The sequence below is a fragment of the Panthera uncia genome, chromosome B1, assembly GCF_023721935.1.
Source record: "Panthera uncia isolate 11264 chromosome B1, Puncia_PCG_1.0, whole genome shotgun sequence".
In the NCBI taxonomy this organism is placed as follows: Eukaryota; Metazoa; Chordata; class Mammalia; order Carnivora; family Felidae; genus Panthera; species Panthera uncia.
In genome coordinates this window covers 101,180-169,017 of record NC_064811.1, presented here as the reverse complement: position 1 = coordinate 169,017, position 67,838 = coordinate 101,180, and the positions used below count along the sequence as shown (strand labels likewise).

The following is a 67,838-nucleotide window of genomic DNA, read 5'->3' as shown; positions in this document are numbered from 1 at the left end:
GGGGCGGGGCCCTCAGCGGAGGCGGGGGCTCGTGAGGGCGTGGCCCGAGGGGGCGTGGACCAAGGGGGTGCGGTCTGCGGCAGGAGTCTTGCTGTACACTGGACTCAGCAGGCAGCTGACGCCGACTCCAGCTCCGGGACCTGACCGGGGCTTTCCTCTGGCGGAATCCGTCTCGTTCTTGCAATTCAGTCCTTCCTGGGACGTAGCAGCGAGAGCTCTCCGTGCACCAGGCAGGAGCCGGGGGCCGCACACGGACAGGGCCCTGCTTTCGGGGCCCCGGTCCAGTGGGCAGCAGGGCCGACCCTGAAACTCTGTGTGTCCACCCTTGCGCAGGCCCTGCCCTGGAGCGTGACGTCCACCCCTTCGTGCGGTCCACACCTTAGCGGGAGGGGGACAATAACAAGAAAAAGTAAATCTGATATAATGTGGGAGCCAGATAAACTGGTTGGGGGAGGCCGTGGATGTCTGGAGTGTTAGTTACAATAGGGTGGGTGGGCATGGAAGGGACAGAGGGGAAGGCGCCACAGAAGCACAGTGTAGGAACATAGAGGTAACGGCCTTGCAAGTGTCGGCAGGTGGGGTTCACAGGCTAGTTGTCCCGCCAGCACCAAGCTGCACAGTGGGGAGATTGAAGAGAGCCAGCATGGAAGCCAGAGGGAATGGGGCACGAGGAGGCAGGAGATGAGGTCAGAGGGAGAGGTCCCTGGGTGTTATGAGCGGAGGGGTGACGGCACGGTGCTGGCATCGTAAGCCTCCCTCTGGCTGTGCTGTGTCTGTCTGGCAGGAGCAGAGCAGGAGGCAAGTGGTGCCCTGGAGGAGAGGAAGTGTGAACTGCTGGGGGATCAGCCTGAGAAGAGGCAGGGATGGGTGGGGAACAACTGGAAGGGTGGGCAGCTGCTGACAGTCCGGGCAGCATGATGGAGTGCACAAGGGTGGAGTCAAGAGTGTAGTCGTAAGGTCCATTGGCCCCCCAGTGGAGCCGCTGTGTAGTACGTGTAGTATGAGTTTGCAGTGTGTGGAGATGGGTGAGCTGGTCAAAAGAGTGAGTGAGGGTTGGGGGGCTGAGCCCCCTGCCCACGTGGAAAAATCAGCAAGTCCAGGTGGATCCAGTAACAAAGACTGAGACTGAGCCAGCTGGAGAGGAGTGATGTCTGGTCAGCTGCTGAAAGGGGCAAGGGGAGTGAGACCCTTCTGGGGCCTTGGCCTACGTACAGGTTACGTAGGGGTAAAAACTGGATTGTGGTGGGCTCAAGAGAGGAGGGTAAATATAGACAAATTTTCCAGGTGGTTTGCTGTGGAGGAGCTTCTGGGACTAGAGGGCTGCTTAACCTTTGGGCTGCAGCCTCAGTGGTACTGGTGCAGTGCAGGGGGAGGCTGGCCACGCTGGAGAGAGGGGAGGCTGCCTGAGCCCAAGTCCTCACCTGGGGCCAGGGACCAGATCTGGAGATGGGGCTGTGGCAGCCCTCACGCTGCAGGAGGCAGCCCCAATGCAGGAGGTGGGGGGTCTGTGCACCATCTCATCCAGCTGCCTCTATTTTCCAGTGACACGGCAGCTAAGTTGGCCCAGACTGGAGTAGAGGCCTGGATGTCAAAAATGGGGATGACAGGCCGGGATCAGCTCTGGGTGGAGGGCACAGTGACCCTAGGAAGTCATTTGAGGGCCCTCTGACACCGTAGCCATCTGTCTGCAAAGGGGGGAGAGCCAGGAGCGTGTGCATGACGCATGGCCACTTGTCTCTCTCAAAGGATGCAGACCAGACATCTGGCCTGCCTGCTCTCTCCCGGGACCTTGTCAGCAACAACATCCCAGACCTTGACCCTGAACCCTGGGCTCTTGTATTCAACTGGCTGGACACATCTCTACTGGGATATCTTTAGGGAGCTCAGGTTCTGATATCAGAGTATCCACTCCTGATCTTCCCCCAACCTTGCTACCCACCCCAGCTCCCATTGCAGAGGAGAGGGCTCCATCACGCCGGCTAAGCCAAGACAGTGGGGTCTTTTCTTCCAACCCCAAAACTGCTGTCAGCAGACCCCTCAGAATCTGGCTATGGCTCTCCATCCCTACCCTGGCCCAAGTCCACTGATTCCTCCTGGATTAGTGCATGGCTTCCAGACTAGTCTTTCTGCTTCTTTCCTTGCCCCCTGCCCAATCTATTCTCAACACAGAATAGTAACTGCCGTAACACATTAGTCAAGGTATGTCTCTCCTCTGCTCAAAAGGGGTGTCACTCAGAACAAAAGCCCAAGAGCGGGTAGATTACAGGGGACCCAAGGAAACCTGGGAAGATGGAAATGTGTGCTGTGTTGATGGTGGTGATGAGTTCATGGGTGTATCCGTGGGTCAAAACTCATCGAAGTGTACAGGTTACGTATGTGTGGCTATACCCTGATAGAGCAGTAAAGAAAGAAGAAACCAGAGACCATGGGTACAAACGGTAAGAGGAGGCTGCCCCCCAGCCCACTGCTCCCTCCTCCCTGGAAGGTGAGCTGTCCTCACTCCTATGCCACCCAGCCATCCCTGGGCACTGGCCTGTTCTGCTCACCCACCCAGCTGTCCCTCCTCACCCCCCCTCCCCCACAGGCCATCCTCTCTGTTGGATCACTACATTTGCTTACAAACTCAGAGTGAGGCTGTCTCCTGATGGTGTACTTCTCTGCTTATCTTCACAGCACGACTTCTCCGAAGAGCTGTCTACACTCAGCCTCTCCATTTTCCCTTTCCATGTTCTCTCTTAAACCCTCAGACTTCTGTCCTGCCCCTCTCCAGCAAAATGCTCTGTCCAGACATCCAAGACTTTGTGCAGCTGTACCAAGGGCCATTGTCATCTCCATCTCCAAGGGTCATCTCCGTGACCCCTGTGCTGCTCTCTCCTGAAACACTTTCCCTTTGCCTGGTTCTCCATTCATGCTCTGCCCCCTGACAAGCACCTTCTTGGCCCCTCTGCCATTCTCTTCTCCTCCTGGGCTCTTCCTGTCAGGCCTCCTCTCCTCTCCCTGAGGCTCCTCTCCTGGCTGGTGATCGCTCTGCCCCTGTTGGTTTTATTTTATTTTTTTAAATTTCTTTAATGTTTACCTATTTTTGAGAGAGAGACAGAGTATGAGCAGGGGAGGGGCAGAGAGAGAGGGAGACACAGAATCTGAAGCAGGCTCCAGGCTCTGAGCTGTTGGCACAGAGCCCAATGCGGGGCTCGAACTCGTGAACTATGAGATCATGACCTGAGCTGAAGTTGCATGCTTAACCGACTGAGCCACCAGGTGCCCCACTCCATCCATGGTTTTAAGCTCAGTCCAGATGCTGGCTACCCTCCAATGTTTATGCACTATGTGTCCCTCCAGTGAACAGCAGACATCATTCCCACCAGGTTCAGGACACAACTCTGGGCCTTCCCGGGTGACCCGCTTCCCTCCATTTTCCTCTCTCATAGCCACTCTACCTTTTCTGTTACTGGGGCACAAACATTTGGACTCATTCCTGATGACTCTCTTTCTCTGTTTTCCCACATCCAATTCCTGGGGAAGTCCTGTTGGCTCTGTCTTCAAATATGCCTTAATCCGGCCATGGCTTCCACAGCCGCCGACATGGCCTGAACCCACCTATCCTGTCTGGGTTGGTTCCACAGCCTCTGTGCCCGCCCCCAGTCTGTGCTGAACAGAGCAGCCAATAAGCTGATCCTTCAGTACCTAAGTCAGAGGGTGCCAGGCCTGTGCTTAGCAGCCCAGTGGATGCTCTGAGCCTCCAAGGTCTTGCCTTGGGCCCAAGCCCTGCCTTGACTCTGGCCCGGCCCTGGCTGCTCTCCCCAACTCACTTCTTCCAACCACATGGCTCTCCTGGACACGCTAGGCCCTCCCATCTCAAGGCCTGGCAGAGCCGTTCCTAGACCTGGATGGCCCATCCTTGATGCCCGTGGGGCTCCTTCCTCCCTCAGGCCTATGGTCAGATATCACCCGAGGCCTCTTTGTCTGGTGACAAAGCCTCACCATTTGATAACTCACCTTATTAAACGGAGCCAATATATAATAGCAAGATCCTCATACGTTGCTATTGGAAACCGTGGGGAGATTGACGATAACCTGCGAAACTACGTGGGCATCTATCCTTTGGCCCAGCAATCCCCAAGTAGGAATTTATCCCAAAGATAAATTGGGAAAACTGGTAAAACACTGGCAAAAATGCAAAAAAAAAAATTTTTTTTTGAAGCATGAACAAGGCTACTAATTGAGGCATAATTTGTAATAGAAAAAACTGGAGCCAGTCCACATGGTATCACCTGTGGTAATTAATAAACAATCGAGTCTGCACCCCGTGGGTCCCGGCGGCTGCAAACAGAGAGGCAAATACCCATCTATGCTGTCACGGGGTTGCCACGAGCGACGAGAGCCAGACCACATTGTTGAGATAGGCAGTGTGGACAGAGGGTGTGCAGAGTGCTGCCGCTTGCCCAGTAAATGGGGATTATTGCTTGCTTCCTATGTGCTTGCCCGTGTTAAGATCCTTGTGGGTTGCCGCAGGCTGGTGGCAGTAGCAGGACTTCTGCGTCTCTCTGAATCCCCTCACAAAGCAGAGAGGGATAAAACCACAAAAGGAACGGGGCGTCTTGGTAGCTCAGTTGGTTCAACGCCCAACTTGAGCTCAGGTCATGATCTCATGGTTTGTGAGTTCGAGCCCTGTGGGTTCTGTGCTGACAGCTGGGAGCCTGGAGCTGCTTCGGATTCTGTGTCTCCTCTCTCTGCTCCATCCTCCACTCATGCTCTGTCTCTGTCTCTCAAAAATGAATAAGCATTAACATTTTTTTTTAATTTTTTTAACGTTTATTTATTTTTGAGACAGGGAGAGACAGCATGAATGGGGGAGGGTCAGAGAGAGAGGGAGACACAGAATCTGAAACAGGCTCCAGGCTCCGAGCTGTCGGCACAGAGCCCGACGCAGGGCTCGAACTCACGGACCGCGAGATCATGACCTGAGCCGAAGTCAGATGCCCAACCGACTGAGCCGCCCAGGCGCCCCAGCATTAACATTTTTTTAAAAAAAACCCAACAAAACAACAATCAGGTGGGCTGCAATGACCTCAAAGCACACACACAAATAAAGACATCACTCTACACAAACAGATACCCATTCATTTCCAATGTACATGAAAAATTTCCTAAGTATATCATACCATACACAAAATGTCATACCACATGATACACAGAAAACTGAGATACTAATTTCAACCATACAGAGAAAAAGGTTAGACACCCATCTCACAAATAAACACTCATGTCTCCTCCTTTTCTCCACCCCCCCAATACTTACTTTCCACCTCAGAACACCATGCTAAAAGATTCATCATGCCATATCCTCAAACAAAAAATTAGGTCCTCGTAGGGGTGTTTTTGAAGAGTATATCCTATTGGAAGGCAGTTCTCCATGAATATCTCATGTTTCTGTTTCTGCATGGTCCAGGTCGTCAGAGCAAAGTCATTTAGAGCCTAATTAGGAATGTTTGTCTCAGAGACATTCCAGTATAGTCAGGAAAAATACCCATCCTTCCCCTCCCTGGAGAAGATTTGCTCATATTCCAGTGCGAAGAGAAGGTCTCTCTCTGGAACGCAGGGTGGGGAGGGTCACAGTAGTCCTGTCTAAGATAAGAGTTTCCTATTTCAGGGTTCCTCTGAAACGTACCCCACTGCGTGCATGCCACCTGTCTGCCCATGGAGATAAGACCCGAGGAGCCAACACAAAGCATTGCCCTTCACCTCCGACCTGGGTCCTGTGCTTCCTGCATACACACATACGTGACCTGTGGTAGGCTACCTTGTTAGCTTACAAGTACAGCAAAATTTCAGACCCAGCACAATTTCTGATTTAACGCATGCTCATTTTATGCCACACACACACACACCCTTCACATAATACAACCAAAGAATTAGATGCCTGTTTTTCCCACCCATTCAGACAGAAAAAAACAGATAAGCATTTCACACCATTACGTATACGTGCGAGAGACCCATCTTGCACCGCACGTACCAAAAACCATACAGTCTTACATAACGCACCACGAACACACACTATCATACCATCCCGTACCAGACACACAAAACAGGTGCACGTCAGGCCATGCGCAACATTAGATCCTTATTTCTCTCGTAAACATACTAGACGCCACTTCACACCATGCACATACAGAACAACTGGCCACCTCACAGTGTGTGCATATGCACCTGTGAGAACTCTGATCCCCCCTCTTCTTTAGCTGGCTGAACAGGTCTGAGCAGCACGTAAAAAATGGACCCCAGAGTCCTCCTTGGGAGGGGCTGGCCAGCTGGGGCGGAGGATACTTGTCATGACTTTGAGATGTAATGAGCCTCCCAGGCTGACTTCCCTGGACTGTGGCAGAGACACAGAGGGCAGATTAGGGGAGGCAACCCAAGGGCTTTTCTGGTGAGAGCCAACTGGAGTGCAGACCACAGCGACCAGGGGTGTTGTTCATTTAACTAAACAGGTACACATTCCAGTGCAGATTTGTGAACTGTTTTCAGATCGACTCCCCGATTGGCCTCCCATAAGGATAAGGACTGGGGCACACCGTCCTTTTTGAGGCAGCCTGCGAATCCAGATTCTGATTTGCTTGCTTGCTCAGTTCCCTGCTGTGGGGCAGTGTTGGTGTGTGTGGGCTTTCAGCAGCCTTGAACTCAGGGAAAGCAGCATGGAGTGGACGAAGGTGTGGGTGCTGGGAAGGGAGGGTGTGCTTCTGGAATCAGACAGGCCAGAGGCTGTTGTCCAGGATGTGCGTTGCAGGGTGGGGTCAGGGGAGAGGGCCACCCTGTGGAGAACCTGCTAGACAGGCCAGAAGGTCACCCACCCCACACACTTCTATTTTCTCCCGCAGCTGTGTGCTGGCTGTATCCTGTTCCAGGGATTTGGGTGTGGACATACCAGCTCCTGCCCTCAAATAGTTGACATTCTCTTGAGAGGAGCAGATAAAAGAGGAGTAAAGACCAAACAAACAGGATGGGCTGTGGCCATCTCATCAGATAAGGTGAGATTTCTTCCCTGATACTGTCAGTGAAGAAGGCGTTGCCTCTACTCTATTCTTGGCAAAGGGACTGCTCTCAATCGCTCAATTGTGAACAAGACAGTATTTAGGGAAGACACGGGTAGCCTGAAGAAGTCTTGACTGGTGCTAGTTTGGGTTGCTGATGGGAGTCTGTATTTGGTTAAGAAAAAAGGAGATAAAAAACTGAAACACATTTAGTCATAATTGTGTGTTGAGTGTTATTTTAAACAAGTCTTTAAAGGTCGTGTCAAAAGGAAGACACCAGGTGGAGATCACTAAAGGGCCCCTTCAAGATGCGGTGGTCCCAAAGGTGTGCGGATGTGTTCTGGGCTCAGGAAGACACTTCTGTGGGTGGTGCTATACCTGGATTCAAAATCTGAGAAGCGTAGATGCTACGTTGAAGATAGTTGTCCATAATTTCAATAAAATGTGAGAGTGGAAAGAGTTGTTTCCAAACAAATGTGCTTTCCATCCTATGTGAGTTTTTGTTTTATTTTATTTTTCATGTTTATTTATTTGAGAGAGAGTTTGCGCGTGTGTGAGCAAGGGAGGGGCAGAGAGAGAGAGAGGGAGACAGAGGATCCGAAGCAGGCTCCGAGCTGACAGCAGAGAGCCCTATTCAGGGCTTGAACTCACAAACCGTGAAATAATGACCTGAGCCAAAGTTGGACGCTTAACCAACCGAGCCACCCAGGTGCCCTATGTGAGTTTTTAAAATTAAACTTATTTTGAGATAATTATAGATTTAAATGCAGTTGTAGGATATAATAAAGAGATTCCTTGTACCCTTTGCCCAGTTTCTCCAAAGATAACATCTTCAAAACACAACTGTATGATATCACAACCCCGATACCAACATTGATGAATCACAATCTTAGATTTCTCCAGTTCTGCTTACACTCATATGCGTGTACTTAGCTTCACGTGCTTGTTTCACACATATTGGTTCCTGTATCCACTGCCACAGCCAAGGTAGAGATTTCCATCACCAGGAGGACCCTATCTCCCACTTGCCCTCTCATGCCTAAAACCACTAATCTTCTCTCCACTTCTAAAATTTTATCTTTTCAAAAATGTTAAAAAATGGAATTGTGAAAATTAATAAAGGGAAAGTTCACTAAAATGGAATAGGGAGTTTCCACAAGTGAAGCTCTTAATTGCAGAATCAACAGGAGGGGAGGGACCTCCTAGGTTAGTGCTATATTGCCACTGCTTTATTATCCCACCAGGAGGAAGGTTTCCTTCTCCCCCAGCAACAGCCCAGCCAATGAGAGATTGCCACAGCCCAGCCAATGAGAAGCCGCTACACTTCCAGCTCCTAGCTGGACTTTCTGCCCTCCTGACTCTCTCTTTCCTCTCTGAAAGAGCCTCCTCTGCTTTGTTCTCCAAACTAGCCTATGGTTTTTCAGTAGGTTGCTTGCCCTGGACTGCAATTCTCTGCTGTTTCCAAATAAACACATTTTTGCTGGTAAAATAAGTGGCGGTTTTATTTTTAAAGTTAATAGATCATAAAGGATATAACCTTCTGAGTTTGGATTCTGTGCACCGCCCCCCCCCGGCATAATTACCCTGAGATTCACCCAGGCTGCTTCCTGTATGAACAGTCCATTCCCAGTGAGCCCACTCCACGGTCTGGATGCATTGCAGTTGGCTCAAACATTTACTCACTAAAAGCCATCTGAGTCATTTCCAGTTTTTAGGTATCACAAATAAGGCTGTTATGAACATTTGGGTACAGATTTTTGTTGAAAATAAGTTTTTATTTTCCTGGGATAAACTCTGAAAGTACAGCTGCTAGGTCATAAGATAACTGCTTATTGGTTTATAAGACACTGCCAGCCTGTTTTCCACAGTGGCTGTACCGTTTACATTCTTCTCAGCAATGGATGAGTAACCGAGTTACCCACAACCTCACCAGCATTTGATGCCATTGTTTTTTATTTTAGCCATTCTGAGAAGTGTGTAGTGGTATCTCATCGTGGTTTTAAGAATTTTTTTAATGTTTATTTATTTTTGAGAGAGAGAGAGAGAGAGAGAGAGCGTGCACCCCCCCCCCCCCACACACACACGAGTGGGGGAAGGGCAGAGAGAGAGGGAGACACAGAATCTGAAGCAGGCTCCAGGCTCTGAGCGGTCAGCACAGAACCTGACTTCGGGGCTCAAACTCATGAACCACGAGATCGTGACCTGGGCCGAAAGTCGGACGCTTAACCAACTGAGCCACCCAGCCGTCCCCATTGTGTTTTTTTAATTGTGGTTTTAATTTGCATTTTCCTAACGACTAATGATGTTAGCCATTCATTATTATTTGCCATTTGTATTTCCTCTTCAGTGAAATGTCTCTTCATGTCTTTTGCTAATTGAACTTTCGCTTTGCTTTTTTACTGTTGGGTTTTGAGGGTTCTTTATATAGTCTAGATACCAGTCCTTTGTTGGATATGTGGTTTACAAATATTTTCTCCCACTCTATGTCTAAAAAACGCTTTGTTTGTTTATTTATTTACTTTTGAGAGAGAGAGAGAGAGCATGCGAGAGCAAATGTGTGTGCTTGTGTGCAGGGGAGGGGCAGAGAGAAAGGGAGAGAAAGAGAATCCTAAGCAGGCTCTGCCCTTCCAGGAGCTGGAACTCATGAACTCAGGAGATCATGACCTGAGCCAAAATCAAGAAGATTCCAGGGCTTACCCAACTGAATCACCCAGTCACCCCTACAAAACTCTTTTGATAGGAATTGTATTAATCTTATGGATCAATCTGGGGAGAACTGACATTTTTACTATGTTGAGACTTCTGATCCATGAACATGGTACATCTCTCCCTTTTTTATAGGTCTTCACTGATTTCTTTCATTTGTGTTGCATAATTTTTAGCATTCAAGTTCTGTGTACAGTTTGCTAAATTTATACCTTTTGACCTTAAAAATATAAGTCAATTATTTTACCAGCAAAAAAATGAGTTTACTCGAGAATAGCAAAGAATTGCAATTTGGGACGAGCAAGCTACGGCCAAAATCACAGGCTAGTCGAACAAACAAAGGAGAAGAATGTTATTTTAAAGAGAAGGAGGAAGTTGGGAGGGGTTGTTTTGAATTAAAGTCCATTGGAAAAAGACAAGAGTGTATAGGGATGACAGTTTCTCACTGGCTGAGTTGTAGGGGTGGTTAATTTCTTGCAGGAGATGCATCATGCGTATCTTTTCCTGTTGGGGCCTGTAACTGATGATTCTTTCCTATTGACAATTCTTCTGTTAGGGTCTGTACTGGCAATTTCTGATATTGAATGGTACTGCATGAGAGCTCCCCCTTCTGGACTCCTAACTCCCTTAAATTTTTTTTTTTTTTTTGAGAGTCAGCGGAGGGGCAGAGAGAGAGAGACAGAGAGACATAGAATCTGAGGCAGGCTTCAGGATCTGTGAGCTGCCAGCACAGAGCCCTACGTGGGGCTCGAACCCACGAACCAGGAGATCATAACCTGAACTGCAGTCGGATGATTAACCAACTGAGCCACCCAGGCACCCCACTGACTCCATTTTTATTGAGGTTTCCTTTTATTAATTTTTACTGACCCCGGGGGGGGGGAGGGTCTGTAAAATTTTTTAAAGATTAAAAATTTTTAATTGTCCAAAGTAATTTTAAATGGTATTGTGTCTTTAATTTTAGTTTCCACATGTCCATCGTTGGTATGAAAAAATACGACTGTGACCTTACTGAGCTGCCTACTCCAGGTAAGAGCCCTAAGGATGGGAGGAGGGGCCCTCTCAAGCTGAGCAGGAGGGTCACAGAGGTGGACAGGAATAGCGTCTCGTCCATTTATGTCAGCCCCATAGAGATCACGGGCGACCTTAGGAAGAGTAGTATTTGGAGAGTAGAAGGGAAGATTTCCAAGGTGGACTTCTGGGTGAGGAGGAAGCTGGAGAGGAGGCTGGCCCACCACAAGCGTGTTCTTGTGGGAGAGACAGCAGACATCCCCTCCTCTCTGCCTTGCAGCTCACGGTTCTCGCCCCACTCTGCCCCAGCTGTTTCCTCAGTTGCAAACTGCAGACAATAACCGGATGGGGGAGGCTGAGTGCCCCCAGGTCCCCAGGCCCTTTCCCTGGGCAGGCCAGGCTAGCCTTGGACCCTGCCTTCCTCCTGAGCAGCACCAACTCTGCCCAGTCCCCTGGTTCCTGCTCCCAACAAGGGCCCAATCTAATGCCTCGTCTGGATTCGAGGCTCTTGGCAAACTGACCCCAGCCTCCTCTTCCACGCTGGCCTCCTGCCGCTCCTTGTGACTTGTTTGGACAGCAGCAATTGGGGTGGGGGAAAGTGTAGGGGACCTTTCCACAACCCCTTTCAGGAAATGCGGACCTCGTGCCCGGCAGAGTTACTTCATGGGTGCCCTCTCCTGTACCCACCCGCGTGGGCGTGTCCGCCTTGCGACCGCACCGAGGCCGTGACCTCCTTCGCCCCGGCGAGGGGACTTTGTCCCTGTTTTTGTGGCAGAGACTTCCATCCTGGCCAACGGAGCTGGGTCCAACTTCATGACTGGTATCTTTCCCCCTGGGCGGAGCAGCGACCGCCGTCCCTCGGGGCGGGGACTGACCCCGAGCGCCCCGTCCCGCCCCGCCCCGCGCGCCTGGCACCACCTTCCGGGGCGGTCCTGGCCCGGGCGCCGCGTTCCTCAACCCGCGCGGCGGGAGCGGCGGGCGATGGTTCTGCCCGCGGGGGACCGGCCGGGGGCCGACGCGACCCAGGCCCTGAGCGCGCTGTGGGACTACCGCGTCTACGCGCGTCGCTGGGTCTTTCTGCTGGTGCTCAGCCTTCTCAGCTTCTCCAACGCCACGGTAGGGGGTCTGGGGTCGCCTCCGTCTCCAATGCCCCGGTGCGGGGGTCTGGGGTCGCCTCCGGGCGGGGGCGGGCGGCCCGAGCTGGGACCCCGCCTGAGTCGGCGCGCTTCGAGCTGGGACCCCGCCTGAGTCGGCGCGCTTCGCACCTTCCAGTGTCCCGCTGCACCCAGGGCGGGGTCGGTGTGCATTATGGGACCGCTGGGAGTGGGGGAGCCGGCGACCTAAGCGCGCGGCCGCGGGACCAGAGGCCCTTCTCCCAGCTGTGGCTGCACAGGAAGTAAAGCTGGCATCTGTCCTCCAGGCGGCCCAGCCTGAGTCCTGTGACCTGTGGTAGTTTCGAAAGAGTCCCTCCATTCCTCAGGAGGAGGTGGGGGTCACTGTCATAGCTGGAGAGGGGTCTTCCTCCCGAACACCCAACGTCTGGCTACAGGCCTTCATGATCTGGCTCTTGCCCTCCCTCTCCAAACTTCCCACCCCAGTCTGCAAGGCAGTCAGGGCTCAGCCGCCTTGCTTACCTGTGCCCTGGAACCTTCACTGGGTTTCTGAGTCAGTATGCGGGACCCTCACAGGGGGCCTTCCTTACCTGTGTGCACAGCCTCTCCACAGTTCCCCAGCTGGGGTCCCCAGTGACCCGTTACCTGTTCTAGAATGGTTCCCACTGCTGGCAGTGACCCTGCAGAGACCGGAGACCGGTTGAGCAGTGAGAACAGGGTCTACCACTTACAGGGGCTCAGCTCCCCAACCTGCTTCTCTCCAGCTCACCCCTGAGCCCCCAGCTGTTCTGTGCAGAGGTTTGGGCCCCTCTTTCCCTAGCCCGTCACGTACAGCAGGCTCAGTGGGGGTGTGGGCAGACACCTCAGGGAGGTGTCCAACCACTCTTGGATGTTATTCCAAACTGATCAGGGCCTTTTGCCTCTTTTCCTTGCTGACTGCGTGTGGAGAGCCAGCCTTGTGCTGGGACCAGGTGGCATCCATGGCCTGGGCTGAAGTCTGCTGTGACTCTGGAAACCTCTTTTCTCTATGGGACTCTGCACAGTGGCTTGTCGGCCAGGTGCCTCTAGCTGCTAGGAAGCCGGAGCTGGCTCTGGGCCCAGCGGTCTGAGGACACAGCCCCTAGAACTGCTCTGATGACTCTGAGAGGGGACGGGTATCATGAGTGGCCTCGAGAAGTCCCTTGGACACTGAGGCGGTATCCTGCTGCACTCTCCTTTGGTCCACAAATCATTACGGAGCAAGCAGGACTCTCATCAGGAATTACGACCCCTGCTCTGTTCACCACGATAAACACTGACCATGAGGCTAACCCCAGCCATGTCCCCTCGTGGACTTGTCTGCAGCCAGGTGACCACAGCTCTATGGTTCTGAGAGGGCAGTGTCAGAGGCAGGTGGAACAGTGTCTGGAGTGAGGTCTGGGTGGCCTCAGAGTGACCCAAGGAGACAGCCTAGTGGTCTGGGCAAGAGCCAGCACGTGGGGCATCTGTCAGCACACTCAAAGGGATACAAGGAGGCACCTGGCAGGGCTGGAGCGGCCTGAAGGGAATTCTTGTATGCAGTGGAGATAAACTGTTGTCCCCATGTTGCCTTGCACAGTTTAGACCTGTCTCTGCCCTGCCAGCCACAAGCTTTGGGGAGGAGCAAGGAATGGGCTTGGCTCAGCAGGGTGGGTTTGGAGCACAGACCCCGCGGTTTGTCTTTGCTGGATCAGTTGGGCAGGAACAGGTCTTTTTCTGGACCTGGAAGATCTGTCCTCTGTTTTGTCCTAAAAAAGGGGGTGGAAAAGGAAGGAAAGGCAGCTGTTGCCCAAGTTCTCTGTCATGTGAGACTTTGTGGTCAATGTCTGTTTGGGTCAGCAAGCCTGGATCTCACTGGCCTCACCACGGAGGGTGTGGTCTGGGGCCAGCCCCTGCATTTCTGGGTCTCTCAGATTTGCAGTGATTGTGCACTTTGAATTGTGCTGCCCTTGTCTTTGGTCCATCCCTGGCCCATCTCCCCTCTCCCACCTGCAGTAACCCTTGGAGAGCCCCTCCTCCCCTCTTGCCTCACCCGTGCAGGGGTCTCAGCTCCGCCAGGAAGGTCAGTGGTCTTCCCCACTGACCCAGTCGAGCTTAAGGTCTTGCCTCAGGTCTGCTGGCCGAAGGTCTGTGGAGTTGAGTCCCAGCACTTGACAGCACCTACAGCTGGGAAATGTCACCTGTCAGGGAGGGCCTCACGTCCCAAACACCTGGGTCTCCTGTAGGACAGGTGGGGCTGGCTTTGGGCAGGGCCAGCGCATAATCCAGGTGTTTCCACCTGGGACTCAATCACTGAGTTTGCAGACAAGCTAGAGATACCTTTTGGGCCCCTTTCTCCCCCCGCCCTCCCGTGGAAACATCCCTTCAGTGGCTGCAGGCCCACCCAGCCTCCTGCCCTTATCCATCTGGGTATTCACCACAGGCACCACAGCACCCCCAAATGTGCTCCTCTGCCCAGCCAGTCTGGGCCATCTATACATCTGTGCGACTGGGAAGCCAGGATCCAGACCCCCTCTTCTACCCTGCCAGGCTCCAGTGCTGTCCAGTACCTGGTCTAGGCCTCTTCATGCCCATGCACTGTGTAGAGCTCCCCTTCCCCCTTCAGACATCTGCCTCTCACTGGCAGCCCTCTGGGCTTTCTCCTTAGAGGGTCAGTCTTGGTAGGGCTTATGATCCTGCAGACTCTGGCCGGATCTTCAGCCTCTGTCTCCGCCCCCCCCCCCCCCCCACCGGACCGTGCCTGCAGGATGGTGCTGTTCTGCATCCCGGGCACACTGTCTGGCCACCCCCCCAACCTGGTGCACTCCCTTGGAGGTGACTGGATGAAGACACTGGCCCTTACGGGACCGCCAGGCACTTTCTCTCCCTCAGACTGGCTGGCTGAGCCTGGGACAGTGGGTGGCTGTGGTGTCTGTGGCACCTGCTCCATGGGCTGATGCCAGCGTGTGTCCACAGCTGTGGCTCAGCTTCGCACCCGTGGCCGACATGATTGCCCACCACTTCCTCCTCTCCACCGAGCAGATCAACTGGCTTTCGCGAGTCTACTTCGTGGCGTCCATCCCGTCTGGCGTGGTGGCCATCTGGGTTCTGGATTCTGTTGGGCTCCGCTGGGCAGTGAGTCAGACCCCACATGAGGGTCAGCTCTTGAATGGGGCAGGGTCCTCGAGTGAGGGCTCGAGAGCCATTGCTTCCTCTCTGGGGATCTCCAGGCAGAGCCACTGGGGTGGCAGGGTGGAGGGCAGGGTGCTGGGCCGGGAGTCCGGGCTGGCCAGGCAGCCCTCCAACCCCATCCCTGCAGACCATCGTGTGCGCATGGCTGAACTTTGCCGGGAGTGTGTTCCGAACCTTGCCCTTCATGGTCGGCGGGATCCAGGACCCATTTGCCTTCCTCATGGGTGGGCAGAGCCTCTGTGCCCTGGCCCAGACCCTGGTCGTCTTCTCTCCGGCCAAGCTGGCTGCCTTGTGGTTCCCTGAGCACCAGCGAGCCACGGCCAACATGATTGGCACCATGTGTGAGTGGCGGGGGGTGAGGCTGATGGTCTCCCGCGGCTTAGTGAGAGGGTCCTGCCACCTCTGTGCTCCCAGCTCTCAGAGAGCAAAGGGCTCTGCCTGTGGGCTGGGGACCAGGCCTGGCCACGGCTGAGCTGACATGTGTCTCCATCTGTCCATCCAGCAAACCCCCTGGGCATCCTGGTGGCCAACCTGCTGTCACCTGCCCTGGTGAAGAAGGAGGAGGACATCCCCTTGATGGTGAGGGAGCTCATGAGGTACAGGCACACGCATGTGCATTTGTGTGCGGTGTGTGTGTGTGGGCATGATGGGCTCGCGTGTGCACACACGTGTGTACGTGAGTGTTTGTGTGGAATGTGTGCACGAGCCAGTGTGAGTATGCACCTGCCCCTCCCTGTGGCCACGCCAGCAAGTGGCCCCGGTGCACGCGGGATTTCTCCACGTGTGCGAGTCCTAGGCACCTCGTCAGACACAGCTCTAGGGACCAGGATGTTGGTTTCCTTGGTGGGGAGAGGCCTTTGGTGAGCTGAGAGGCTGACTGGAGCAGGAGGAGGCAGTGTTTATGGGGCGGGCTGGAGAGGGAGACGAGGGGCCAACAGAGGCCCTGAGGTGGATGTGAGGTTGAGGGGTAGGGGTTGCAGCCAGAGGCCAGCGTGTCTGCTGTGGAGGGAAGGGTCAGCCAGGTGGTAGGTGGTTGCCATTGATGTGATGGAAACCCCGGGGGTGTCTAGGGGGAGAGTGATTCAACCTGGCCCAAAGACTCGGGGAGCCAAAGACGCGGTTGCAGCGTCCAGGCGGGGCGTTGGGACTTCGGTTGGGTGGGGCGGGGGGTGGTAGCTCAGGCCAGGTTGGGAGAGGTGAGGGGCTTCCAGCTGTGCAGCCAGGTGAGTGTTGGGTCATTCACAAAGGCAGGAAGGAAGGTTCAGTTGGCAGGCGGATGGGTGAGTCTGGGGTTAAGGTTGTCACCGAGGAAGTCATCTCTGTGTGACATTTCGAAAGCCAGGGCTCCGGATGGAGCAAAGCCGAGCAGACCCCCAGGCTTGCCTTTGTCTGCCTAGGGAAGGCCGGCGGGGGTAGCTAGCAAGGGGGCCGTGTGCCACCTGGTGCCCAGAGCGGTGGACGTGAAGCCCTCGTGTGCATGTGCACGTGTTTGCGAGGGCCTGCGCACGCACACATACTCGTGTGCTCGCAGACACACTTGCACACGCACGCACACTCACGTGCACCCTCTCCCCAGCTGGGCATCTATATCATCCCTGCCGGCATCACCTGCCTGCTGGCCACCGCCTGCCTCTTGGAGAGCGTGCCCCCCACCCCACCCTCCGCCAGGGCCATCCACTCCACCTCAGAGAAGTTCCTGGATGGGCTGAAGCTGGTCGGTGCCGTGGGATCCCGGGCTGGGGTCATCGGGGTGGGGAGGAGCTGAGGAGGGAAGGGGGTCAGGACAGGCCCCGTCGGAGCCTCTGCATGTCCTGCGGGAGCTCCTGTGCTGAGCGGCGCCTTCTCCCCCAGCTCTTGTGTAACAGAGCCTATGTCGTCCTGGCCGTGTGTTTCGGGGGCGGCATCGGCATCTTCTCCAGCTTCTCGGCCCTCCTGGAGCAGGTCCTTTGTGTGAGGGGCTACTCCAACGTGAGTGCTGCCCCGCCCTGACCCTTTCTCCTGCTCAAGGGTGGGGCTTGGGGGCATTACTGTCACCCTGAAGGCCGTCTGCCTCTGCCTCCGTCAGGTGGCCCAGGACCTCTCCCCCAAGTGCTACATTTCCACACCTAGACAGGGTAACCTCCTGTTGTGGGTGGTATTGAGATGCCGTGTGTGAAAAGTTGTGTCGGGTGCCAAATACAGTCTGAGGATGAGTGGTGGCCCTGAGGAGGGGATGGTGGCGGTGCCCAAGTGGCCTGGGATTTTGCGTGTGCTTTCCGCTATCTTTCCCAGTGTCCCACCCAGGATGGCTTCAGCCCTGAAGGCCGAAGTGTCCTCTTGTGATATTTGGAGATTGGAAAGGCCTTGCTCTGCTCATAGCATCTCTGGCCGTGCCCTCCCCCGTCTGGCATCAGCCCTGGGTGTGGGATTCATGCCTGGTGTGTTCCCAACTCATGAGGGGCCCGTGGGCACTGAAGGGTGTCTACAGCAACCAGGCCCTTGCCTTTAGCAATTGTTGAGTCCCCGGGGCATGGCGACACAGGAAAGCGGCGCCTCCAGTGGAGGACATGCTACCCTGGCTCATAGCTAATCCTACAGCTGAGCCTTCCCTGTCACCCTGCCATGGGCCTCTTGGTGATGGTGTGTGTCTTGAAGGTGAGTGCCTCCTCCTGGGGCCCCGGTGTCACTGTGCCCCGATGATGGGGTGCCCCCCACCTCCTCTCCCCCTCCAGGAATTTATAGGCCTTTGTGGGGCTCTCTTCATTGTGTTTGGGGTCCTGGGGGCCCTGGTTCTCAGCCTGTATGTGGACCGGACCAAGCTCTTCACCGAAGCGGTCAAGATTGGCTTCTGTCTGACCTCCGTGGTCTGTGTGGCCTTCGCTCTGGTGAGAGTCCCCTCGAACCAAGACTACCCTACAGTGGTGGGAGTGGGGTGCTCTGGGGCAGGGCAGCTGGCAACTGGGTCAAAGCAGAAATTTCGACCTTCTGCCCACTGGAGTGGTCCCTGGGTGGGATGGGCTCCCCGGTCCCCTGACCCTGTCCCCTGCTCAGCTCAGACAGGGTGCTGGTACAGGGCCTGGCTGGGTCTGGGTGTCCCATCCCTCTGTGTGGCTCACTGCCCCCTAGGTGTCTCAGCTGCAGGGACAGACCCTCGCGCTGGCTGCCATCTGCTCACTGCTTGGCCTCTTTGGTTTCGCGGTGGCACCCATTGCCATGGAGCTGGCCGTTGAGTGCTCCTTCCCTGTGGGTGAGGGTGCGGCTGCGGGCCTGATCTTCGTGCTGGGGTGAGTGTCGGTCCCTCTGCCACTTCCCTGGGACCCCAGAGACCCTCCCCTCACCCCACTCCAGGCTACACAGTGGGTCACCTGCACGTTCTGAGCTGCGTGCAGTCCTAGGCTGGCTGCTGGGGTCCACACTGACCGGAACAGCATGCTGCCCTCAGAATGACCGACGGCACTGAGAGCAGTGAGCGGTGCCTGGGGCAGGGCTGAAGGCCTCGTGGCTGTCTAGGCAGGCCGAGGGCGTGCTCATCATGGTCCTGCTGACTGCCCTGACCGTGCGCCGTGCGGAGCCGTCTGTCTCCACCTGCCAGGATGGCCAGGGCCCACTGGACTGGCGGGGTGAGTGCCCCGGCCTACATGGGACCTCAGGGCCTAGCCCCCCCACCTCTGGCCCTGGAAACTCCCTTCCACGGGCCCCTTCCTCTCGGCATCTTTTGCTCTCCTTGCCACGTGCAGGGCACCCACAGGGCTAGGGCGGGGTAGAGTTGGAGGGCAACAAGGCCGACCTTTCCCCACCAAGGCTTAGTATGGTGGGAGCAGCCCTGAGGCCCTGATGAAAGCTCAACTTTTAAGCCCACGGGAGTTGTTTAAAAATGAGATCAGGGAAAGAGAGAGCGAGGCAAAGAGAGGAAAGAGAGAGAGTGACAGGGGTGAGGATGGCCACGTCCAGGGACCCCATGCCATTGACCTTGGATCTCACTACACCTGGGTCTGTGAACATGCCCTCAGGGCCCGTTGGATGCTGGGCAAGATCTGTTTCCAGGTCACTCTCTGGTCATGGCCAGTGGGGTCCGCGGGGGCTCTGCCAGCCGTGTGGCTACTCTGGGTCCTGTGTGGGGAGCTTGGCCGCTTGGGCGAGCCTCAGAACAGAGCTGGGTTGTGTCTCCCCAGTGTCCATGCTGCTGATGGCTGGCCTCTGCACCCTCTTCAGCTGCTTCCTGGTTCTCTTCTTTCACACTCCATACCGGCGCCTCCAGGCTGAGGCCAGTGCGAGCTGCTCCATCCAGGAGGACATGTCCCCTGCGACCGTGGACCGCGAACCCCACCCGGCAGCCACCCCCTGAGGCATCCACACGACCTCCGGCACTGGCGCCCTAGGAAGCTCGGGGCCACTCATCCCTAGAGCTGTTCTCCTGGCCCCGCCTTCTTGTTCCTGGGAGCCCTGAGCCCCTGGAACCCTCAGGACTTGCAGAGATGTCACAAGGGTCCCTGACGAGATCTGGAAGCTAAGAGAGCAGTTAGTGCATCAAGAAGTGGTTCTGGGGACGTGAAGGGGAGGCCAGAAGAGACAGGCTTTGGTCACAGGGTGACATCTTCATGCAGGTGCCAGAGGGACTTGGGGCAAGGCAGGGTGGCCCAGAGGAGACCCTGTGGCTGTGGCAAGAACCGCTGGAGCCGTGTGACAAGCAGACACCCCAGTGGCCAGGCCAGACCCAGGGCGGCTGGTGCTGGAGCAGCGTATGGGTGTGGACCTAGCAAGAGAGGCAAGAGCGAGGGGGACATGGAGGGATTGGGGCCCCTGGGGGCCCCTAGCATGACCGAGTCTGGAGTCGACAGTTGTGAGAAAGGCCGTGTTTGGGGGATCCCAAGCCGTAGCTTTACTCAACCTCTGCTGACCACTGAGTGGCCTAGTGCCCTGGGATGAGTGCTAGCACGGCGGGAGGGGCCAGGCTGGGTGGGGAGGGGAAGCAGAGGGAGGACCCCACAGGCAGATGCTCCCACCCCAGCAGGCCCTTCCCCTCCAGACTCTCCTAGTTCCAAGCAAACACTCCCACCCGCAGTGGACCCTCCCCACACTCTCCCTGCCAAGGCAGACACTTCCCCCACCCAGGTGGAGGTTCCCCACCTGCAGACTCTCCCACCCCCAGGTGACACGTCCTCCTCTCCCTCTGCAGACACCGGCAGGCAGGTTTGTGGGTTCATGTTTATTGAACTGGCTGCAGCCCAGGTGGGGACGGGGGCCGTGCCCCTCACTCCTCCTTCTCCTCCCCGTGGGTGAGCACGTAGCTCAGTGCCTTGTAGTCCAGGTTGCCTGCAGCATCGATGGTGGCAAACTGGAACATCTGGTCAACCTGCAAGCCAGTGTGGTGTGGGGGAGGGTCAGGCCCAGGGAGGAGGGGAAGGAGCAAAATGGTCCGCTGAATTACAGGCAACTAACTCCAGCCAGCTCCCAGTGTTGTTTTTGCTTGTGGGGAGCCAGGGGTGGGACCAGGGCCCAGCCACTGGGTGTCCTGCCCACCCTGATGGTGCAGCTTCTGGAGGCCCAGGGAGTATCCCCCCTGGAGCCCAGAGGGCCACACTGGAGCTGCACGGAGGGCCATGGGGGAGGGGGTGGGGTGGGAGCGGAGTGGACCATTACCTCTTCAGCGGTCATCTTGTCTGCCTGAGACATCAACAGCCGCTTGATGCTGAGGACAAGGAGGGAGAAGCCGAATTAGGCTGCTGTGAAGAAAGGGACCGTCACCAGAAGAACTGGAGGGGTGGCCCAGGGGAGCCCCGTGACTTGGCTCTTCTGCGGTGGGATGCCTCAAGGGGGGTGCGCTCACCCTCTAGTCCCACCCACTCACAGTGCAGGTGTCTTTGGAAGCCTGGCTCTAGGGGGAGTCCTAGGCACCAGGGAGTGGTCACTGGGGAGTCCTTCCTGACACTCAGGGGTCACTACCCCTTGTGGGGGCTCCACCTGCGGGGAGGAGACTGAGGAGGGATTAGAGGCAAGTGCCTGGCACACCAAATATGCCCACCCCCAGTGCTTGGCTGATGTAGCTCTCAAAGGGGGTTAAAGACCCAGTGATGGTACAAGTGGCATGACCAGCTGGGTTACTGGGTGCCCTGGCCTTGGTGTGGGTAGGACTGGTTTTGCCCTCAGTTGCCCTGAGGGACTTGGGACCTTGGGGCAGGCAGCCCAACACCCGGACCCTGGGGCGGGGTGGGGGGGGGGCTTGGCGCCCCTCAGAAGAGATGCCCAGGTTGGGGGGGGGGCTTGGTGCCCCTCAGGAGAGATGCCCAGGTTGGGGGGGGGGGGGCTTGGTGCCCCTCAGGGGAGATACTCAGGCGTTTGTGACCAAACTCACTAGTCCTTGTTGATGCTGCCTTTGCCTTCAGGATCCAGCATCTTGAAGGCATTTAGGATGGTCTCTTCGGCATCCGTACCTGCCCACAAAAGGCCTTGAACCAGGGGCTTTTAGGGCTCCAGTCCTGCTCTGGGCCATCCCAGAGCCTTCCCACCTCCAGCTCCTGCGCGCCTGGGAGACTCCACAGCTCCCACCCTGAGGGGACTGTTCTGGGGTCTCTGGAGTTCTACCCACCCTGAGGGGACTATTCTGGGGGTCCCCAGAGTTCTACCCAGGCCCAGAGGTGGAGCGAGTGCTCAGCGAGTGAGGGACAGAGGCTGTCGCCAGTAGGCAGATGGGAGGTAGGCTGGGCGTGTGACCCACAGACGTGGGTACCAGAATGCTACGCTTTTCATCAAATTGGAAAATTTGGATTTTTATGTGAAATGCCTGGGTTTGTAAGTGTTAGGAGCTAATGAAATATAGATGGCTTTGGCAGACTGGCCTGAAGGCTGCCCCTGGTCAGGGAGAAACCTGGCTCCATGGTGCTCCCCACCCCATGGTTCTCACCCGTCAGCTTCGCCCCAAACATATTCAGGAACATGGTGAAGTTGATGGGCCCCGAGGCCTCCTTGAGCATGGCATCCAGCTCATCATCCTTGACGTTGGTTTTGCCTGTCGCCAATACAAGACAGGGGGCGCTGGGTAGGAATGTCACACTCACCCTGGCTGTTCTTGTTGATGTGTCTGCTGTCCCCACTGGCCTCCCAACTCCATCATTCTCCAGGTGACCCCAGAATCAAGTTGGGGAGACCAGAAGGAGGGCAGTGAGCAGATGGGGGGGACACTTGGCCCAGGTGTGGTGGGGTACAGGTTCTGCACATCGGCAGAACCCCAAAACCTGAGCCCCAGGGAGATGGACTGCTGAGGAGGAGGAAGAGGCCACGCATGGGGTCCAGGGAGACTGTGATCTTACCTGGGTGTAAGGGGGCCCAGAGGAAAGAAACCTACCTGTCCTCCCCTGGGACTGCCTCAGGCTGAGAACGTGGCCCCAGATGGGAAGTTGAGGGGGAAAGGGCCAGTCTTTGGCTCTTCAGAGGAGCATAAGTTGGCTCCACATTCTCTCCCGGGTCTGTTTCTGGGCTTCCTTAGCATGCCTGGGGGCAGGAGGGCAAGCCTCCCCGTGCAGTGGTGTCCCTCTGGGAGGTTAGCCCTCCCCTGGAGCTTTGGTCCCAACTCCCCCATCCATGATGCCTGTGCTTGGGCATCTAGTGATGCCCTGGCCAAACCAGAGAGGGATTTCTCCCCCAGGGGAGACCCGGCCCACCTCCTCATGGCCCATGGGACGTGGGATGTCAGGTCAGGCTGTAGGGCCCAAGTGTAGAGCAAGGCTCTCCAGGGCTGGAGGACATTCTGAGGTGGGGTGTGGCGGGGTTCTGCCCCACGGCACATACCCAGGGAGGCATAGGTGTCCTTCAGATCCTCCTTGTCAATAAAGCCATCTCGGTTCTGATCCATCAGTGTGAATGCCTGAAACCGAAGCCAGGGTCACTAGGTTGCCAGGCCAGCCACACCGTGTCAGGACAGGCATCTACTCTCATTGGCTCTGGAGAGAGGCTCACATGGGGTCTTTGGGTCACCTGCCTTATGATTCCCAGGGGGCCCCTGAGTCAGGAGCTTCTGGGTGGAGGGGGCCTGGGACAAGAGCAAAGCCTCACCTCCTTGAACTCCTGGATCTGGGTCTGCTCAAAGTTGGAAAAGACGTTGGATGATGCTCTCTGGGCCCGAAGGCCCCCCCCTTCCTTCTTCTTGGTCTTCCTGCTGGCCTAATGTGAGAACAGCGAGGCTGAGGGGCCTCCAGGCTGGCATTTTGGAAGGCAAGGCAGAGGACGCATGGACTATAGCACCAGGGGCTCCGGGGGAACCCCAAGCCCGGGTCCCTGGGCTGGGATGGCTGTAGGCGCCCGGTGTGGGTGTGAGGAGCCCTGACAGCACAGCACCTGCAGCTCATCTTGAGCTTTGCCCTGCCATCCAGCCAGGAGGAACCGGCTGGGCCTGAATACCCAAGGAGCGGATGGGTTGTGCAGGTGGCCAGCAAGTGGGTGGGGCTGTTCTCGGGACCCTGCCAGGGTGAAGGCCAGGGCCCTCGTCTCTCACCCCAGACCTGCATGGAGACGGCCACGGAGCACAGATTTCCTCCCCACTGCACACACCCTCACACATGTAAACAGACTCAACTTGTGTGCACACACCCACCCACCACAGGCTTGTGCAGGTGACGCAAGTGTACATAGTCACAATCGCACACTGTGCATAAACACACACACACTCACACTCGCTCCTGCCCCAGTGGCCTGCAGGCCACACTCACCATGCCTAGGTCTGCCTGATGCGATGGTCTGTGCCCTCCCTGCCTAGGTCGCCTGTCTTAAGCTCCTACCCAGTCCCCCAGGACACTTCAGGCTCCGGCTGCCGCTCCCTACAAGGGCAGGCGCAGGGCTACCCTGGGGACTGGACAACTGCAGAGTGAGCTTTGGCAGCTGGCGGGCGACTCAGATGCCCATCTTGCCCTGCCCGGCAGGGCCCCCAGGTTTCCAGGCACCTCCCCACTGCCCCTCACCCAGAAGCTTTTGTTCTCCTGTTTTCTGTACACCTCCAGGGCCACCTACATGTAGACCAAAGACCCGGGAGCTATGGGAGCTAGAGGAAGGAGCACCTTTCCCAGATTTGCACAAAGTTACTGTGAGTGGCCTTGGGGGCTGGTCACCACGCGCTCCTTGAGCATGTTGTGTGCACCCTCATCTATCTGCCTCGGTGGCAGAAAAGTCCCAGGGCCCCGTCCCCATGGCAGGGAACTCCTTGCCTGGGACACAGTGGGGATAGCATTTCTGGGATGAAGGGCCATCCACATGGGCTGGGCCCTGGGCCATTACTCGGGCAAGTTTCCCCCCTACGTCGGGGCCCAGCAGGCAGAAGCTGGGGAGGGCACACAGGTGCCTGTGAATGGTGCCAGGTACCAAGGTCACCACAGAATCAGGGGCTGAATGTCCTGGTCCTGGGTTGAGGGGAGTGAAGGTTAGGGGTGGGAAAGGACGGGGGTGGGGTCTGTAGTCTGAGCAGGAGGAGGGCGCTTGGCGGCCGAATGAAGTGGGCAGGCAGGATTCTGCAGTTCCAGACCTGGGGAACAAGCCCTCGGAGCCCCTGTGCCTGCACCTGGTAGGGAAGCATCAGCTGCAGCCAGTCTGCAGGTGCGTCTGGGAACCACATCACATGTGAGTGCCACTGTAGCAGGGTCCTGCCCCTTGGGGCACACACCTTCCATCATGTGACACCCCTGAGGCGATCCCAGGGGCAGCTCACTGTTGGTCTCCACTAAGTATGAGACAACAGACACTGTGCAGAACCTAGGGAGGCGTGACATGCCTGGGGGGACTTGGGGGCTTCCTGGGGTTCTGTCTGGAGGACTCCCAGAGGGACAACCTGTCACTAATGTGGGAGACCCAGGCAGGGCTGCACTCTCAGCTGGGCAGGGTCTGACCGTGATGCCTGGGGAGACCCTAGCAGGGCTGCAGGAGTGGGGACCACTGCAATGAGAAGGGAAGGCATGTAGGATCTGTGCTCAGGAGGCCCCTGACGTGAGGAAGGCCAGAAGACACTGGCAGGGACCCTGGGGAGGTTTCCTGGGCTGGTAGCACTAAAGATAGCCGTGGAGTCTGGCTCCTGGGAGAATATCGGGATTCAACATGGACAGCTGGCCCTGACAGGTGCAGGGGCATCAGCAGGCGGTCCCAGTGTTCTGAGCCAGGTGGGAGCCCCCTCAGCCTTCAGGAAGGGCCCTGGGCCAAAGGAAGTCTCCCTCAGCTTTAGGGGTCTTCCCTGGGCAGCCATGTACACAGGGGCATGTGTGCCTGTGTGTGCCCTCCACTGGTCCCCTCCCCGTCTCCCCCGCCCCACTGGAAGCTACTGGTATGTGCTCTCTACCAGCACTCTGGCCTCATCTTCAGCCCAGGAGACATTTATTTTTGATTCTGGAAGCAGGAGTTGCTGAGGAGTCCTGTTTATTTTAAAATCCAGGGAAGGGAAAACACACTCATCACCCGAGGTCATCTGCCTAGCTGCTCAAGGGGGTAGGGGTGTGCACTCTGGATTGCCGCATGGCATGTTGGTGAAAGAGGGTTATTTTGTGCCTTGTGGGGTCAACATGTGCGTACAGTCTCCTCAGGGAGCAATGAGGGGGCTTGGGAAGGCCCTCCCCCCACCCCAGGCCGGGCAGAAGCACCAGTGGAGGCATCAGGCAGAGGTCTCAGAGTCCTTAGAGAAGAGCCTGGTGACCCTCTAGGATGGGCCTCCTTATTCCCGCCGCCATCCCAGGAAACAGCGCAGGTGATTTTCCAATTTCTCGGCTGGAGTCCCAGAGCCAGGACTCCAGAGCAAGCTGCCGAGCCAGAAGGGCCTCCCTCCATGCAGATTTACTGAGCACCTGCTTTGTGCCCTGGAGTTTTAGCCTCTGCATTCCATTCTCTTTAGATTTATAGTTAAGCTGTCTTTGGAAACGGAAGGGTATGGAAGAGTAGGGAAAAGTGGGCTCCCTCCGTCGTATTGGGGGCCCTAGTGAGCCCCAAACTCTGGTTCTCAGGGAGCTTCTGCCTGGATCCGTGCAGGGCCCAAGGGGGTGAGTGGTCCTCCTGTCAGCCCCACCCCCACCTGATTGCCTTGGGAACCACGTGTCCGCACAGCCAGCGCTGTTGGGAGGCTGGCTGGCTGGTCACCACTGCCCCATCTTTGGGCAGTCTCTGCACAGCTGCAGCTGACCTGTCACGTCTTCACCAGGACTAACCACAGAAGTGGGGGAAACCGGCTACTCTGAGGGGGACAGAGTAACTGGAAGGTTTACCCCCTGCCCGTCCCACCTTAAGCAGCAGAAGTGGGAGAATGAGGGCCCATCTGGGGGCTCTGTGGACCCAGGGGCCCTGATTGAGGTGGACCTTGGAGCTTCAAACTGCAGGGTCTGGAGGGCAGCAGTCAGGGAGCAGGTCTGCTAGCTCCCAGGAAGACCCCAGCCCCCTGTGCCGGAGAAGCTCCTGCTCTGCTCTGCTCTGCCAGGGGACTGGGGACTGAGACTGGGGGCGGGGGGGGGGGGGGGGGGGGGTTGAGGGGGCCCCCAAGGCGGGGCCCCCCCAGCAGGGGGTTCTGAGGCCACCATAATCAGCGGGGCCTGAGTGCAGAGGGTCTGGCCGCAGCCCCCACCCCCCACAAATGGGCCAGGAGCCTGGGGACCAGGGGGCCAGCGCTCAGGTCATACTTAGTACCTAGACCCGGTATTCCCTGTCCAAAACCTCAAACCCCTTTACCGGCCAAGGCCCCCTCCCAGTCGGTCCTTGAGGCTGACCTGGGACGGCCAGGGACCTGGACAGGCCTGGGCGGGGCTGCAGGCCGCACTCCAGCCGCCCGGCGTGGGTGGTGGTGGGCTCCTTCCCCGACTTTCCAGGCCCTGACGGGAGAGCCCTGGCAAAGCAGGAGGATACGGTGCAATCTATTTTACACTTTGTGACTTTGACTTGTAGTTTTCAAATATTTGGACATATAAAGGGCGGGCTCGATTGCTGCTCGACCCGGCCTGACAGCGTCCGGGGCTGCAGGAGACGTGGCGGGAGGCCAGCGCCTCACACCCAGGACAAAATCACCCGCGCCGCCCAGCCAGAACCCGCTTGCTCGGCAGTCGCGCACGCGCAGCTGGTCGCGAACAGCGCGCCCGGTGACTTCCCCGCCCCGAGCGGGCGCACGCCGTTCCACCTCCGCCCACCGGGGGGCGCAGCGGTGCCCTTGCTCGTCGCCAACGGCGCATGCGCTCGCCCTGGTACGCTTTTACGTCTCCGCGGCTCTCCGAGCCCTTGCGGCGTCCTCCTCTGATTGTGCTTCCGGCGTGAAGGTTACCGACAAGATGGTGCCGCCGGTGCAGGTCTCTCCGCTCATCAAGGTGACTAGGCTTTGCGGCCGTCGCCGCGTGCTCGGCTCCGTGTGGGCTCCGCGTGCGCGACCTCAGGGAACCCTGGACCCGCGCCCCCGCGGGTGCGACCTGCCCTCCCCCCTCCCCGCGCTCCCCCGATCCCCCGATCCCCGCCCTGCGCTTCCGACCCCGCCGCGGGCTGGGACCCCCACCGGACCCTGACCCCGCCTCTGACGGCCCTTTCCCCGCAGCTCGGCCGCTACTCCGCCCTGTTCCTCGGCGTGGCCTACGGAGCCAAGCGCTACAGTGAGTGACCGCGGGCGGCCGCGCCGCTGTCTCGGCCGACGGCAGAGGGGGCGCTGGGGCTTCTCAAAGCCTGTTGGGGCTCCCCAGGGCCGTCTGCTAAACCCCAGCGAAGGGCGAGAAGGGGGGCAGAGTGGGAGGCGCCAGAAACCCGAGCGGACGCGGCAGGTGTGTGGGTTGATTTGGGACTGGCTCAGGCGGTCAGGACCCCAAGTGCATCCTGACGCAGGGCAGCCCCCGGGGAACAGAAAAACGGTGAGTTCTAGTTGACACCTGTGGTGCCAGGTGGGTGTGGGAGGAGTGCTGCGGTCTGACGCGGGGCGGCCTCTGGCGACCTAAAGGACTGGGCGAAGTACCAGCCGGGTGGCAGCGGGGACCCTGCAGCTGCCCTCTGGGTTGGGCTCTCTGCGGAGCGGGAGCGGCAGGCCTTCTACATTGAAGTAAAGGGTGGGAAGCCGGGGCATCGGCATTCCCAGTGCACCTGAAGAGACTGAAGCCCTGCTAGGCAGCGTTTCAGTGAGGAAGTTCAAGTGTCTCCCCACCTTCCCATTTGCCTTAAACAGGCTACCTGAAACCCCGGGCGGAAGAGGAAAGGAGGATAGCCGCTGAGGAGAAGAAGAAGCAGGATGAACGGAAACGGATTGAGAGAGAGCTGGCAGAAGGTACTCGAGTTACTGCATCGTACAGATTTGCCCTCCGCCGGATTTTAATTTTTTTTTTTTTTCAACGTTTTTTATTTATTTTTGGGACAGAGAGAGACAGAGCATGAACGGGGGAGGGGCAGAGAGAGAGGGAGACACAGAATCGGAAACAGGCTCCAGGCTCCGAGCCGTCAGCCCAGAGCCTGACGCGGGGCTCGAACTCACGGACCGCGAGATCGTGACCTGGCTGAAGTCGGACACTTAACCGACTGCGCCACCCAGGATTTTAGACACACAGTGCTGCTTCGCGGGGCCCCACTGCGGAGGGAGAAGCCCCCTCTCTTCATCCAGCACTGGCCCAGTGGGTCCTGGGGGTGTGTCGGGGGGGAGATGGAGCAGAGGCGTGGGTGTGGGGACATGATGACACCTTGCCTTTGGTGAGGCTCGGGTCCCTAGGCCTTAGAGGTTAGTTGTCTGGGAATGTGACCTGGTGGTGCCACCTGAGAGGGGCCCACAGGACCGGAACCAGGCACACCTATCCCACTGACTGCTCTGGCAGGTTCCAGTGAGAACATGCGGGCACAAGGAAGACCAAGGACAAGGCTTTAAGCAGAGCGTAGCCTTGATATCTAGCGTAACTGGATACTGGGTGATGTTGAGCTGAGATGGTCTGTTGGGATTGCCTGAGGCTGTAATAACACGTATGTTTTCTTTTGAACCTTTCAGCCCAAGATGACAGCATACTAAAATGAGCTTGCCTCCCTGGAACAGTGTGGATGAATAAAATTTTCTTTCTTGTTACGTGATGCTCTCCTGGACTGTCCCCGCTTGTCTCATTTCTGGACTTGGGCTTGGTTTATGTGCAAGTGGGAGTGGGGATGGGGAGGGGGAATTCAGAAGAACTGACTAGCCATCACAGACTCAGGATGCAGTGCGCGAATGAGCCTGTGAAACTCCTCCACTTCTCTTGGGCATCTGCGGGGGGGACCCCAAAGGGAGCAGTTTATAGTAGCGACACAGCCAGCTTGGGTGCTGTGAGTGCTGCTTGGTCTTTGCTAAGCCCTAGCCCACCTGTTGGGTGGGCCGTGCAGGTGTCAGGATGGGACCTGGATCTCTATCCCCCTGTTGTGAATCCTCTCCTCGACCCACAGGAAGACATGTGGCCGCCCCGGGGACCCGACTGGGGTGCTGCACAAGCTCGTTATCGGACTCAGGCTCTTGCCGAGCTGATAGCCGGGTCCTGCCCCTCCTGGCTGTGCCCCTTCCAACCTCTGAGGCCTGGTATTGGAATGTTACTATTTCCCAGTCACAGGACTTGAGCAGATTTCCCTAGGCTTTGAGCCCAAATTTCATTGGTAAGACGAATTCATTTGCAAACGTGAGGAGAAAATGAGAAGCAAGCATATAAACACTTTAAAGCCTTGGTTTTAGTTATGGTGAGGTTTGAGTGAGGCCACCTCAGCTCCTCCTGAATTTGGTGGGATCTGTTCCAGTGTGGCCAGCTGGTGCTGAGTCCCTCTGGAGGAGCACCTGGCCCTAATCACAGGCGGTCACCAGGTGTCACTGCTGAGATGGAAACTACCTCCATCTATGACTGGATGGCTTGGTGGGGGGTGCTCCCCATTCTCTCTCCCCACCTACCCCATGAGCTCTGGAGCTCTAGGAGAGGGCTTGGTGGCATCTGAATTGGCCTTACAGCGACCAGTCTCAACCTGCAGCTGAGAGGAGTTTACTGTGGGGTTAAGTGTCTAGTGTCTGGGCAACAAATGCTTTGGAGTTCACATTATAAGGACTTCAAGTTAAAAGCCCTTAATTTCTACCAGATAATTAGTACGTTTCAAATGGGAGTAGTGTTCTGTTTGGGTGTGGCTATCCCAATTCATAAACATTAAGGGAACCCTCACTTGTATAGGAGTTGGGCAGACCCTAGGCATGGCAGTGTGCCCCCCTGATCTCAGGGTCTGTCAGTGCACCTCTGTGCACAGGGCTGTTAAACTTATTTATGCACGGGTCACTTGTGTCTGATCACTGCCTCACTTGAGCAGTGGCCTTGAGCTTTCTGGCAGAATTTTCCAACAGTCATATGTGATGTGCCTGTCATTTCTGCCGAATTAAAACAAGGGTGATGTATTTTGTTTTTATTCTGAATTTCTGGTCCTATTTTCCCTTAAACCAGATAGGCAATGGTACCTACGTATCTTACTTGCCCATACACACATAAATGTGCAGTCGTGAATGTTCTCACCCAATGCTTTCAGACACAGTTCGCAGACCCTTTCCGAAGATCTCTGTGGTATTGCTATGTACCCAAAAGATGGATGAGCGTAAGGTAGGCTAAAGTGTTTAAATTATTCATAGTTGACTTTCATTTATAAAAACACAAGCCTTAAAAAAAATTCAAAATATTCAAAATTGTCTTCAGTCACTTCATTGGGCTTCCTAACCTGTAGCAAAGGGTTAGAGGTGGAGTCCCAGGAGGTGTACGGGATGAAAGAGCGGTCCGAACACCCGGGGCAGCTCACAGGATGCAGCAGGTTGAAGACTTGGGGGCGGGGCCGCCATTGCAAATCTCTGTGCCCCCTGCAAGAGAAAACAAGATGCTGAGTGAGAACCGTGTGCACTGGCCTTGCTCCTTCCCTTCCGCCCCGTGTCCTCTACCAGCCCTGCAGGATGAAGGGCAGAGTGTGGGACCTGCGGGGAGCCTAAGCCGATTAGTCTAGCCAGGGCTCAGCCTTTCTTATCTTAGCTCTGGTGACACTTTCAGTTCTGCTGCCCCCGTCCCCCCCCCCCAACCCTGAAACAGTCCTGTTTACATTGGTTCCCTCCCCATAGCAGGAAATAGCAACAGAAGTCCCAGAGCTGAGGTGGCCAAGCACAGGCAACAACTTCAGGGATTCCATCTTGGGGGTGTGCTGACTCATTGCGATGAAGCCACATTCCCACAGCAAGGGGAGGGGCGAACAGGTAAAGAAACGTTCTGAGTCGGCACAGGGAAGGGTTCATGCACACTTGGCTCTTTTAGCTCACTTTTTTTTCTTTTAATTTTCTTTGTTCTTTTTTAAACAGCTCACTTATTTTTTAAGGTCTTCTGTTTTGTTTCTGAGGGTAGCGTGGGAGTAGAGGTAGATTTTCTGAGTTAATTAGGAGGGAACTGCAGCCTGATGGTGGAAGAAAGACCTGTTGAGAGTTCACAATGTTTGGCTGGGATTTCCTCCCCTTTACAAGGGAAGTAACATTCAGTTACTTCATTAGGGAAAATGAGAGTTCCTGGCTAGAGACACAAGGAGACCTTCCAGTCTGGGAGTGTTGGGTGCACTGCCTGAGCAGGGCCGATCCTGAGGGATGGCCGCCCCTGCGGTGAGGAACCAGAGCACGCCAGCCACAGTGCTGTCTGGCACCTGCCTTTTCTTGAGACTTGACTCTGGTCTTTAACTCCCATCTCTTCATACACTTCAGCGTGGGGACTAACCAAGTGCCCACCCCCGCAGCCCAGACCTTTCTTGGCTGTTGTCCTCTCCTCCTGTTGCTGCTTCTCCTCCTCCAGGGCCTTCACTTTGGCCTCGTACTCATCAGCCAGGGCCTTCCACTCCTTCCTGTTGTTCTGTAGTCGGTCGAACATGGGCAGGATCTCCTCGTGGAAACGGGAAAACTCCTGGACAGGGAATCAAGGAGTTGCCCACACCACCTAACTGTTCCTGGGCCGCTGGGGCAGGTGGTCTCCCCACGCCTTGGCCCTTGCTGGCACCAGCCTGTCCCCCCACCACCTTGCCCCACTCCCCCAAGAGGAGAACCTGGGAGGGGGTCTGCCTGCCACTGAGACGTCACTTTCCCAGCAAAGCCTTGGAAATGGAGAAGATAGGATGGGGAGATGTGGGATATGAATGCTTATGGCACAGATGAGGCCCCCCAAGAATAAAATAGAAAATAACAATGGCAGAAGGGGAGTCCCTTGGCAGAGGGAGCGGGAACACTGGGGCAGACAAGTAAGTCCTGAGGCTCCTTCTCTGGTCTCTTATGCACACATCACCCATGTACACATGTGTGCACACACAAACACACATACAATCTATGGAGCATGTGGATGGACTTGGGGAAGGCAGTGGGAGGGGAGCAGTGTAGTGGGGTTGTGACCTGTGACCTTCAGGACTGGGATGTACATCCTGGTCCTGCCTTCCTTCCCAGGACTTATAGCCCCAATGAAGGGGTAGCAAAGGGAGATGGTGTTTCAGTAAAGGGGAGCACAGGAGCTGTGGGGGTCAAAGGGGGGGTGGGACTGGTCCAGTCAGGGGTGACTTTACTCAGAACCAGACAACCTCCTCCTCAGAGCGTGGGACCCTGCAGCCCCCAGGACCAGATGGAGTGGAGTCCATGGGCATGTGGGCATCACTTGCGGGGGGGGGGGGGGGGGGGGCTCTGACTGCAGAGCCCTCCCCACCCCCGCCAACATATTCCCTGGCCAGTGACGTCACAGCACATGTCTTCAGCACAGTGTCCCACTGTCACTTGTGCAACATGTGTTTGCTGGGCAAGGAATTCCCAGCTGTGACAGGTGGACCCATCCCTGTCCTCCTGGGTTCACAGGCACTGAACAAATGCACCCACAGATAAACTGCAGTCAGTGCCCTGAAAATAACACACAGGCCACAAGTGGGGGTGCCTTAGGGTCTTGGGAAAGCACATTTGAGGTGAGACCTGATGGAGAGCAGGAGGACCCTCCAGAGGGAGGAAGCCAGTGGGTAAGCATGAAGTGCTTCTGAGGGGCTGGCTAGGTGAAGGTGGGAAGGTTCTCCTTGGGGTGATGCTGAGGATTTCAGATTTTAAGTGCAAGTCGGAGGAGATAGGGGCTATGGCAAGTCAGGCCATTGGGTGAACCCACACCAGTCCCCTCCTCCTCCTGTGAACCTAGTCAGGCCCTGCTCACCTTGTACACGAATGTGCACACAAAGTCGATGAAGCCAACTTGTAGTTTGGGGAGCTCGGCTGCCTTGTTCCGGTCCATCATTGGCTTGGTTGCGGGGGGGGGGGGGGGGAGCAGAGACACTTTCTCTGAGCCCGCAGGACTCACTCAGCCCCACCCAGCTTGGTTGAACATGTCCACAGAAACACGGATTAAGCAGTGTCCATGGGATGAAGGTGAAGCCTCTGGCCTTGGGGCCTGGCCTGCCTTGATAGATGCTGGCCCTTGAAAGGAGACAGCTAGGACACCCCTGTCCCCTCTGAGCCATCTAGTAGTTCCAGGGCTAGGTCTACCATGGTGCTCCCAGTTCCCTGTCCCCTGAGCCCCTTTCTCCCAGTCGCCTGGGAGCTATCCATGGTGCTGACTCAAGACCTGACCAGAGACCCCTGGGGGGCAAAACTCAGATGCCTCTGGAGGGGCTGTCCATACTGTCCACACACTCCAGACTGCCTGAGTTGGCCCTTGCTAGTCTGTTCTTCATAGCTACCCACTGTCTGAAGCTCCATGTGGCAAGGGTGAGTCATGCAGGACCTAGAGGCCTGGCCCCCAAGGGACTTGGCTGGTTGGTCAGGATACCCTTACCTGCAGTCTGTACCTGGCCCCAAAGCCTTCTCAACCCCATAGGGTTGAGACAGCTACTCATTGACTGGAGTTGACTTTCCATTTCTTCCACATGCCTTTTGGACAACACTATGCTTTCCTCATACCCTTGGTTCCTATGCAGGTGCCATTGTAGTCTAGCAGCATATTCCTGGCCCCACATTGCTGACCCGAAGATCTCAGCATTGTCCATCTGCCACGGTGTGGGCCCCTGGACTGCAGCCACTGGCTCCCTCTGGCACCGTAGTCTTCCCAGTTGAAGGCCTTTCTGGAGCAGCTCACAGCTTGGCTGAGGTTCTGTAGAGCTTCCTAGGCCATGGAGGCTCTGGGTTATGGGCCACAGCCTGCTTCTACCAGCTTTGATAATGGCTTTCCATCTCTGCATGGGCACCACAGCTTTATCCAAACCCTATTATTTCTATAACTTTACCCATTTCCTGAGTCACCTAATTTCACACTCAGCTCACGTCACATGACCCCACAAAGTGAGACTGAGGTCCCAGGACCCCCAAATCCCTGGGAGTCCCCTGTTTCCACTAAGTGAGGCCTGAGTTTCCCAGGGACCACAATGGAGATGCTGGAATTAACACTCACAATGGGCTGCTGATCCAGAACTGTCCTTTCCAAGTCACCTTGTTCCCAGAACTCAGCCGCCACCAACAGAGCTACCTGGGAGGTACGTAAAAGGCAGTCATCTTGTGGAGCTTAGTGCTTGGTCAGAGAATGACCAAGGAGGCTCTTGCCTGGAGCCTCTGTGTCTTCAGTCTTCTCTGCCCAAGACCCTCTGGGATCCCCATTCTTCAGACTGGGCCTAATACACAGTGAGCACATTGGCACTTTCCAATATGGTGGCTGCTGGCCCATCCCCAGAGCAAAGGGGCAGCCCTCAGTGCTACTTGCAAATGAAGGCTCTGTCCGCCTATCTCAGGCTTCCCCTAGATGCAATCCCACGAGGCACTGACAAGAGGTGGGGGCACTGCATGACTTCTGACCTTGCTCTGGACTTCCCAGGGCTTGGTGATGGCAGACAGGTCACACGCCGTCATCATCATGGCCCTGCAGGGAGATGGAGCTCCAGGCATGCCCAGGCTGGCCTCCCTCCCTCCCCTCCACCTCCACCTCTGGGCACAGGTCCAAGCTCCAGAGTCCTTCTAGTAGTAGGCATCTTACTGTACACACACACTTCAGCCCACCCCCCTCATACTCCACCTCTCCCTCCTTCTTGCAGCTACAAACTAAAATCAACAAATATTTATCAGGCAGCTTCTAAGTGCCCGTGATTTACAGTTTTCTTTGGTGGATCTCTGGGATAGGCCTGGGGGAGGACTGTAGTTCTGAATCTCCATTTTGTACATGCATCTGTGGAGGTTCATAAAGTAAGTAAAATACTGCCAAATCCACAAACTAAGGAAATGGACTGTCTGACCCCAAATCCTGTATGGTCTTCCCAGAAAAGGAGGAGCAGGTTAGATGGAGCATTTATTTTGACGTATCAAAGCCATTTAGAGATCAGCTGTTCTTGTTGGGGGTCATGGGGGTGGGGGGTGGGGGGTGGGGTGGTCCCCACCAAAGGGTCCGGTACCCTTTGTCCCGGGAGGTTTGAGGATTAAGCAGGGCAGAGATGGCCCCTGTCTCCCCTGCTGCTCACATGACTATCTCCTTCCGCGTAGTCTCCAGGGACAGGTACTCCACCCAGCTCTTCCTGTCCTCGTAGTTCTTAGACTCATCCACAATCTTCTGGAACATCGTCCTCTTCCTGAACCCCAAGAACAAAGAGAGAGGGGATCGACCCCCAGCCCCTCACCCCACCCCTGAGCCAGGACCACCTCCTAGGGGTCCCTTGGGTCTTCCCAGAGCCCCTGACCGACGCCTCCCCGCAGGGAGGGCGGCACGCACTTGAAGTAGAGCGCCAGGTCCGTGGCGATGATGGCGATGTCCATCAGGTGGATCACGTGCTCGTGCTGCCGCCGGTTCAGGTTCTGGTAGATGTTCAGGGTCTGTGGGAAGGGGCTCAGGTGGTAGAAGCGGTCCGCCTGTCCCCTCCCCCTCCCAGGATCCAGCCGTCTGTCCCTCGCACGTTGCTGGCCTGCTCCTCCTCCTGGGTCGTGGGCACCAGACCCCGGTGGCCTCGCTCGCTGACCCCTAGGTGGCCCTCCCCACCTTGGCCTGAGGGCTGAGCCCACCCCGCCCTGCAGTGGGTGCTTCACCAATGACCCTCCTCCAGCACCCCCTCCCCACCCCCCCCACCCCCGCCCGCACCCGCGGGATACCGAGGTGGGAGGGGCCAGGGGTGCAGGCGACGGTCAGTCGGTCAGTGGGTGGAGAAACGCCCTGAGTGACTAACTGGACACGAACCTCCTCTGAGAGCAGGAACTTCCCGAACTCCAGGTGATGCCGTTCCAAAATCGAGGAGCCATGGAGCTTGGCTAAGGGATTCTGGGATCTGTTACGGAGGTTTTACTAAAATGAAACTTTGGTCAAAAGCCCCCAGAGTGGCTGGTTGCGGCTGCTAGGCTTCCTGTCCTTCCCCTCCCTGCCCCTCAGCCAGCTGTAGGCACGCGCCTCCCGTGGGACCCCGAGACAGATTCTCCTGCTCAGCCCCAGGGCGCCCAGGCGAGCCACCTACTTCATCTGGTACAGGTTGTTGGTGCCACGGTGGTCGATGTCGTGGCACAGGCCAGCGGTCACCATGGCGAAGGCCTCCAGGTCTGTGTAGTAGCTCTTGAGTTTGCCGGTCTGAGGAGACACGCACCTACAGTCCTGCAGCTCAGCTCTGTCAGCCCCTTCGCCCACCCTCCCTTCCCTGGGCGGGGGGCGGCGGGGTGGGGGGGCAAGCAGGATGGGGGGGAGCTGGGCCCTCCCCAGACTTGGTGTTCTGTACCTATTTCCAGGGCTGGGGGTGCACACCGGTGGGAGGGGCTTCCACTTCCTCTACCCTCTGCCCTTGAAGGCCTCCACCTCCCACGCAGAGGAATCCCCACCTCCAAGCACCTGGGGCACCGCCCTTGGAACCAGGAGAGGCCTTAGGACCCTGGCCAGACGGGAGGGATGACAGGGAGGCGTGTCTGGCCCCTGACGGTACACGCACCATGAGTAGAGTGAACATGGTCTGGGCCACATTGAAACCATGGCGCCAGTTGTGGTAGGTGATTCTCCGGTACCCTTTGCTCACGGAAAACAGAAACCGCACCAGGACCTGCGGGAAGCCAAGAGAAGCACGGGCTCTGGACACTGAACGTCAGTCCCGCCAGAGCATTCACAGACTGACAGCTTGGTGTGAAAACCCTGCTCACTCCTGCACCCGAGGCCTCCATGACCCTTTCTGTCCCACACTACTGGCCCCTGACGACTTTCCTGGGTGGGAGGGGCTTGCTTGTCACTGCAGGGTGCACGAGGGGTGGCAGGCAGCCTGTGGGGCACAGAGTCGAAGCTAGGAATAGCTCCAGCATTCCTGGGGCTTCCCGGGCCTCCACCTGACTTCCCAGCCCCAAATTGGGAAGAGGACCCCAGGCAAGGGCTACAGGGTGTTTTAGAAGAAAAGGTCTGTTTTGGGCATGCGTGTTTGAACGGGGCAGTATTTGTGGGTACTTGGCAAGGGTGATGCAGAAATAAAACGTGACACATTTTCTGCCGGGCGGTTGTCTCTGGACAACAGAATGTGGGCCAAAGGAGCCCCTGCTGCTTCCACTGTGATTTTTAGTGTCAGAAAATGATTCTGAAGTTTAGAAATTCAATTAATGATTTCTACACCTTTTTCCTTTGTGTTTTCTTTTAGTGTTTAGTAAAATTTCTTTTGACAATGCCAGCCTGTTGCACCTGTTCTCGGTGGGGGGGGGGGGGACACACGAGGTGGAAGTGTGGTGGCAGAAAACTGCAGGACAGCAGCAGAGCTCAGGGCAGAGCTGGGAGGGCCACCCCTCCTCCCTGGGGTTACTTCTGGGGGCTCTCTTGTTCAGGCTGAGAGGTCTGTGCTTTCTGCACAGCTGATGGGCTCCTTCTGTTTCCTCCTCTCCACCCCACGCCAAAGCCCCGCTGTTGCCCAACAAGGCACTTGATGATCAAATTGCCAGGAACAAGTATTTATCAGACATTCCATCCATGTATCTATCCATGGATACATTCATCCGGTGATGTGTTCTAGGCATACCTGCTGTGCGTATTCGGTAATGAGCATGTGGCCAAACTTCCTATAGGACCTAGGACTTCTGACCACATCTCTCCCACCTCTTGTGGGGTTTGGGGCTCCCAACCATTTCCAAATTCTACCTCCTACTGGATCTGGAACCCTTCACCACAACCCCAACCTCATAGTGGATCTGGGACCCCTGACCAGGACCCCCACCTCATAGTGGATCTGGGACCCCTCACCAGGACCCCCACCTCATAGTGGATCTGGGACCCCTGACCAGGACCCCCTACCTCATAGTGGATCTGGGACCCCCTCACCAGGACCTCCCACCTCATAGTGGATCTGGGACCCCTCACCAGGACCCCCCACCTCATAGTGGATCTGGGACCCCCCTCACCACGACTCCACCCCACCTCCTGAGGGATCTGGAACTTTCGGACCACGCCCAGCTCGTAGTACATCTGGATGCCGCATTTGACCAGCTCCAGCTCTGTGCACTCCAGATCAGAGAAGTGGAACTCATAGATGTCGAACTTGTTGGGCCCCGGAAGCACTTCCTTCTGTGGGAAGAATTGTGGGGCTGAGGGAGGCAGGCTTTTCTCTTCCCTCCCAGGACCCTCTGTCCAGCCTCAGATGCCCCAGTTGTGTGGTGGCATCCCCCCTTGCGGTTGCTTTGGCCTGTGGCTGGGACACTCACATGCCCTGTGCTTCAGCCCCCACCCAAGGCCCCACAACAAGTACAGGGGTGTTGTCAGGAAAACAGATGCAAAAACACACACGTAAAGAGATCCGGGCACACACGTGATGCACAGACACACACACGGACCCAGGCACAGGGATACGCAGACAGCAGCAGACATCAGGAAGTGACATGCTCTGGTCTCCTAGGAATGAGGAAGTCTCTCCCGACCCTCAGGCCCCTCCAGTCTCCACCTGAGGGGTGGGAGTCAGGTTCTGACCAAGATTGTCCCCAGCTCATCCTCCTCACAGTCAGCAGGCTCCTTCCCCAGGCGTTCCCTTGTTGGCTAGGAGAGAAAACAAAGGCACTGAGAGGGAAAGTGCCAGCTCTGCCCCTCACAAGCATGGGACGAGGTGACAGCACTACACCCCTCATGACTATGAGACAAGGTGACATCTGGCACAAGACAACAATTGCCTTGGGAAGCCACAGCTGGAGCCTCTAGCTTCAGAGGTAAGTGACAGTGCCTATGGGGTACCGCACATTTCCTGCGTGTCCCCCCCACCCCCGGCACTGTTCTGTGCTGTCCACATGGACAACTGATGGAGCCCTTGCACAGCACAACCAGGAGGGCTCTGGACGCTGCTCACAGCTGAGGACACAGGGCAGGGACTGCCCCTGGCCACGCAGAGCACGTGGGACTCCAGGACCGGCTGGGCCCTCTGACCACAGGACGTGCCCTAACTACTGGGATGTGCTGCCTGTGGAGAGGGGGCCAGGGTGTGACAGGAGCGGTACCAGGACCAGCTGGATCTCGTCCTTGTCGCATCTCACGTGGTAGAGAACCATGTCCTGCGCGATGTCCTTGCGGTTCTCCAGCTTGTTCATCTTGTCGTAGGTGTCAGTGTTCAGCACTGACCAGCCCAGGAACTGAGTGAGGGACTGCAGACAGAGAAGCAGCGTCACCACCCGCCGTGTGCCCGCTGGGTGCCAGGCCCCGTGTCCTGGTGTGTGGAGTGTCACTCTGGGGCAGTGAGTGCTTCTAATGGGGTCTCCGGGGTGGAAGGGGGTTCCAGGATGGGGCCTCAAGCTCCCCCTCGTCCCCACGCTCCTTGGGCCTCACGCTGGGTCCAAATGCTAAAGTAGGTGACGGGGGGCGGGACTCCACATGGCTGTGTCCCATGCCATCACACAGGTGTCACCTCTGAGAGCCGCACCTGGGACAGGTGTTTACCTCCATGAGGACTTCATCCTGTTCGTCAAAGGGCTTCCCGTCTTTCCTGTTGTAGAAGGTTGCGACCCCCACAATCTCCTCCTTTTTGTTGACGATGGGCATGGAGAGGACATTCTTGATGGTCCACCCTGAGTCGTCCAGAGGCCCTTCCTGCAGGGAGAGGCGTCCAGAGACACCTGCTACTCTGGGCCTGGCCCTGGCCCAGCCTTGTCACCCAAAGAGTGTGAACCTCTTTTCTGCTGCCCTCAAACTGCGGTGACTGGGCTGTTGTTCCTGTCTGTTCACTCCCCCCATGCACGAGCACCTCACGTCTATGGGTTTGTGTTGTGCCTTCTCCCACCAGCTAAGGATGATGCTCTTTGCCCACCAGGGCGGCTTCATGGTGTGAGTTCTGTGGTCACACAGGATCCTTCTCTTGGAAGGCTCCCACACTCATTTGAATCTCTGCTGCCATGCTTTTAAAGTTTTTCATGGCTGTCGAGCATGGGGCCTTGCATCCCATTCTGTTGGGCCCCACGAATCGTCTCACTGTCCATTGGTCATAGCCAGTGAGATATGAGCAGTGGCCAGCTCCTGGGAGAGGCCTTGGAGACAAAGGCCGATAGCACTGGCCCACTTGACTCTTGGCCCCCTCCAGAAAAGAGCGTGTTTGGGCCTTGTGTCCCCAGAGGAGGACCCAAGGGGCAGGAAACCTCACTGTGGCCTGGCCCTGCCCCACCAACCCGAGACCTGAGCATGGGAAGTACGTGTTTGCTGCTGTTAGCGCCTGAGATTTTCTTGAGGAGCGAAAACTAATTCAGTCCATCATTTCCCTAAGTACGGCATACTTTCTCTAATGAATGGATAGATACCTGAAATTTGAACATTTCATCGGCGGGGGCATTCATAATGTTACAGATCTGAAAGAGGATCAGGAAAACAATTTCACCTGAAGCAGCCAAATGTACCATATGATTCTAAACAAGACTATCCAGCCTGATGGATTCTAAGTAGGCGAAGCAGGGCAGCTGGGAGAGGTGCACGTGCTGGTGGGAAGGGCTGGGGCACCAGTTGAGGACAGAGCCTCAGCAGACTCACAAAGCCACTTTCTGCCACGTAGGTTGGAAGGCCACTGGCCAGGGCCCAGTGATCGGCTGGGGGTGTGCTGGGGGAGAGAACAGAGGGGCAGATGGTGGACGGGCTGTCCGATGTGTGCATGTAGATTTGGCACAGTGTGTGTGTTAACGTTCATTCCCTTTTCTGAGCTCTGGGCGGGGCGGGAAGGCTAGCAGGTTGTGCCTCAGGGAGATCAGGAGGAGGCCATGGGTTAAGTTTGGAGATGGCTGTGCTGTTTTATCCCTCTTCTGCCTATGCTGAGGCCCCTTACCCTGTAGCAGCCCCCTTCACCACTGGGGGCCCCACACTTCAACCCAGCCCCAGGGCTCAGTGTCAGTCACCTATCCTGTGGCCTCACACCTGGATCCCAGACCCTTCGTGGGACATGCAGGGGGGGGTCCTGACAGGCTTATGGGGTTGCAGGGTCACATGGCCATGCAGTTATAGAGTTGGCAATGGCCAACACCTCTGCCCAGCCTGTCTAGTTTGGAGCCCCTCCCTGCCCTCTGCCTAGCTGTGCCTCCACTGGGACAGACATCCCCCCTATCTTGCCCCACTGGGTGTGCCTTCTGGGGACCCCCCCACCTGTGTGGGTGGCTGGGTGAACCAGGATGAGACTTGAGGCCTCAAAGGTCAGTTGCTGCTGCCAGGGCTACCTGGACAGCTCACCTGAGCCTTTGAAAGTGCGCCCTGGACATGCTCTGTGCCTCCCTCCCCACATCCCCACTCATTTCCTCCCATATTGGTGAGTCACCCTCCCTTCTCACCCCATTTCTGCCTTGCCCTACAGCATTAGGGAGCACCATGGTCTGTGCGAGGGGCCAAAGGCTGCTGAATCCATTGTGATAAATCCCCAAAGCCAACCCAGCATGGGTCTGAGGGTGCTCCCACCCTCAGGTGGTGCTTCCTTCAAAGCCCTGGCACTTACGGGATGACCTTGATGTCTTCCTTGCCATGGAGGATATAGTCGATGACTTTGTAGAAGACGATTTCCTGTGAAATGGACCACAGCAGTCGTGAGGTGCTCCCCGGGCCAGCTTCCCAGAGGGAGCCTCCCTGAGGGGTGAGAGGAGCCACCCAGGTGCCCCACCCAGACACACACATGCATGTGCATACACAGCACATTCCACACCCAGAGTTATACACAACCCTCACGTGCACACACACGTGCAGACCATCAATGACACTTGTGTAACACACATTACACACTTATCTTCATTCTCTCTGTGTCCTACTCAAGCCCACACACAAACTCGGTCCCATACCCTTTCATACATGTGCATACAGCCACCCAGACCTGCATGCGTGCACACACACACACACACACACACACACACAAACTGTGGCAAGTCATGGTCACAGCCCAGCCTTGTGCAGGAACTCATCTATACACTTGACAAACAACCCTGTGAGGAGGGCACAGTTAGCACGTGGGGAGACTGAAGCATGGCCAGGCTGGGTGGTGTGTACCAGGTTGGATGCACACACGATAAGGGGCACAGGTATCTGCCCATGTTCCCATGCACTTTTCATATTGCCTCTGTCATGCACATGCACACGCGTGTGCACACACATACACATGGCCCTATTAGGGAGAAGCTACAGTGGTTTCAAGGGTGGGGCAGCGGAACGAGCACCCAATCAGGACGGATGCTGGTTATTCCAACCAGGCTGATGACACTTATTGGGAGACAAGCACCTGCCCCACCTGGCCCAAGAGCATGGGGTGGAGTTAGGGGGGACAGCAGACAAGCACTCAGAGCAGTCAGGCAGCCAGCCGGCCCCAGTGGTCTGTTCCCACCTCCCCACACCCTTCCTAAAACCCTCCCTCTCCCACCCTGGGTCAAGCTGGGACAGACCCCTTCCTGCCCTGGAACTTGAGTTGGAGTCAGGGAAACCACAGTGTGCCAAGTGGACCCGTCCCCCCTCCACCATGACTCACGCGGCCATCGGGCGTGCGTGGGCCTGAGTACGGCTGAGCTTCTCCCATCAGCACAGGCCACACATCAAAGAATTCCTGAGCCGGGAAGAGAGGGGAGAGAGTTAGTGAGTCAGTCTGGAGCAGGTCAAGCCTGGCCAGGAGGCTGGTGGAACAGTGGGGCCTCACCTTCTCCTTGGTCATGTCCAGGAGGCCCACCGAGTACCGGTCACAGTTTAGATAGGCCCGCACAGTGTAGAAGGCCTTGTGGAACTGCCTCTCGATGTCTGTCAGTTCCTCAAACACCTTGTTAGCTGACCACAGCAGCACCTGGTGGGGGGGCACACTGGTGAGCCTGTGGTGCCACGCATACACACACACACACACACACACACACACACACCTGTGTGACCACAGCAGCACCTGGGTGTGAACTGTCACACCAAACATACACAGGCACACATGCAGCTGACCACAGAGCCCCAGAGGGACACTGGTTGATGGTGCCTCTCCCAACAGCATCTCCACAGAGTGCCGTCACCCAGGATTTCATCCAAGCACAAGGCTATCTGCTCCTTGACCCAGGTGCCCTGAAACCTACTGGAAGGTAAGCCCTCCAAGCTTCGGCCGCGTTGCAGACCTTCACTGTCTCGTGCTGGCCTTGGGCTGGGTCAATGAGTGAAAGAGTGAATGCATTAGAATTGAAAGGTAAAGCTTTGACCAGCCTTCCCTTATCAGCCTTGAGAAGCTGGGTTTTGAGAACATGGGGTCATTGTGTTCTGGATGTCACAAAGCAAGCTGAGAGCAACAGGTCACTGACACGCTCCACGAAGCCCTGGCCAGACCCTCCCCGGGACGTCGACACCCCTACTAAACCCCGGCTGCTGTCCAGGGTCACTGACCAGGCTCAGATGAACCCTGTGGGGCTCTCCCCTCCCCTTCCCCGGGCGGAATTTCTCTATTTCCTCAGCCAGGGCCCAAAGGCAGGTGACTCCTGCCTGCGCCACCCACCACCACACATGTCTTCTGGCCCGTAAGGAGTGTTGCTTGGTGCAAGCCCTTCCTGCCGCCATGCCGCTTCCCCTCCTGCCAGCCCCTCTCAGGCTTTCTGCAGCTCCCACCCTTTACTGTCACAGGCAGAATGGGCTTTGGCGGCCCCACTTGCCCTGGAGCCTCTCACCAGGAGGCGCTTAACCCTAACCCTATCCCTGACATTCTCCATTGGTGCACAAGGCTCATGGAGATCTGGTCCCACCCACCACTCTCCATCGGTGGATGAGGCTTACCTGGTGGCCTGGCCCCACCCCCTCTCTGCCCATCCCTCTCCAAGGCATTACCAAGTGCCCTCAGCACTCACTGTGATTGACCACAGGGTCTTTGCACAAGCTCTGTCCTCTGCTTTTACAGCACTCATTCCAGGGCTTCCTCATCTTTGGGTCTCAGCCTAAAGTTATCTTTGGGAGGCATGTCTGAGCACCCACCAAACCTGACCCCTCCCAACACTCCATTTTGTTCTGACCTCATGCAGGTGCAGTTTCATTGTCTCCCTACTCCACCACAAGCTCCATGAGGCCAGAAGGCATAGCTTCTTCATGGCTACACGGTACTTCACGCCTGAGTGCCTTGCAACCTGTGTGTTTCTTGATTGCACAGAAGGCTGTGAGCTTTGAAGCTCTAAGGCAGACTGTCTGAATTCCAGGTCCTGTAGCCAGCTGCTACCTGGATGACTGCACATGCACGGCAGGGGAGGGCAGGACTCTGTGGTCACCCACACCCACCATACTGTGTCTCCTTCACCTTTGAGCCGCTGGCTTAGCAACCTGGTCCTCCACGGCTAATGGCTTGGACACAGAAGCCTTCATCCTTTTCCCCCACACATGGTGAATAAGGGTGCTGATCTGCTTCCCTTCAGCTCTATGACCTCAGGAAGGTTGGCTAACTTCCAGACCTCAGCCTCCCCACCTGTAAAATGGGGATGACGATGCTGGGAAGAGGAATGATGGAACAGGAGTCGGGCTCTGAGAAGAGTGCTTGGCTTTCAGGAGCCCATGTCTATGAGTGTGCACATGAGTGTGTTAGTCACCTGGGTGTCCATTCCACAGATACTCACCAAGCTTCCCCTGGGTACAAAGCCCTGACTAGGACCAGAACACACACCAGAGATATAAGAATTGGGGGAGTCAGGCTGGGGGAAGGCTGGGTGCTCAGAGATGTCAGAGTCAGCTGTCCCCGGTCCTGCTGGGGCACAGGGAGGGGTGTATGCCTGAGCTGCACATCCAAGTTTTGAGTCACCTGAGTACTTTGGTCCCCAAAGCCTGTCCCCCCGGAGGAGGACAGCGAGCAGAAGGACTTGTGCCTCACAGTACAGCATCTGAGGGACACCCTCTGCGACCCCCCACCCCGTCCCATCCTGCCCTCCTTGCAGAGCGCCTCCTGTCACGCCCTGCCCCTCAGCTGCTCCAGTCAGACCAGGGGCCCGTTGCCACTTGCTGGACTCTGCTCTGAAGCAGGTTCTCCATGGCCTTGAGGAAATAGGGGCTTAGCAGGTTAGGCAACACATCCAAGTGTTCTGAAGCCAGGCGTCCTGGCTCACTGAGGGCCTCTGCATTCCCCTCTCTCCCTGTTTCCTTTTTTAACTTTCTGAGTTGAGTCTGGCACATTCAGTAGGCGAGTGCGGTGGAACACAGCTGGGTGGATTTTTATGTTGGCACACACCTGCGCAGTCAGAATTTAGAGCATTTTAGTCCCTGGTCGACATAGCACCCTCTCTGTCTTTGAAACGGTTCTTGTGACCTCTGGCCCCGGAGTGTTCTGGAACTTCAGCGAGATGTCTTATGCAGTCCCTGTTCTGTGTCACTCTGGGGTGCTGTTCCTGAATCCCCAGTGGCTTGGGCCTCCCGGATGCCCTCTCTGCCACCGCCTTGATTCCAACCTGGGACCATCTGAGGCTGCTCCTGCTCATCCAGTTCCCACATAGCCTCCCCAACCCCTGACTTCAGACCAAGGAGAGTTCTGACACCCGTTGCCCGACAACGTCTATGTTGCCTGCTGGAGATTAGCAGGCCAGGACCCTCAGGGAGTAAACATAAGGGTCAGTAAATGGGCCTCAGGTTTTCAAGAGAAGTTAGAAACCCAGATTCTTAAGTGAAATCCAGCCTTTAAAACATAGGAAAACTTGTTGAATCAGACTGGGGCCTTGTGTGGCTCAGGACATGTCCCACCTTTCGGGGTGCAGCTCACTTCTCGTCTTCTGGACCTCAGCTCCTCTCCAGGGAGTGGCCACCACATGTTGACCTCAAGCCTGTGCCTGCTGTCATCAGCACACCAGTGCCGCCACATGTTATGCGAACCCAGCACCAGGTGATTGAAGGACCGGGAGCCAGGATCAGCCGGGGGCTGCAGTGTTGCCCCTCATAGATTCGTGCTCCAAAATGAGAAATACGGGGGTGATGGTGAGGAGCCCCCTGGCGCCCAATTGCATGTGGGGACAGACAACACAGAGGCCTGTACAGCCTCCTGGAATGGAGAGGCTGGTCTTGTGAGGCCCAACCTGGCACTCATACTCCAGGAGGGAGAGGTCAGGATGTGTGGAGGGTGGGGGGCAGACAAGAAAGGTGACCCAGTGAGCTCTGGTCAGCCTTGGCTCCCAGGGCTCTTAGTGAGTTGTAAGCTTTTGAGAACTGGTTGCTCAGTCTTCAGAGATTATGATGCCCAGTGGTTAGACATGGCCATTATTAAAATGAAATGATGTAAACTTAAAAAAATAAGAAAAGTATATTAAAACAAATGAACCAATGTTCAACCTTATTGCTTCCTCGTTATCCCACTGCAGTTTGCTATCACCTGTGCTCCTGAGGCTACTTATGGTGGAAGATGATCTGGAATAAGGCACATCTCCTCCCAACTGTCTGTGTGGTTTTCTGAAATTGTCTAGTCCTGGCAGGAGTTGTGCATCCTCTGGTCTTCTCAGCCAGCCCAGCAGGCCATGGCACACAGGCAGCCTAGAAGGTGGAGAGGCCAGAGTCCTCACCGACGAGGCAACAAGGACTGCTGGGGAGTGGGGATCACTCAGCTAAAGTGGGCCAGTCAGCTTGATGTGGTAGATCAGGGAGAGTTCCACCGTCTCTGACCAGACCTAATGTGTACCCTGTTGGTTCTGTCGCCTCTGACTAAAGAGGCCTCGGTGTTTTCAGGAAGGGGCTGGCAGGGGGCCCTGGGTGGAGTCTGCAGGGAGCATAGTCAGGGTTGAGTAGTTCTTGACTGGGGGATGGAGGGCAGGTCTGAGGACCCTGAGAGCTGCTAAGGTTTGAGGAGGGGGGGGACACCCGCTTCGTGAGAACTGCTTTAATTCCCAAGTGGCTGCTCTCCTACAGCACAAGGGGGAAAGAAAGCAAGGAGCGGGTGCCAGGCTTAACTGTAAACGGTGTTGGTGCCAGTCTTCAGTTACTTTAGAGTTTCCGCTCCAAAAGGGATTGTGAGGTAGAGCCCTGTGCTCTGTACAAATTAATTAGGGTTCTTAAAAACGTTGTTCATAGTATGAGGTATCAGAAACAGCTTTTTACTAGGACTAGGTGATGTCTGAGTGGAAAATCAAAGCACCCAAATGAAACATGAATCCATTGTTGAAGCCCACAGTAGAGCTCTGACTTAAAGCATGTCTGTACATGCGTGTGGTCTGAGGAGCTGGAAACAATGCATTTCCTAAGCGTTGGCAATTCATTTGCCAGAATGATACTTATTGCTGGTTTAGGTCTAGCATAACTGGACAACAGGACAGACAAAAATCCCCGAGTCTCAGAATCCACTTCTAAGTGGGGACAGGGGGTGCTAGAACATGAGCAGAATAAACAGCCTTATGGCTTGTTGCAAGTAGATGAATAGACAGAGGGGATACAGGAGGCAGGGTTGGGTAGGGAATGTGGGGCTCAAGTGGGGGTGCTCAGGGCAGGGGAGAGCTCTCTGCAGACGAGCCACAGGGTGTGTGGAAACAGAGGGACCTGGCAGAGGGACCTGCAGGTGTAAAGGCCCCTTTGAGGGACAATGGCTGGGGTGGAGCAAGGGTGGGGAGAGCCAGAAGGAGGGAGAGGGCAGTGCAGGGGAGCCCCTGAGGTCATCCAGTGACATGACCTAAGTTTTCAAAATATGGCTCTGACTGCTGAGTGGGAGTGGGCTGACAAGATGCAGAGGGAGAAGGACCCTGTGATGTGTCCATGACAGTGGCAGACAAGGCCCTGATTTGTGTTTATAAAGGGGAGCAGTCAAGCAGGGGTAGCTGGAGAGGGAGGTAAGGGCTCAGGATATGACAGGCAGAGAACTGAAAACCTGGCTTTTCCTGTGATGCAACTTTCCTGGAGGGAACTGTGTCCCCTGCCTCTGAGGAATACCCAGTGGGGGGAAGTGTGCATGGTGGGATAGGGCCAAGAGAATGCTCCCAGACTTGCCTCTCTGAGGCACATACCTGGGAAGTATGGGGTTGGATTTGAATCTTAGCCTGAGGTCACTGCTTGGGAGCAGCTGATGGTAAGAAATGGGGAAATGTCCTCACAGCAATTAAGTTAAGGGGCCTGACCAAGAGAAAGCTGCATTAACTACTCCTGGGAGAAGAGGGGACCACAGAGCAAGGGCAGAATGAGAGCCACTCAAGACACTAGCTGCGAGGGAGGTGGGCTAGACCCTACCAAGGCAGAAGGACACACAGAAATAGTGAAGAAATAATGGCTGGAAACCCTCTAAATTGGATGAAACACATGGATATTAATATCCAAGAAGCTCAACAAACTCTAAGTAAAATGAATTAAAAATATCCACGCCAAGACACATTATAATCAAATTGTTGACAGCCAAGACAAAGAGAGTCTTGAGAATGGTGAGAGAAAAGGGACTTGTCACACACAAGGGATCCTCAGTAAGGTTGTCTGCAGATTTCTTATCAGCAATTTTGGAGGTCTGAAGACAATGGGTTGGTATGTTCAAAGTGCTAAAAGAAAAAAAAAACGTCTGTCAACCAAGAATCCTATATCTGGCAAAACTGTCCTTAAAAATTGCAAGAGAAATTAAGACATTTCCAGGTAAACAGAAGTTGAGGATATTTGTTACCACTAGATCTGCCCTGAAAGAAATATTAAAGGGAGCCCTGTAGGTGAAATGAAAGGACACAAGACAGGTACTCAGAGCTTCATGAATAAATAAAGATTTCAATAAAGGCGAATACATGGATAATTATAAAATGTAGCATTATTGTAACAATGAAAGCTAGAAAACATAGCTGAAGTAAATTAAAGAAGACATAAATAAAGAGAAAGAACTGCCTTAGTCATGAATTGGAAGAGTTAATATTGTTACAATATCAATACCTCCCAAAGTGACCTACAGATCCAATGTAATCTCTATCAAAATCTGAATAAATTCTTTTGTGGAAATTAGAAAAAATCCTAAAAAATCCTAAATCCTAAATCCTTGTATCTCAAGGAATCTCAAGGGATCCTGAATAGCCAATCTTGAAAAAGAAGAACAAAGAGGACTCATACTTGCACTTAAAACTTACTACAAAGCTTCCTTAATGCTGGCATAAAGACAGGCATATAGATCAATGGAATAGAATAGAGAGTCCAAGAATTAAGCTGGGTCTTTACCTCACATCATCTGCAAAAATTAACTAAGAATGGATCAAGGCCCTAAGCATAAGACCTAAAACTACACAACTCTTAAAAGAAAACATAGGGAAAAAGCTTCATGACATTGGATTTGGCAATGATTTCTTGGATAGGGCAGCAAAGGGCATAGTCAACAAAAGAAAAAAATAGGCAAATTGGACTTTCTGAAAATTAAAAACTTTTGTGCATCAAAGGACACTATCAACAGGTTAAAAAGGCAACCTTTAAATTGGGATAAAATATTTGTAAATCACATATCTCATAAGGAGTGAATATGTAGAATATGTAGAGAACCCCTAAAACTCAACAACAAAAGAAAAAAAAAACATATTCAAAAGTGGGCAAAAGACTTGAACAGATATTCCAAAGAAGATACACAAATGGCCAATATACATGTGAAATGGTGATCAATAACTACTAACCATTAGGGGAGTGCAAACCAGAACTACAATGAAGTACCTCTTCATGCCCATTAGTATGGCTACTATGAAAAACACACAGAAAATAACAAGTATTGGTGAGGATGTGGAGAAATTTGAACCCCGTGCATTGTTGGTGGGAAAATGGAAAATGGTGTAACCACTGTGGAAAACAGTATGGCAATTCCCCCCAAAATTAAAAATAGAATTACCATATGAACCAGCAATTCCACTTCTGGGTATGTAATCAAAAGAATTGAAAGCAAGGTCTCAAAGAGAAGTTTGTGCACCCATACCTATAACAGTATTATTCACAATAAAGTGTGGAAGCAACCCAAGTGTCCATTGATGGACAAAAGGATAGCAAAATGTGGTCTATCCAGACAATGAATATTATTCAGCCTTAAAAAGAAAGAAATTTGGATACTTCCTACAACATGGATGAACCTTGAAGACTCTATGTTAAATGAAACAAGCCAGTCACAAAAAGACAAACGCGGTATGATCTCACTTATATAATGTACTTAGAGTAGTCAGAATCATGGAGATAGAAAGTAGAGTGATGGGTGCCAGGTGCTGGGGACAAGGGGCCTGGGGGGTGAGTATTTAGTGAGGATAGAGTTTCAATTTGGAAATGTGTAAAGAGTTCTGGATATGGATGGTGATAATGGTTACACAATATAAATGTAATTAATACCACTGAACTGTAGACTTAAAAATGGTTAAGATACCAAGTTTTATAGTGTTCTTTTAGCACAAGAAAGATAATTAGAAAAGTAAGTAAAGAGAGGGAGAAATATATACTATGCTAACACTAATCAAAAGAAGGCTGGAGTAGCCATGTCAGTTATAGACAAAGCAGACTTCAGGAGAAGGAAAATTATCAGGTGTAAAAAGGGACATTACATTATGGTACAGGGGTCATTTCTCCAGGAAGATAACATCCTTAATGCGTATGCATCTAACAACAGAGCAGCAAATCGCAAGAAGCAAAAACTGATGGGACTTGAGAGAGCAATAGGTCGGCAACTTCAGTGCTCTTCTTTCAGTAATCGATATATCTGGCAGCCAGAACATCAGTAAGAGTCGTCAAAAGAGCACCGGAGACAGCGGACACCAACACACACTCCACGCAACAACGGCAGAAAATATGTACTTCCAAGGTCACATGGAGCAGCCGCCAACATCGGCCATATTCTGGGCCATAAAACCCATCTTAACAAACGTGAAAGAATAAAAACCACAAGGAGTAATATATTATCATACTACAGTGGAATTAAACTAAGGATCTGAAATTAAACAGAAAGTAGCTGGAAAATTACAAAATATATGAGACAAAAAACTCTTCTAAATAATACATGGGTCAAAGAAGAAGTCTCTAGAGAAATTTATAAAGCGTTTGAACTAAATAAAAACGAAAATACAGCTTATTAAAATTTGTGGGATACAGTGAAAGCGGTGCTTAGAGGGATGTTTATGGTATTAAATGCACATATTAGAAGAGAAGCAAGATCCAAAATCAATAATCTAGAAAAAAAACTAGAAAATAAACTAGAAAAATAAACTAGAAAAGGAAAACCAATTTAAGCCTAAAGCAAGCAGGAGAAAAAAAATAATACATAAATAGTAAACATTAAGAACAACACTATGCCCCAAAATGTGACAACGTAGGTAAAATGATTTTTTTAATGCCTTGAAAGACACAAACTGCCAACACCCACATAAGGTGAAATAGAATACTCTGAATAGAACTGTATGCATTTAACATTTTTTAAAGTTTATTTGTTAATTTTGAGAGAGAGAGAGAGAGAGAGTGAACAAATAGGGGAGGGGCAAAGAGGGAGGGAGAGAGAAAATACCAAGCAAGCACTGAGCTGTCTGCACAGAACCCAATGTGGGGATCAAACTCATGAACTGTGAGATCATGACCTGAGCTGAAACCAAGAGTTGGATGCTTAACTGACTGAGCCACCCGGGCGTCCCCAGAACTGTACATATTAAAGACATTAGAACAATAATTAATAATCTTCCAAAAAGAAAGCACCAGTCCTTGATGAATTCATTGATGAATTCTACCAAACACAGGGAAGAAATTATGTCAAACCATGAGATCATGACCTGACACAAAATCAAGACTCAGTTGCTTAATGGACTGAGCCACCCAGTTCCCCTAGATGCAAAAATTCATAATAAAATATTAGCAAAATCAATCCAGTAATGTATAAAAATAATTATGCTCCACAACTAAGTGGTATTTTTCCCAGGGATACAAGGCTGTTTCAACATTTGAAAATCAATTAATATAATCTACCACATTAACAGGCTGAAGAAGAAAAAAAACACAATCATATCAATTGATGGAGAAAAAGTATTTGACATAAATCCAACACTCATTCAGAATAAAAACTCTATGCAAACTAGAAACAGAGGGGGAGCTTCCTTAGCTAGATGAAAATTCTACAAAAACCTTTAGTGAGCATCAAACTTAATGGTGAGACAGTGGATGTTTTCTGCTAATATTGGGAGTAAAGCAAGGATGTCCCCTCTCACCACTCATATTCAACATTGTACTGGAAGTCCTAGCAAGTGCAATAAGACAAGAAAAAGAAATGCAACGCATATAGATTGGGAAGGAAGGAATAAAACTGTCTTTGTTTGCAGATGATATGATTGTTTATGTGAAAATACCAAGGAGTCAATTTAAAAAACCTTCCTGGAACTAATAAGAGATTGTTTTAAGGTCACAGGATATAAGGTTAATATGCAAAATCAGTTACTTTTCTTCATATCAACAATAAATAATTAGAATTTGAAATTAAGAACACAATATCACTTATATTAGGGTAAAAATGAAATACTTAGGTGCAAATTAACAAAATATATATGGAATCTATATGCAAGAACTACAAAATTCTGAAGAAACCAAAGAAGATCTAAAGAAATGGAGAAAGATTGTCTGTTCATCAACTGGAAGACCCATTATTATTGCCAATTCTTCCCAACTTGATGTACAGATTAAACGAAGTCCCAATTAAAATACCAGAAAGCTACTTTGTGGATATAGACAAACTGATTTTAAAGTTTAAAAAATTTTTTTTAAAGTTTATTTATTTTTGAGACAGAGAGAGACAGAGCATGAACGGGGGAGGGTCAGAGAGAGAGGGAGACATAGAATCCGAAGCAAGCAGTGGGCTCCGAGCTGTCAGCACAGAGCCCAACGTGGGGCTCGAACTCATGGACTGTGAGATCATGACCTGAGCCGAAGTCAGACACTTAACTGACTGAGCCACCCAGGAGCCCCTGATTTTAAAGTTTAATTGGAAAGGCCCCTCCCCCCACCCATGGAATAGCCAGCATAATACTACAGAAAAAACAAGTTGGAGAATTGATGTTTCTGATTTCAAGGCTATAAAACTATAATGATAAAGACACTATGGTATTGGTGAAAAAATAGACACATAGATGAATAAGACAGAATAGAGAACCTAGCAATAGATTCAGACAACTGCAGTTAGATGAAGGAACAAAGGCAATTCAATGGAGAAAGGTTCATCTTTGCACAATTTGACATCCATGTGCAAACAAGTGTGTTTAGACCCAGACCTGACACTTTTCACAAGGATTAACTCATAGACCTAACTATAAAACACAAAATTATAGGGGCGCCTGGGTGGCTCAGTCAGTTAAGCTTCTGACTTTGGCTCAGGTCATGATCTCAGTTTGTGGGTTCAAGCCCTGCCTGGAGCCTGATTCTGATTCTGTGCCCTCTGTCTCTTCCCCTCCCACTCATGCTATGTTCTCTCTCTCTCTCAAAAAATGAATAAACATTTAAAGAAATTAAAACACAAAACCATAAAACTCCTAAAAGATGATATAGAAGAAAATATGGATGACCTTGAGTTTGGTGATGAGGTGTTTTAAGTTTTTATTTTAATTCCAGTTAGTTAACATATAGTGCTATGTTAAATCAGGTATACAATATAGTGATTCAACAGTACCAGACATCACCCGGTGCTCATCACCACGAGTGCCCTCTGTAGTCCCCATCACCTACTTCCCCCATCCCTCCACCCACTTCCTCTATGCTAACCTTCAGTGTGTTCTCTGTAGTTAGAAGTCTGTTTCTTGGTTTGCTTTCTCTCTCTCTCTCTTTTCCCCTTTGCTTGTTTGTTTTGTTTCTTAAATTCCACATACAAGTGAAACCATATGGTATGATTTGTCTTTCTCTGACTGACTTATTTAGCTTAGCATGATATATTCTAGCTCCATCCATATTGTTACAAATGCCAAGATTTCATTCTCTTTTATGGCTGAGTAATATTCCACTATATATATATATATATATATATATGCCTTGTCTTCTTTATCCATTCATGTATCAATTGACATGGTGATGAGTTTTGAGATACAACATCTAACTATAATTCATGAAGGAAAAATTGATAAGTTGGACTTTATTAAAATTTAAAACTTCTGTTTTTCTAAACACACTGTTAAGAGAATGAGGAGGCAAGCTATACCCTTGGAGAAAATATTTGCAAAACAGAAATCTGATAAAGGACTTGCATCCAAAATTTATAAAAACTTTAAAAATGAAACAATAAGAAAACAGAAAACTAATTTAAAAATGGGCAAATATCTGAACAGACACTTCACCAAAGAATAAGATATACAGATGTCAAATAGTATATGAAAAGATGCTCTGGCACAAGAACAGACATTCAAATCAATGGAATAGAATAGAGAACCCAGAAATGGACCTACAAATGTATGACCAACTAATCTTTGACAAAGCAGGAAAGAATATCTAATGGAATAAAGACAGTCTCTTCAGCAAGTGGTGCTGGGAAAACTGGATAGCAACATGCAGAAGAATGAACCTGGACCACTTTCTTACACCATACACAAAAAGAAACTCAAAATGGATGAAACACCTCAATGTAAGATAGGAAGCCATCAAAATCCTCGAGGAGAAAGCAGGCAAAAACCTCTTTGATCTTGCCCACAGCAACTTCTTACTCAACACGTCTCTGGAGGCAAGGGAAACAAAAGCAAAAATGAACTATTGGGACCTCATCAAAATAAAAAGCTTCTGCACAGCGAAGGAAACAATCAGCAAAACTAAAAGGCAACTGCCAGAATGGGAGAAGATATTTGCAAATGACATATCAGATAGAGGGTTAGTATCCAAAATCTACAAAGAACTTATCAAACTCAACACCCAAAAAACAAATAATCCAGTGAAGAAATGGGCAAAAGACATGAATAGACACTTCTCCAAAGAAGACATCCAGATGGCCAACCGACATGAAAAAATGCTCAACATCACTCATCATCAGGGAAATACAAATCAAAACCACAATGAGATACCACCTTACACCTGTCAGAATGGCTCACATTAACAACTCAGGCAACAACAGATGTTGGCGAGGATGCAGAGAAAGAGGATCTCTTTTGCATTGTTGGTGGAAATGCAAGCTGGTGCAGCCACTCTGGAAAACAGTATGGAGGTTCCTCAAGAAACTAAAAATAGAACTACCCTATGACCCAGCAATTGCACTACTAGGCATTTATCCAAGGGATACAGGTGTGCCATTTTCGAACGGACACATGCACCCCCACGTTTATAGCAGCACTATTAATAATAGCCAAATTATGGAAAGAACCCACATGTCCATCGATGGATGAATGGATAAAGAAAATATGGTATACACACACACACACACACACACACACACACACACACACAATGGAGTATTACTTGGCAATCAAAAAGAATGAAATCTTGCCATTTGCAACTACGTGGATGGAACTGGAGGGTATTATGCTAGTGAAATTAGTCAGAGAAAGACAAAAATCACATGACTTCACTCACATGAGGACTTTAAGAGACAAAACAGATGAACATAAGGGAAGGGGAACAAAAATAATATAAAAACAGGGAGGGGGACAAAACAGAAGAGACTCACAAATATGGAGAACAAACACAGTTGCTGGAGGGGTTGTGGGGGGGGGGATGGGATAAATGGGTAAGGGACACTGAGGAATCTACTCCTGGAATCATTGTTACACTATATGCTAACTAATTTGGATGTAAATTTAAAAAAATAAAAAATAAAGTTAAAAAGAAGAAAAAAGAAAAATCCAGAAAAAAAAGAAAAGAAAAGATGCTCAATAGCATTCATCATTAGGGATTGTAAATCAAAACAAAAATGAGGGGCGCCTGGGTGGCGCAGTCGGTTAAGCGTCCGACTTCAGCCAGGTCACGATCTCGCGGTCCGTGAGTTCAAGCCCCGCGTCAGGCTCTGGGCTGACGGCTCGGAGCCTGGAGCCTGTTTCCGATTCTGTGTCTCCCTCTCTCTCTGCCCCTCCCCCGTTCATGCTCTGTCTCTCTCTGTCCCAAAAATAAATAAAAAACGTTGAAAAAAAATTAACAAAAAAAAAAAAACAAAAATGAGATACACCTATTAGGATGACTAAAATCCAAGTAACTGACAATACTGAAAACAGATGATAGGAATTCTCATTTATTGTTGATAGGAATACAAAATAGCACAGTTGCTTTTTGGCAGTTTCTCACAAAGTTAAATACAATTAGGGGCACCTGGGAGGCTCAGTTGGTTGAACAGCTGACTTCAGCTCAGGTCATGATCTCACGGTTCGTGAGTTCCAGCCCCGCGTCGGGCTCTGTGCTGACAGCTTGGAGCCTGGAGCCTGCTTCAGATTCTGTGTCTCTCTCTCTGTCCCTCCCCAGCTCACACACACTCTCTCTCTGTCTCTCTCTCTCTCAAAAAAAAAACATTGAAAAAAAAATTTTAAAGAGTTAAATGTAATTATACCATGTTATTCAGCAGTTCCACTCCTTGTATATACTCAGCTGAATTGAAAACTTACATCCACACAAAAACCCGCACACAAATGTTTTTAACAATTTTATTCACAATTGCTCCAAACTGGGAACAATCAAGATGTCTTTCCATAGGTGAATGTGGTCCATCCAGACAATGGAATGTTATTTAGCACTAAAAAGAAATGAGCTATCAAGCCATAAAAAGACTTGGAAGAATCTTAGAGTAAAAAAAAAAATAATGTTTATTTATTTTTGAGAGAGAGAGAAAGAGAGAGAGAGAGAGAGTGAGAGAACAAGCAGGGCAGGAGCAGAGAGAAGGGGACAGAAGATCCAAATTGGGCTCTGCGCTGACAGCAGTTAGTCCGATTTGGGGCTTGAACTCGTGAACTGAACTGCAAGATCATGACCTGAGCCAAAGTTGGATGCTCAACTGACTGAGCCACCCAGGTGCCCTTCAATTTTTTTTAATGTTTATTCATTTTTTTTGAGGGGGGGAGGGGCAGAGAGAAAGGGAGACCCAGAATCTGAAGCAGGCTCCAGGCTCTGGGCTGGGAGCATAGAGCCCCACACAGGGCTCAAACTCACAAACCGTGAGATCATGACCTGAGCCTAAGTCAGATGCTTAACCAACTGAGCCCCCCAGGCGCCCCAAGACGTGGAGGAATCTTAAATGCCTTTTACTAAGGGAAAGAAGCCAATCTGAAAAGCTACACACCGCATGGTTCTAACTATATGACATTCTGGAAGAGGCAAAACTGTGGAGACAGTAAAAAGATCAGTGGTTGCCAGTGGTTCAGTGGAGATGGGGAGAGAGAGGTGAATGGTGGAACACAGGGGATTTTCAGGGCAGTGAAATTATTCTTTATGATACTGTGACAGTTTATAACTATCATGATGCATTTGTTAAGACCGGTAGAAATTTACAGCACAAAGAATGAACCTTAATGTGTGCCAATAGCACAGTAATTTAGCAGATTGGGGGGGGGGGGGATGAAAGAATGCAGACTCTGACAAGAAAATCAAACTGTAACACTTGAAATTACCTCACTGAAGGAGGCAGAGAAAAGGTGCTGATGGAAGTATTTTTGGAAATGAGCAGAGTCTTGTCAGACTAAACACTGTCCTCTGCTTGGTAAAGTTGTATCCCATGGGTTAACAATTCTGTTCTTGCTGCGCACACGCACTAGAATTGAACAATTAAGTAAATGAGTGGTGGATGACGGAAGCCAGGTATCTCGCTGTCAGAGTGGAAACTTGCTTACCAGAAAGAGGAGGAGGCCAGAACATCCTTGTGGTGTCAGGTTACATTGTGGACACCAGCAAGAACTCAAGTTTAACTTACTATGGATTCATGGTTACATGTAGAAATATTTGTAGATGTGTCTATGCACAGGCTAGTATGCACACATAGACTTCCTTACTCTGTCAGCTGACAAGACCTTGAAGCTGACACCCCAGTAGCAATGAGCACACCCAGTGCCCAGATCTTTGTTTCTAAGACATTCCCCGATACAAGGAACCAGGGGTCCTTGAGGAATTGCTGATTTCAGGACTGGATAGGAAATACACAAATGATCCTGGAGCATCAGAAAGTAAGTGATGTTCTCTCTGCCCCTCCCCCACTTGTGCTCTGTCTCTCTCTGTCTCTCAAAAATAAATAAATGTAAAAAAAAAATTAAAATAGAAAGAAAGTGATGTGCAAACCCTCCCCCCCAACCAAGAAACCTACCCATCCACCAACCCAACGAACAAAAACACCCCAGAATAATGGGGTCAATGGGTTATGTCAGATGGCACAGGAGCTCACTGAGAGGCTCCCAGTGGCTACAGTCAGAACAGATTGAGCAACAAAATCAATAAAGTTGACTAGGGTTGTAATCGAAATACTCAGGACTCCGAACTGATGAAAATAAATTATTGCATAAATTAATAAATGGGCGAGGGGAGACATATCTCCAGTGCAAACCCCTGTTCCCACAGTGTGGGGCTCACAGCGATTTCCCTCCAAAGGGCACCGTCAACCTGGTGGCCTTTCTAGATGCCAGTGTCATGCCGGCCTCACAGCCCTTTAAGCTGTTCCCCAGCCGGCTCTGTGCCCTGCCTGACCAGCCCCCAACTGAGCAATCATGTCCTTTAAGGCCTCAGGCCATGTTTTTCTTTCTGCCCAGGGCACCCTCTTGTCCTCACCAGAGGATCCTCCCATCACCCCCTCTGCACAGCCATGCTGGAGCACCAGGATGGCCAGCCTTGTCCCCCTGGGCTTTGGCCCTAGCCCCATGTGGCCATAGCCTGTGGGAGGTCTCTCTCAGAGGCTTTTCTCTTCTCCATCAATAGGGCTGGCCTCTGGCCAAAAGATCCTCAGGGGATCCCAGACCACCTGCCTAGGCGGCTCCTTCTGTAGCTCGTGGGTCAGGAGGGGGCTCCCAGACAACCTTTCTGAGAGAAGCACAGGAACCTCTCATCATTTTAAGCAAGTTTACAGCAGGTGCCCAGGATGCACCCAGCGTTTGCAGACAGAACAGACAGTGGGGATGGCCTAGAGTGACCAGTTCATCCTCAGCATCTTCTGAGGCTCAGCCTGAAGGCCACGTCTCGTACAGCTTTCCCAGCCCAAGGCCCGGAGCGACAGGAGCTGCCTTTTTGTCCTCTTGCCAGGCCCACTCACTGTCTTCCAGGGCTCCAGTGGGCCCAGGCCCGAGGCAGGAGGACACAGAGGGAACCTACCTCATGCGCCCGTGAGCTCTGCACCTCCTCCCGAAACACAAGGCCCCACCTTGCTTGCATCAGGCCCCACACCCTCCTCGCTGGGGGGAAGCAGATTCCAGCCCCGGAAGCAATTGCTATCCTGTGTAGCAAGGGCTGAACCCACCAGGAGACTCAGGCAATGAGTGGCTGTTGTCCATTCTTCTCCCGCCCCAGCTCCTGCCACAGAGGGTTTGAGGGAGCTTCTAAGGAGTGCCTGCAGCATTCACAGGCACTCACACCCGCCTGGGCTGGGGGAGAGTCAGGGTGGGCAGACGGGATGAGAGACCCAACCTCTCTGGGGTCCCAGCTGCACGATGGCTTCCCGACACTGCCTCACTGTAGCCGTCCCACTCACAGCATCATCCCACAACCACAAAAGCCATGGGACCCTCCCTGGAGCTCTCTGGAACTGGCCCAGCTTGGACGCGCACCGTCTTTGTCCAGAGAGACTGGCACAGGGACCTGGACACACGTGCACATCTTGGAGGGCTGGGAGGCTGGGGCGGGATGGCCCTAGCTGGGCGCACGCACAGGTACCTGGCCTCGGCGCGTCTCGCAGTTGTGAAGGTAGCTCAGGTGGTAGATCTTCAGGTTCAACGTGCCAAAATTCAGGTACTTCAGGAAGACCTGAGACAGGAATTACAACAGCAGGAGTTTAAAACCCCAGTTGTCAGAAGGTGCTCAGGTGTGCAAGGGTGCAGAGACGCCCGGCTGCCTGGAGCAGGGCCCATACGCGACACCGATCGCAACACACGCAGGCCCATGGCGTGTAGGAGACACACATACGTGAGCTCTCAGAGCTAAGAGGAGGGGAGGTCCACACACAGACACCAAGAGAACACATGTGCACCCCGCCAGCACAGGACAGACCTGGGGACGGGGTGGCCCACATACGGAGGCACCCATGCCCGCAAGGGCCCCCAACACTCACATCTTCATCTTCGCTTGTGAAGCACGGGCCGTCGAGCTTGTTCACGGCCATGATGACGGCCACGACGTCTTTGCCATTCATGATGGGTGTGGCCAGGATGTTCTTTGTCACATAATCGGTCAACTCATCAGCAAAGGAGCTGAAGTGGGGACACTGGGCAGCAAGAGGGGAGAAAAGAGAGGCAGTCAGTCTGTGGACCTGGACCACCCTGACCCTGGGGAGGCCAGGCCTAAGCTGCACAGAGTCCACTGCCCAGGCTAGTGCTAAGACCCAGGTGCTGACGTCGGGAGCCCAGGCAGCACAGGAAGACGTAGCCCGTGGCCTGTCCTTGTGGCTCTAGCCTGGCGCAGTCCCTATCCCTCGATTTGGAGCCAATTACCCCAGCTCTCCATCATAGACTCTGCTGAGCCCTCACAAGCCTGGATGTGGCAGGCCTGGGTCCCTCCGCACCTGCTGCCATCCAGTTAAGCAGGTCTGTTGGATACCTGTCCCAAAGCCCCTCCTAGATCAGGCGGCCCTCTCCTGCCTTCACCTCCCTCTGGGCCAGCCCCCACATGCTCCTTCCCAAAAAGTGTGTTGGCTGAATAAAGGGTGAGTGTGAGTCGGGGTGGAGGGTCCCCTGGGAGTCTCCTGGGGTCATGCTCCAGCCAGCAGGTGCTCCGTGGGGTCCGTTGCCCCTATGATAAGGCATGTGTCCGCGTCTGGCTCCCAGGGCAGGTCCCGCTAGCTTTAGGGTTGCTCCTCCGGGTCGTTCCTTGATTGGGAGCTGATTGACGGACTTCCCACAGGGAACAAGTGACGGAGTGTCACCAGGATGAGGTCCCCCAGGTGACTGGGACTGTCCTTCAGAGTGGATGTGACTCCAGCTCTACCCTCATACTTCCTGGTGCTCATATTTATTTACATGAGGCCCAAGTGACCAGACACAGAGCTGCAGTGAATGGCTCAGAGTTGGGCTGCTTGGGTCAGGGCCTGGGCTTGCCACCATGTCACCTCCAGCCAGGGTGGGACAGCCCTGGGCTCCTCTCTTCACCTGTCAGCTTGGGTTGAGCGAGGCAATCTCCGTAAACGCTCCCTACATTTGGTTATTATTACTTGTTAAAAGAGCTCTTTGGGGTTTACTCAAGGACTGTTGGTCCTGTGGCAGACAGAGGAGTCACTGACCCCATGTGACTTCCCGCGCCTTCTCTGTGGCTCCGCCCTCATGTGGCCCAAGGACGCTGCGTCCGCTGCCCAGACTCCCTTGCATGGGCAGCTGGGCCACAGTTCAGGCCAATGGGAGGTCAGAGGAAGCCTGCTGGGGACGAGGACATCCCATGCTCTCACGAAGAGGTGCATGCGTCTGGCACCAATCTTCTCAGTTCCTCTCCTGCCTGATGATTGGAGAGGTAGCTGTCACCTGCAGCCACAAAGGGAAATTAATACTGAGCCCCGGAGGTGGCAGCAGCGTGGGCAGTGGCACCAGCGTTCCGTGACACAAAGGGGGGTGTTCCACCTCACCCCAGGCCGAGCACAGGCACGAGCTCAGGGCCCTTTTCACGCTCCCATCCTTGATGTTTGTGAGCTCTCCAGTTACCTTCCTGGCCACACGGCTGGGTCTCCTGGCAGGCCCTCGACTCTGCCCCAGACTTTCCTTACTGTCCTTCAGCTGTGTTCCCCTCTTCCCATCTGGGGTCCCACCAGCACCCCTGCTCCCAGGTGCCCCCCGCCATAGCAGCACCCCCACTCCCAGGTGCCCCCCTCCGTACCAACACCCCCTCTTGTTCCTGCCACACTGGGACCCTAACTCTGACGCCCGTGGCTGTAGCCTCTCCTTGTCCCTGCAGGTAGCTCGTCAGCTCCCACAACACCCTAGGTACAAGGTGAAGGGAGCCTCAGGAAGGTTCTGGCCCAGAGCTGTGCGGTCTGAGCAGAGTCACCCCAGGGCTGGAGTCACCTGCGTGCCACACCCTTGTACCCTGTACCCAATCAGGCTCCCTGCCTGCGTCTTCTTCTCCACTGTGTCCATGTCAACGCTCCCACCCCGGCTTCTCTGCTGAATCAGACCCCACCTCACTCAGAGCCCCTACCACACTGTGGGCAGGGGGCTATGCTCAGGCTCCCAGAAGTCCTGGAACCAGAGCTTCCTGTAGCAGAGTGTGAGAGTAGGAGCAGCCCCAGCCCCACGGCATCCTAAACCTCATTCCCAAAACGTCTGCCCTCTTGTGCCCCCAGTCCAGGGGTTGGAAGCCACCCACCACCCCATGGAGGGGAACTTGGTGTCTCCTTGGCACCTCCCTCCCCCTCGGCCTCAGTGGGTCTAGGGGTCCCGTGACTGCTCGAAAGTGCCCCCAACCCTGTCCCTACTGCCCAGACTCTCTTCATTGCTCTCCTGCAGCATCTATCCATGTTCTGCACTGCCGGCCTGGTGCTGTCGCCCTCCTCCCTCTTCAGAGTTGGCCTGGCTCCTAGACCTTCCCCACAAAGCCGTGCCCCTAACGCCAGTCTAGCCTCCTTCGACCCCCCAGCGGCTGGCTGCCCCAACTGGGGTCTGGATGCCTTGGCAATACGCAGGACCCTTGTGATGGACTGTTTCTGGGCCCACAGCTCTTTGGAGGGGAGTCAGAGACTGTCCCAGAACCATGTCCCTTCTGCCTGGCTGCTTGCCATGAACCCTTGGGGGTCTCAGGAGCTGCAAAGTAGTGGTGGGGTGATGTTGCAGCCCTGCGGTGTCCTCCTGCCACCATACACTGGCTGTCCTGGCTGCCTGCAAGGGTTCCCTGCCCCGCTGGCACACACTACCCTCCAAAAACAGCCTCCATGCTTTTCTCATCCTGCGAGTAGGGTGCTGGAACCTCAGACGGAGCAAGGCTCTGTCTCAGTATCCCCTCTGACGACAACCTGGGTCTGGGAGCCTGACATCGGCAATGCTTAGAGCTTTGTGACATACTTAATGGAAATGTGCTTTTTGGCTGATGTGGGCTCTGTTCTCAGTTCTACCGCGTCTGAGATAAAGAAGAGCCAGCACAGCCCTGAAGACTGAGGCCAGTGCTATGCCCCTGAGCCACTGGGGGACAGGTTAAGGCAGGCTGTCCTCATGGAGGCGGAAGGGTCTGAAGAAGCCAAGGGCCCAGGGATAGAGGAGGCACAGGACCCAGGATGGCCATGCCACCTGACCCAGACCCTCACCCAGCACAGGCTTGGGAGGCCAATCGGAGGACAGGCCCCTGGGGGCTGAGGGGTCTGCCTCAGACTCAAGAAGGGAGGGGTCAAGATGTAGAGAGAGAAGGAGCAGGGGAAGTCACTCAGTGCAAGCCCCCTGCACCTTTCCCCACTGCCGAATTCCTTATTTTCCTGTTAATTCAGGCTCCTGATATTCTGATGCATGGGTGACCCATTTCTTAAACGGGAGTGGAGATGAAGCTAATCCCAGAGATTACTATATTCAGGTCGCTGGACCTGGGGTTGTTTAGAGCAGATAAGTTTAAGAGGATTGCCACCACTTCCTTCCCAAGGGACCTGGGGGGACGTGCACGTGTCTGTTCGCCTCCAGGAACTAGGGGACAGAAGCTGTTTTGAGAGAAACCCACCCTGGTGGGCAACCCCCTCTAGATTCCTTCACTGAAAGTGGAAGAGGCTGGTCCAGCTCGGGGCTCCTGCTTGCCCCTCTCACAGGCGAGAAGGGAGAAGAGGGGAGAAGGCAGTGGCTCCCATTCTGCCCCAGCAGCCTCTTCCTGCTCCTTCTAGGAGCTCCTCAACCCCATGCCCACATTGGAGGCCCTTGCCCCTCACACATGTCCAACAGGCACCTCCTTCCCTCAAGTGCCAACCGCCCTGGCCTCCACCCCAGGGCCCCTGTCCTCCTGCTGTGCTAGCCCCACACTCGCCCTCCTTCCCACCCAACAAGAGCCTGTCCTCCTGCTTCTCAGCAACACGAATTCCTGCCTACCCTTCCTGTGCCACCTGGACCAGCCCTGGTCTCCCTGCTGCTTCTCCCGAACCCCCAAACTTGCCTGTGCGAGCAAGCAGCATGGTCTCCTATGGGATTGTGAGTTCCAGGCTCCAGGGTCAACTGGCCCTTCCTTTCTGGGCCTTTGCACAGCCCCTGCTCTGACCCCCCCCCCCCCCCCCCCCCCCACCGCGAGCTCCTGTGCAGGGGCCTATGCGTCAGGGAGGCAGCAGGGCCTCTCCGGGCCACCCTCCCAGCCACCTCAAGGCTGGCTTCCTTCCTTTCTGTGAGCTCTGGACCAAGCCACCCCACTCACCCCACTCACCCCACTCACCCCACTGCCCCCGGCTGCCTTCCTAAAAGAAGAGGTCCCCACATGGCCTGCAGGCTGGCCGTGGGACGGGTAGGGACCTCTCGCCAACCGCACCAGTCGTGGCCCAGAACCCACCTCCGTCACGTCCTTGATGTTCACCATCTTCTTGGTCTGAGCCACGTGGCCCACAACCCCAATGTCCAGTGGGAAGACGATCTCAGAGTCGGGGGGCACCAGGCAGTCCTCTAGGACGCTGCCGGGCTGCACGCTGAAGAGGCGCGTGGCGAGCTCAGCCACGCCGTTGCGCTGGCGGTACATGAAGAGGCTGCAGCGGTCGGCATGCAGGATGGTGCAGAGGCGTCGCAGGATCTTGAAGACCACCCGCTCCATGTTCACACTCTCCTGCATGTCCTGCACCAGCTCAAACAGGGCCGTGCTCTCCTCCACCTGGCACAGCTCGCGGAAACTGGCACAGTCCACTGGCTGTCCGTCCTCGTGGGCGCCAGCCACATTCTCGGGGCTCAGCTTCTTCCCAAAGTACCGGTCCGCGAAACTGGGGTTCTGGTCAAGGAACTGCTGCACCTGCTCCCCGCTGAGGCTCATGGTGTCCCACTGCCCGTCCAGGAGTCGTGGCCGGTCCCCAGGCACACACAGACTCCCAGCAAACACTGTCATCAGCAAAGCCTTTCTTAATGACGATTACTGAGGACTGGGAGGACGCCAGCTGACTCACCCACGCTTGCCCCCCTTGCCTTAGATCTTGGACTTGGTCTGATTTTCCCAGGGGTGGGTGATGATGGGAGCTCAGGGGCTTCTGCCTGTGGCAGGGGTCCTGGGAAGCTGGGGGTAGGGAGTTGGCTTCCACCGGAGGAGCCCCTCACACCTAATCCTCCAGAGGGGTAATCCCACAAACACCGTGACCCTTTCTTCCTGGGGGATTGCCTGATAATTCTGGATGGTCCAACAGGCATCCCCACATCTCCTGGCCCTCACACCTGGGCTCAGGTGTGCTGGAGAGATGGGGCACCAGCTCTCCCCCTCGGGGAACTGCAGCCCAGCCCTAGGCAGGGAGAGGGGGACCCTCCTATGGTGCCAGAGGTCAACAAATGCAGCTCCATGGCTCCGTCCTCATGGAAGGAAGTGAGGAGAAGGGAGGAAGATGGTCCGGCATCCAGTGTGGAGGTCAGGCCACAAGATGGGGGTTTGCAGAGACCTTCCTTTCTCTCTGATGGTGAAGAGGTGGCCTGGGCATTTGGTCTTGCAGGTGAGGGGTTTGCATGTGAGAATAGGTCACCTGGGTGCACAACAGAGCTTCTCTGTTAAGAGCTAGTGCCCTTAGAAGTCTCAGCAAACCCCCACCACACATCTTTTTCCCTGGCCCAATTCCTACTTACCGGGCAACCTTTATTCAAACTGCCAGACCCCCTCCTCACACAGAGTCCACAACCACACTGCAGGTACTGCCATGTTCTATAGATGAGATTGTTCCTGGTTGTGCCTCAAACAGTGACCAGCGTGCCTAGACAGCAGGCAGAGCCTCTCTCCTTATCCACCTGCCTGGGTGCCATACAGGGATTAGCTTCTTTGTGGGCCATGATGTGACAAAAAGGTTGGATTCAAACTGGGTGGCTTGTTCTGTGTCTGTCTGACTCTCCAGCTGCTGGTGTGCAATGTGTGTGCATATGCATGAGTGTGTGTGTTCACGCTGGGTGTGCACGTACAGGTGTGTTGGGCGTGCGTGTGCCTGCGTGTGCATGTGGGCTGGGTGTGCACGTGCATGAGTGTGCATGCGTGTGCATGCCCAGGGACTGCTGGAAGTTTGGGGGTCGGAGCTACGTCCACAGTGTGAACCAGCTGTGCACATCACCCAGCAGAATGTCTGTGAGGTACATCCATGAGGTATGCCAGGTGGGCACCTGGCTTTCTAGACTCATCTTCTGAGGCAGCAGCCATGTTTCTGTCCACAGAGGCAGAGGCAGACGCAGAACAGTTCTGTTGGAAGAACTTTAGGCCTCTCCAAGCCAAGGACCAGGAATCACGAACCAGGGGCCTTGCCTGAGGAAAAGGCCTAAGGTTCCCTCATGTTACCTTTTAACCAGGATGCAGGATTTGTGTGTGCTTCTGAATTTCACTGCATTCAGCTGGCAAAAATGTGTTTGTGCATGTAGGAGCATGCATATATGCACACACGTGTGAGTGTGCACGCATGTGTGATTGTGGGGCCAGGGAACTTCTTGGGCTCAGACACGTTTTCTCAGCACAAGCCTTGGTTCCGGGGGACCTTCCGCGTGGGCTCTGGGCTGGCGCCTGGCAGCTGGGCTGGCCACAATGGGCCCAGCTGGCCGAGCGCCGGCACAGGCCCTTGTGCTATGACATTCCTGCCTGTGCTTAGTCATGCAGCAGACTCCTTTCAGGGATCTGCTCTGAGCATCCCACTTTTCCTAAAAATAGTGAGTTCTGCCTGGGGACTGGGGGAGAGCAGGGAGGCAGGTGCTGTGGATGGGGTGCTGTGGTGCTCGGATTTGGGGCCAGGGTTGGGGGTCACCTTGCCCTGAATTCAGTCCCCAGACAGCTTCCAGAGCCTTCCAGCATATTGTCTCCAGACACTCAGAGCTGCAGTCCAAATTACGCCTGATGTGAGGGCCATGCCAATGAGGCAGCCATCTGGCCGAGAGGCCCAGGGCAGCAGAGTCTTTGTGGGGACGCTTCCCAAATCCTTGGCTCGCCCCATCCTGAGGCTCACTCAGGGCTGCACAACCCTCCCGGCTTCTGCACCCCGCTCCTGCCAGCTGGCTCCTTCCTTGCAGGGCTGAGGAAATGGGGTGTAGATGTGCAGCTTACCTGCCTGGGGCAGGGGAGGCCCTTCGGTGAGGGATGCATCTATGTCTGGCAACTGCAGGGCTGGGTCGCAGCAGTGGGAATGGCATGGCCGTGGGCTCAGAGGCACGATGTACTCAGTGTTGGTGGAGCAGAGGGGGCTCCTGGCAGAATGGGTGGGGAGCAGAGGAGGGGCTGGCTGAGGAGCTCAGGGCGCTAGCCGGAAACCTGGGGTGGTGGGTTGGAGCAGAAGAGAGCCCAGAGCATAGGTGAGCCCTGCTCCAACCCTCCGTTACACACTGTGCCCACTAGACCTTCCCTGT

The 67,838-nt window shown here is 54.0% G+C and overlaps 4 protein-coding genes across 6 annotated transcripts; 2 read left to right on the top strand and 2 right to left on the bottom strand.

Moving 5' to 3' along the window:
- Positions 1-11,518: 11,518 nt before the first annotated feature.
- SLC49A3 (solute carrier family 49 member 3) lies at positions 11,519-19,913 on the top strand. 2 transcript variants are annotated; one of them, XM_049630116.1, is made up of 10 exons: positions 11,519-11,861; positions 14,831-14,989; positions 15,174-15,387; positions 15,549-15,625; positions 16,623-16,760; positions 16,898-17,014; positions 17,758-17,910; positions 18,152-18,309; positions 18,536-18,645; positions 19,238-19,913. In XM_049630116.1, the coding sequence occupies exons 1-10, from the start codon at positions 11,559-11,561 to the stop codon at positions 19,402-19,404; spliced, it is 1,596 nt and encodes a 531-aa protein (XP_049486073.1). In that variant the 5' UTR covers positions 11,519-11,558; the 3' UTR covers positions 19,405-19,913. The 2 variants fall into 2 exon arrangements, with proteins under 2 accessions (XP_049486073.1, XP_049486072.1); XM_049630115.1 differs by having other exon boundaries at positions 11,520-11,861; positions 19,198-19,913.
- Positions 19,914-20,172: 259 nt separating this feature from the next.
- On the bottom strand, positions 20,173-27,201 carry MYL5 (myosin light chain 5). Its single transcript, XM_049631866.1, has 10 exons — positions 27,150-27,201; positions 26,746-26,847; positions 24,311-24,411; positions 23,977-24,021; positions 23,075-23,182; positions 22,811-22,886; positions 21,927-22,031; positions 21,378-21,456; positions 20,666-20,714; positions 20,173-20,378 (listed from the first exon to the last, which is right to left on the bottom strand). The coding sequence occupies exons 1-10, from the start codon at positions 27,199-27,201 to the stop codon at positions 20,277-20,279; spliced, it is 819 nt and encodes a 272-aa protein (XP_049487823.1). The 3' UTR covers positions 20,173-20,276.
- A 7-nt stretch (positions 27,202-27,208) lies between these two features.
- On the top strand, positions 27,209-29,053 carry ATP5ME (ATP synthase membrane subunit e). Its single transcript, XM_049630114.1, has 4 exons — positions 27,209-27,333; positions 27,555-27,609; positions 28,170-28,268; positions 28,974-29,053. The coding sequence occupies exons 1-4, from the start codon at positions 27,298-27,300 to the stop codon at positions 28,997-28,999; spliced, it is 216 nt and encodes a 71-aa protein (XP_049486071.1). The 5' UTR covers positions 27,209-27,297; the 3' UTR covers positions 29,000-29,053.
- A 1,440-nt stretch (positions 29,054-30,493) lies between these two features.
- On the bottom strand, positions 30,494-65,316 carry PDE6B (phosphodiesterase 6B). 2 transcript variants are annotated; one of them, XM_049630112.1, is made up of 22 exons: positions 64,834-65,316; positions 60,458-60,610; positions 60,064-60,153; positions 43,049-43,189; positions 42,884-42,958; positions 41,870-41,934; positions 40,924-40,990; positions 40,698-40,745; positions 39,847-39,996; positions 39,411-39,554; positions 38,893-38,958; positions 38,347-38,493; positions 36,893-37,000; positions 36,431-36,540; positions 36,160-36,247; positions 35,701-35,801; positions 35,453-35,560; positions 34,797-34,860; positions 34,399-34,473; positions 33,169-33,252; positions 31,743-31,899; positions 30,660-30,827 (listed from the first exon to the last, which is right to left on the bottom strand). In XM_049630112.1, exons 1-22 carry the CDS (start codon positions 65,299-65,301, stop codon positions 30,766-30,768), a joined length of 2,571 nt encoding a protein of 856 aa, XP_049486069.1. In that variant the 5' UTR covers positions 65,302-65,316; the 3' UTR covers positions 30,660-30,765. The 2 variants fall into 2 exon arrangements, with proteins under 2 accessions (XP_049486070.1, XP_049486069.1); XM_049630113.1 differs by lacking the exons at positions 60,064-60,153; positions 60,458-60,610; positions 64,834-65,316 and having other exon boundaries at positions 30,494-30,827; positions 31,814-31,899; positions 43,049-43,063.
- Between the last annotated feature and the right edge of the window lie 2,522 nt (positions 65,317-67,838).

Coding starts and splice junctions, on each gene's coding strand:
- SLC49A3 (XM_049630115.1), top strand. CDS start 11,559: ATGACTGGTATCTTTCCCCCTGGGCGGAGCAGCGACCGCCGTCCCTCG. Junction 15,626..16,622: donor AGGAGGACATCCCCTTGATG/GTGAGGGAGCTC, acceptor CCCTCTCCCCAG/CTGGGCATCTATATCATCCC. Junction 16,761..16,897: donor TCCTGGATGGGCTGAAGCTG/GTCGGTGCCGTG, acceptor CTTCTCCCCCAG/CTCTTGTGTAACAGAGCCTA.
- MYL5 (XM_049631866.1), bottom strand. CDS start 27,201: ATGCGCCGTTGGCGACGAGCAAGGGCACCGCTGCGCCCCCCGGTGGGC. Junction 26,848..27,149: donor GCGCCCCCCGGTGGGCGGAG/GTGGAACGGCGT, acceptor CTCTCCCGTCAG/GGCCTGGAAAGTCGGGGAAG. Junction 24,412..26,745: donor CAGGTCCCTGGCCGTCCCAG/GTCAGCCTCAAG, acceptor CCCTCAACCCAG/GACCAGGACATTCAGCCCCT.
- ATP5ME (XM_049630114.1), top strand. CDS start 27,298: ATGGTGCCGCCGGTGCAGGTCTCTCCGCTCATCAAG. Junction 27,334..27,554: donor AGGTCTCTCCGCTCATCAAG/GTGACTAGGCTT, acceptor CTTTCCCCGCAG/CTCGGCCGCTACTCCGCCCT. Junction 27,610..28,169: donor CTACGGAGCCAAGCGCTACA/GTGAGTGACCGC, acceptor TGCCTTAAACAG/GCTACCTGAAACCCCGGGCG.
- PDE6B (XM_049630112.1), bottom strand. CDS start 65,301: ATGAGCCTCAGCGGGGAGCAGGTGCAGCAGTTCCTTGACCAGAACCCC. Junction 42,959..43,048: donor TGGACATGACCAAGGAGAAG/GTGAGGCCCCAC, acceptor TTCCCGGCTCAG/GAATTCTTTGATGTGTGGCC. Junction 41,935..42,883: donor CACGCACGCCCGATGGCCGC/GTGAGTCATGGT, acceptor TCCATTTCACAG/GAAATCGTCTTCTACAAAGT.